Source organism: Anolis sagrei, chromosome 2 (assembly GCF_037176765.1).
Source record: "Anolis sagrei isolate rAnoSag1 chromosome 2, rAnoSag1.mat, whole genome shotgun sequence".
Lineage (NCBI taxonomy): Eukaryota > Metazoa > Chordata > Lepidosauria > Squamata > Dactyloidae > Anolis > Anolis sagrei.
In genome coordinates this window covers 39,737,377-39,798,324 of record NC_090022.1, presented here as the reverse complement: position 1 = coordinate 39,798,324, position 60,948 = coordinate 39,737,377, and the positions used below count along the sequence as shown (strand labels likewise).

At 41.5% G+C, this 60,948-nt stretch overlaps 1 long non-coding RNA gene across 1 annotated transcript; it reads right to left on the bottom strand.

Annotated features, from left to right (window-relative positions):
• Positions 1 to 3,119: 3,119 nt before the first annotated feature.
• On the bottom strand, positions 3,120 to 16,862 carry LOC132766701 (uncharacterized). The gene is made up of 2 exons (XR_009630550.2): positions 16,760 to 16,862; positions 3,120 to 3,784 (listed from the first exon to the last, which is right to left on the bottom strand). It is a non-coding gene; the product is annotated as an uncharacterized lncRNA (long non-coding RNA).
• Positions 16,863 to 60,948: the final 44,086 nt, after the last annotated feature.

Genomic DNA, 60,948 nt, shown 5'->3' with positions numbered 1-60,948 from the left:
TTGCTCCCTACATGGCTCTCATGCCCACTCTGCTTTATGCCAGCTGCTGCTCTTGCCATGGACACAAAAAGAGCTTTGTCTCTGTTAGAACTGCTTCCTAAAGAGATGGGCCTTTTTTCCCCAGCAGCACAAAGGATTGCATAGCTCCTCAGAGAGCAGCATTACAATTAACACAATAGGTTTTAATTGTAAATTCCTCTTAATAAGGATAAAAGACTAACCACTGGGGCATCCTAATTAAAGAGACTACTACAGTCGTAATTACACAGAAGTCTGCTACACACAGTTCATCTACAGAAATAGTTGAAGATGTCAGAATTCGGAGGTGCAGAAAGGACCACTTTTATCATAACTTCAGGCTCTCTTATCTTTTATCTCTTCCACTGAAATATCTGTTTCTCTTCTTTTGTTTTTCTTTCTGAAATGCCACATATCTTCTTAGCACATTTATTTATCTGTCTATCTACCTATCTATTTATGGAAACCTGAAACATTAACATTTTCCTTCCCACTCATGACCAATACTGAATATGATACTATTGAAATAACTCTCTTTTCTCAATGTATTGTCAAAGGCTTTCATAGCTGGAATCAATGGGTTGCTGTGAGATTTCCGACCTCAAGCAAACAAGAATTCTTTCTCCCAACCTGGATATTCCAGTGGTATCTAAACTAGGCTTAAATAATAAAAAATGGTCCAAAACTTGTTTCTGGTGATTTGATTCAGAATTGAATTCCGAATTTTTCCCAACATTTTTTGGAATTTTTTGAAATTTCCAAAATTTCCAGAATTTCCGAATTGCTTCGTTAATTGTGCAATATGCGAAAAACAGCATAGGCATGAAAGTATGGGATTTCTAGTGTCTTCTTAGGCAACTCACAGCAAACAAAGAAAACAAGAAATAGCCCTGAGAGCCTTATGGGCCTTTTGAGCAGATTTCACCAGTTAGGGAAGTATAGGCATGAAAGTATGGGATTTCTAGTGTCTTCTTAGGCAACTCACAGGAAACAAAGATAAAAGAAACAGCCCTGCACTTTTTGCCTTGGAAGCTAATTTCACTACTTTGGGAAAGAGAGTTTGTGTTCAAAGAGTGGCTTGAATTGATGGGAGATCTAGTTCTTTTGAGGCAATGTGCAACACAAACTAAAAAGCACTGAAAGACATGACAATAATCTTCCTGCTGGGTAATGCGAACTAGAGACTAGGATTAAAATAGCCAGGGATGGCTACACTCCCCAGGTTTGTCCTACAGGGTAGAATCCAGACTGTCCATCATGGCCAAAACTGGTTCGGCCTCATTGGAGTGTCATGTTACCTTTACTGTCCCTATTTTACCTTTGCTGCCAGACAGCCACAGAACCCAGAGACAATTCTTGGCTGTCCTTGGCTACCCAGGAACTCTTTGGAGCTCCTTGGCCATCAGGCTCAGGAAAAGGAATGTGGGATGCAGGTCCCATTTATCCTCCTTTTCCTCCACTGCTAAGCACAGGGAAAGTGGGATAGCAGTACTGGCATGTGTGGACAACAGAGCAGTTCAGTTTAGAGCTTGTGATAGTCACACTCTTCCCAACTTCGCTTAATGCAGAGTAAAACCAGCTAAGGAGCAGAAGTTACAGGGGCATGATTTGGATATCCAGGTTCCGCTTCTGGTCCAATTCAGGGCATAAGGTCAATATAAATATCCCCCAGATATAAGGGAGCACATAAAACTATGCTTTACAAAGTGGGATTGGTTGTCCACGTAGTCCGGCAGTTCACAACCTGGGGTTTTGGGACCCCTGGGGGTGTTGTGAGGGGGTTTCAGAAGGGTTGCCAAAGACCATCAGAAAACATATATTTCTGATGGTCTCAGGAACCCCTTTGACAGAGAAGGCTGTCCTTCTCTTCTTTTTTAGAAACAGACCACGAATCCTCCCACCAAAAGCCCTTCTCCACTGTGATTGGCCAACCTCTCACCCAAGGGGAGGGTTATTTTGGAGACTCCAAGAGGGGAGGGGAGAGCAGGCGTGCTTGGCCCATGCCAGCATTATGCACATGTGCAGGTGAGGGAGAGCATGTGAAGTTGGAGAGAGGCTCGCACCAGCAAATCCCTTCAAGGCATGGAGGTTCAGTGTGGGCTGTTTGGCCCAATTCCATCATTAGTGGCATTCAGAATGCTCTTTGGTTGTAGGTGAACTATAAATACTAGCAATTAGAACTCCCAAATGACCAAATCAATCCCTCCTCCATATTGGATATTTGTGCCAAATTTGGTCTAGTGAATGAAAATACATCCCACATATCAGATATTTACATTAGGATTCATAACAGTAGCAAAATTACAATTATGAAGGAGCAACAAAAATAATTTTATGGTTGTGGTTCACCACCACATGAGGAACACATGAGGGTCACACATTGGGAAAGTTGAGAAACACTGATCTAGTCCATCCTATTCTCCCTTGAGTGATAGCAGTACTCTAAGGATCTCAAGGGGAGACAAAATATGGGGAAGATGGTGTTGAGAAACCACTCCCGGAGCCCTCCTTCCAGCCAGTTTAAGAAATGGATTCCAAGAGCTGCAGCCTCCAAAAGTAAAATTGCTAAGGTCCTAATAGGTCTTTTCCTTTCCCTGCTGAATTTCATAAAATGAGATGTAAAGGATGGACATTGGAAGAAAGGATACCTTGTACTTCAATTAGTGTGACCATATTGTCTGAGTATAGAAGCAAAGGGTTTTACAGAGTGTTTTATTTAACCTTGTAGGGTGCTAAATGTAGTCAGTGCACTGTATTCCAGTTTTGGAGTAGTCATTCACTTGCACTTAATCCAACTCTTGTCACGTAACCAGAACAATTTTGGGTAATATGAAGTTTTTGACAGAATTTCATTCTTCATTAACTTGTCAAATTAGGAAATTAGGAGACCTGTCAGAGTAAAGTGTAGTTAAGATTGACGATGACTTTTAGATCAAAATTTTGGATATCCCTTGCCTCTTTCTGATGATTTCCCTCATCTCCTCCTTTCCTCCCCCAGCATCCTAGGAGAAATGTTTCCAAGATGAACTGTTTCACACTCAAAACTGTTCATTATACTTTTTTTTGTTAAAGATTAAGAAAGACTCAATTTGACATTTAGGTACATGTGAAAATGTTTATACAAGTAATTCAGGATGTCAGTTCTTGTGTCTCTTCCTCACCTTCGGAGGTGTTTGCATTGTGACACGTCTGCTCCTCCTCTTGTTTGCCTCTTCATAGCTCTTCAAGTTGATCCCCTGGCAGGAGGAGGAACACATGCAAGCAGTTCTCCTCTGTACGTCTTCCATTTGGCACAAACGGTGCCTTGACAGAGCCCTTGGGGAGCTTGTTGCTCCTTTGTACCCACCGTGTACGGAGACAACATTTAATTAATTGGCACTGATAGAAACGTGTGATCTCTTTGGAGCTTTCCTTTGAAGGGTATGTAAGACATGGGATTCAGGCAATGACTGAAGAAGAACTCGGGAGCTGAAACGGATACAGGCCCTTGATCTACTGTCTCTCAAATAGCAGGTTCCTCTCTTCTGATTATTTTCCCCTCCCGGGCTGCTTCTGTCTCTTTTAACAGCTAAATCCTCTTATCCCAGGCAGCAGCGCTTCAGCCCCTGCCTTGCTGCAGTGGGACCCATCATTAGTCCTTGGCATTCAGCAAGTCTTGAGCCAGATGGTTGGGAACAGGCAATATCGGAAGTTGTAGCGCATAATCAGCTGCTAGTACTGGCAGTGAACTTGAAGAACCGGCTTGACTTTCAAGGCAAGAGGTTTTCTGAAAATGCAGAAAACATTTTATTATTTAGAAAGCGAGCGAACGTTTTGATTAAAATGTGATGGTTACTTGCACGTTAGATCATGTGAACTCAAACAGAATACATTAACCAGATCCCTCATTATGTACGAAAAGAAGAAGAAAGTTGTGCTTGTTAAGAATTAAGGGCTCAGCAACATGTTTCATTAAAGATGTTATAATTACAGTTTGGGAAAGCCTAAACTTTGGGGTCAAATTCTTCTCTTTCTTTGAGATGTGGAAAAGAAGAGTAAAAAGGGGTTAATTTGGGAAAGTTACTTTTTGTACTACAGCTTCCCAGATTTTCCATCAACCATGGCTACAGGTGTAGATTTCAAATGTGAGTAGGCAAATGCATTGAGGAGAAATGAGTCAACAATGTGATGCGGCAGCTAAAAAAGGCAATGGGATTTTGGCCTGTATAAATAGGAATATTGTATGTAGATTCAGGAAAGTGATGCTACCCCTCTATTCTGCCTTGGTCAGACCACACCTGGAATACTGTGTCCAATTCTGGCCACTGCAGTTTAACTGAGATGTTGACAAGCTGGAATGCATCCAGAGGAGGGCAACTAAAATGATCAAGGGTCTGGAGAAGAAGCCCTATGAGGAGCGGCTTAAAGAGCTGGGCATGTTTAGCCTAAAGAAGAGAAGGCTGAGAGGAGACATGATGAGGTCTATGGATAAATATGTGAAGGGGAAGTCATGGGGAGGAGGGAGCAAGCTTGTTTTCTGCTGTCCTGGAGACTAGGATGCAGAACAATGGCTTCAAACTACAGGAGATTCCACCTGAACTTTAGGAAGAACTTCCTGACTGTGAGAGCTGTTCAGAAGTGGAACTCTCTGCCCCGGACTGTGGTGGAGGCTCCTTCTTTGGAGGCTTTTAAGCAGAGGCTGGATGGCCATCTGTCAGGGGTGGTTTGAATGCAATTTTCATGCTTCTTGGCAGGGGGTTGGACTGAATGGCCCATGAGGTCTCTTCCAACTCTATGATTCTATGAAATCATTCAGTGGCTACTAGTAATGATGACTACATGCAATTATTTTCCAGAGCCAGTGTCCATAGGCTAGAAAAACCTACCTGCAGGTTCTAGGGCAATGTTTTGGCATTCTTTTTATATTAAGATACTTGTGCCTTGCCATCTGAAATTTCCAAACTTCTGATCAGTTTAACATTATTTTTATAACTGACTTCAGCCTGCAGCAGATCCTGAGTTTCCGACCTTTCTGTTATAGACCTAGGAATAACACCTGGGAACTGGCATTGGGAGAAGCCTATTGGCTTCCTGCTTGGCTTGTGAGTTAATTGACAAGAGTTGGATTAAGTACAAACAACACCTCAATTGAAATGCAAGGCCCACGAAGACACTGGCAACCACAGCCAGCTTATGCAATGCTGTAAGCAGGATGGCAGTCCATGTTTTGATCTCATTTGTTCTTATAATGTTCAACTGAGAATGAAGGTCAAACAAGAACATTTTATCTCTGTTGAATTTTCTCAGGATAAAAAAGAAATAAATCTAATAATTAAAGTAGCTAGCTATGGGGAAATTTAGAGCCACAGAGTCATAGGAAGTGACCACATGGGCCATCTAGTCCAACCCCCTGCTATGCAGGAAAAAGCACAATCAAGGAACCCCTGACACATGATTATCCAGCCTCTGTTTAAAAGCCTCCCCAAAAAGGATCTTCCACTACACTCCAAGGCAGAGAGTTCCACTGATGCACAGCTCTTACAGTCAGGAAGTTCTTCCTAATTCAGATGGAATCTCCTTTCCTGTAATTTGAACCCATTGCTCCAAGTCATAGTCTCCAGGGCAACCGAAAACAAACGTGCTCCCTCTTCCTTATGTCATCCTTTCACATATTTAAACACGGCTAGCATGTCTCCTCTCAATCTTCTCATCTGCAGGCTAAAACATACCCAGCAATATGGCTCCCCTTGGGATATTTTTGGCACTATAACTACGTATAAATGAAATGTTCTAGACAGCTGAGAAAAAAAATGTGTGATTAAACAGAAGCAACAACAAAATAAAACTGTGGGGGAAAAATTAAAAATGGAATTGATGGAGGAAGCATCACTGGTGAACTTCAATATCAGCATCCTCTGATATTGAACATCAAACCAGTACATCAAAAAGCACCCACCAAGTGATTGTTTTTGTGATGTGGTGATGCTTAGTACTTCTCAACAGTACAAAACATGCCTGAATTCCCTGAGGATGTTACAAATGTGTGACATTGGCACCCTGTCACCAGCTGCAAGATTTTATTCCAATCCATATGTGAGTTTCATTTTAATTCCAAGACATGCTGGTTGTGTATCTTTCTACCCCCACTCCCACATTATGTGCATCACTGAAATGGCAAACATGCACCACAGTGCTGTTAACTCTAAGAATTTTTTTAAATATCAAGAAAAATTGCCCTTCCAATCAGATGATCACTTTAAGCACCAGAAGCGACTTACAGTTTCTCAAGTCGCTCAGGACACACAAAAAATCACTAAGAAACAAAGAGCCTATCAAAACAAAATGTGTATAACAGAACCAGTTAGGAACTGCCATTTATAATTTTGAAAGTGTTGTTAGAGTTCTGAAATTTTCACCACCAGAACTTTAGCAACACTGTAGAAGCAAAGCACTAGCGCCCTCTAATTTTTACCACCAGAATTTTAGTTTTTCAAGTACTTTAGAACAATTTCAAACCATGGATTGCCCATGCCTAAGCTCAAGTAGGGTTCCAAGAAATTGCAGCAAAATGCTCCTGAAAAAAAAAATGAAGTGAGGGGATATGGAGGCAACAACATCCAGCAAATCAAAAAGACTGATACCACACTGCCACATGCTTTATAGACCAAACAGACATTGTCCAAGGTCTGTTTCCATATTCTGCTCTGTTATGCTTCAGTAGGGCCTTTTATACACAGTTTGCTTTTTTGCCGAAGTTGGGTGCTTTAGCAAAAGTCTGAAAATACCTCATGAAGAAGTACCTCTAGGAAGGAGTGCATGTATCCTTATGGCTCTGTGCAACCTGAAGTTTTGGGCATCTCATGTATTGCTTCTATTTGCTTGCAACAACTACACAGGCAGAAGGAAAGCTAGGGATTCAGGACTGATAAAAATATGCTAATCCTCCAAGAATGATAGTTAAGAGCAGAAAATGCTCTTACGTCTCTCAAGTGAGCACTGATCTGTATTCTTCTTGTCAAATGACACTATAGCCCCTCCTAAGCTGTTCTGCCACAGACAAGGCAGTCAGTGGTATTTCATGGTTTACTGATGCCTAATTTCCTCTATCAACCCCTCCGAACTGTCTGCTTTCAGTATCAGTGTCTATGACATGTTATCTTTGATGGAGAGGGCCAGGAGAAATGGTTTCCGCTAGAGCTGCTGTCAATAAAACTCCATAAATCAGCGAGCCAAGGCAGGCTGAAGGCAAAGACCAATACATGAACCATCCATCATACTTCAAGCAGCATAGACCCTGCTTCAACAAAAGTCTATGAAGGAAAACTAGGATTTGATTGTAATTTAGGATGGAGTGATGGGTTTATAGCATCATGATTTTCTATAATAAGCCTATCAGTTTCTTTAGCTATCATTCATGGCAGTCCTGTGCTTTTGACTCAAGTGCTGGACTCGTGCATTAGACCTCATTCTGTTATCTAGATTGACGATTAATATGCATAACAAGAAAAGGATTCCAATTTAAGCCCTGGCTGTGGTTGCCAGTGTCTTCAAGAGCCTTGCATTGCAATTGAGGCGTTGCTCTAATTTCATGTAACTTGTTTATTCGTTCAGGCAATAAATATTTAGATGTGGTTTTTACCAATTTCTTCTTCTGAAATGTGTTGTTGTGCATTTGTTCAGTCGTTTCCGACTCTTCATGACCTCATGGACCAGCCCACCCAGAGCTCCCTGTCGGCCATCACCACCCCCAGCTCCTTCAAGGTCAGTCCAGTCATTTCAAGGATGCCATTCATCCATCTTGCCCTTGGTCAGCCACTCTTCCTTTTTCCTTCCATTTTCCCCAGCATCACTGCCTTCTCCAAGCATTCCTGTCTTCTCATGATGTGGCCAAAGTACTGCATCTTTGCCTCTAATATCTTTCCCTCCAGTGAGCAGTCAGGCTTTATTTCCTAAAGTATGGACTGGTTGGATCTTCTCGCAGTCCAAGGCACTCTCAGAATTTTCCTCCAGCACCACAGTTCAAAAGCATCTATCTTCCTTCGCTCAGCCAACCCTATGGTCCAGCTCTCACATCCATAGGTTACTATGGGGAATACCATTGCTTTAACTATGTGGATTTTATTGAGATTGGTCTTTGCTCTCCTCCCAAGAAGTAAACGTATTTTGATTTCCTGGCTGCAGTCTGCATTTGCAGTAATCTTCGTATCTAGAAATATAAAGTCTGTCACAGCATCCATGTTTTCTCCCTCTGTGTTGTTGTAGGTTTTGTTGGGCTATATGGCCATGTTCTAGAGGCATTCTCTCCTGACGTTTCACCTGCATCTATGGCAAGCATCCTCAGATCTCACAACCTCTGAGGATACTTGCCATAGATGCAGGCGAAATGTCAGAAGAGAATGCCCCTAGAACATGGCCATATAGCCCAACAAAACCTACAACAACCCACTGATTCCGTCCATGAAAGCCTTCAACAATACATTTTCTCCCTCTCTTTGCCAGTTATCAATCAGTCTGGATGCCAGAATCTTGGGGTTTTTTTTATGTTTAACTGCAACCCAGCTTTTGCACTTTCTTCTTTCACCTTGGTTATAATCTCCTCAGCTCCTCCTTGCTTTCAACCATCAAAGTGTTATCATCTGTATATCTAAGGTTGTTAATGTCTGCTTCACATAACTACCATTTTTTTTCTCTGTTATCCTTCATGACCCACAACTTTGCTCCCTTTTGGCTATTTGTTGATGCTTGTTTTTCAAAGTTTATTGAAAACTAGATGTTAAACACCTCAGAGAGGGACAGCCTGTCTCTATATGTGCATGATGCTCTGTGTAACACTCTGTACAATGAGCAGGAATGGTTACAAAATAATAAAGCAAGAAGTGGAGTGTTATATAAGAGTAGGCACTGCAGAGGTATTGAGAACTGTGGCGGTAACATCAAAAGACCTAGGTACAGAAAAAGATACTGCATGGTCTGCAACAAGAAAGAAGCAATGAATATTTCAGGATATGGGAAGTTGCTTTTAGGAAGAATGAATACACTGAAGCCATCTCCAATGGAGTAGTGGCAGGATGATGCTGTAGAATCCAGGACATCATGTTATAACTGCTCAGTTATGGCTGACTTCAATGTGTATTAATATTCATTCTTCCCACATTTGGGGGGGGGATTATGAAAAGCAATATTTAAGGATGTCATTTCTGTGTTCTCTCTGTGGTGACATTCACTGACCACAGAAACTAGAGTTGAATACATGTATTATTATTTATTATTTATTTACAGTATTTATATTCCGCCCTTCTCACCCTGCAGGGGACTCAGGGTGGATTACAATGCACTTATACATGGCAAACATTCAATGCCAGTTCAACATACAACATATATAGACAGACATAGAGGCAATTTAACATTCCAGCTTTTCCGGCTTCATGAGTGTATGCTTGGTTCCGGCCACAGAGGGAGCTGCTGCTTCACCGTCCATTTGTGACACAGGGTCCTTTGATGGAGTACTTCCTCATTTTTACAAATGCTGCTGGAAGGTTTTTTGGCTTCGTAAAATAGTTACATTAGCCTCCCCACACAAGAGGTACCTAAATTTCCTACTTGATAGATGCAACTGTCTTTTGGGCTGCATAGGTCGACAGCAAACTAGACTATTAAACTATTAATGGTTGGAAGCTTACTCTGACCTGGGCTGGCTTCAAATTCATGATCTCTCGGTCAGTAGTGATTTAATGCAGCTAGGTATTAACTAGCTGCTCCACAGCCCTGTCCTCATTTAGCTACATCGCTGGAGCCCCCAGTGGCGCAATGGCTTAAACCCTTGGGCCGGCAGGACTGAAGACCGACAAGTCGGAGGTTCGAACCTGGGGAAAGCGTGGATGAGCTCCCTCTGTTAGTTCCAGCTCCCCATGCTGGGACATGGGAGAAGCCTCCCATAAGGATGATCAAAACATCTGGGCATCCCCTGGACAACGTCCTTGCAGACAGTCAATTATCTCACACCAGAAATGACTTGCAGTTTCTCAAGTCACATGACATGAAAAAAAAAGCTACATGGCTTTCAGGGGGAGGCAAAACTGAAGAATAAAGTTTTTTTAAGATAATGGAGGTCACCCTTGGCTTAGTCGCTTGTTACAAAGGTAACGCCTGAGTGGATCATAGCTCTTTGAAGCCGAAGGCACACATGACGTTAAAATAAACACAGAGTGTGACCAACGTGCATGGTGACCGTTGTTTTGAGATTAACATCACTCCCTAGCTGACTTGAAAATCAGATGCTTAGCCTTACCCCTCGGGCCTCCATGGTTTTCTCCCCCATTGTGTTGGTGCCATCTTCTCCACATTTTGATAGGGAGTGGTATTCTGGCATCTTGTGATAATTCCCAGATGGAGGTTGAGAAAAGGATAGTATACCAAGGAAGCAGCAGATGTGGAAGCAGAAGTCCCCAAGATTGGCTCTCTCCCATTTTCAGTGTAGTAATGTAGGAGCTGTGGTGGTGCAATAGGCTAAACCCTTGTGCCAGCTGAACTGCTGACCTGAAGGTCAGCTGTTCAAATCAATGATATGGGGTGAGCTCCTGTCTGTCAGCTCCAGCTTCCCATGTGAGGGCATGAGAGAAGCTTCCCACAGGATGGTAACACATCTGGGCATCCCCTGGGCAACATATTTGCAGATGGACAATTCTCTCACACCAGAAGTGACTTGCAGTTTCTCAAGTCACTTCTGACATGTTAGAACAATGTAGCAATGTGTGTTTCAGCCTAGCAGTCCTGTGAATATTTGTTCTAAGAGAAAGCACCACAGTTGAGTTGACATCACCAGAGGTATAAGAAGTGACAGTAGTCAAGAGACTAAAGTGCTCAGGGCGCAGCTTTTCTCTGTTGTAGTAAACTGGTTTTTCTTTGCAGACACTATCTACTGAATATAAATATTTTCTAGTTAAGTCACAACAAAGGAATACCCAGGGATAAATGCAATTTTATTCCATTAGAGTTGAGGAATCTGAGGCAGCTTAAATCTAAGCACGGTAGCTTGTGGGGATGTACTTTGAGCTACCTGTCCAAAGCACAATTTGAGATCGGTATATATCCATTCACTGTAGTGGGAATTGATGAATTCATCCAGCCTCACAAATATATACATGCTTTCATACCCAGAAAAGCACTATCAAAGGCCACACTGCAGGTAACAATTGTGTTGTACTCTAAAACATTTTGAAGAACATTAATCCAGGAGGGACAGAAAATCGGTTACATTTTCTGTTCCTCCTTACCTTCATCCCTATTTTAATAGCATTTCCTAATACTGGAAAGAAAGCAAAAGGATCCACAGCTCTTCATTCCCTCGGCAATATAGTAATGCCATTAGAGTCAACTTACAGAAGCTATTTGTGAATACAGTTGAAGTCAATGCCAATACGTCATTTGAGGACTGTTAAAATTATTCCAAGCTACTCATTTTGGAAATAGCAGGTTTCCAGTGGCTTCCGGCTGAGAGGGAACAGGCTTAATACAAAGACGTGTCTCAACATATCAGAATTAATAGGAAGTTAGACACCACTGGCATCCATAATGCAGTTGACATGTGTGGACACTCTGTTCTTGTCGGGCTGGATTCAGGTGTAGGCTCACTGGTGATTTGCCATTTGCCTAAGGGGCAGAATCAGCAAGATCAAATAATACAACAATGGCTGGGGTTTAGTAATTTTTCAGTGGAGTTGATACAATCTGGCCTAGCTCTTAGTGGGAATATAAACGTCTGTCTGGTTTGAACCATTTCCAGCTGCAGCTGGAGACTTATGTGATCAAAAGCTCTGCAGAAACAAAACAAAGCATGCAGAGGCGCTAACATTTAAGAAAGCTAGCATGTCAGGGAAACAGCTACACAACAACCCTTCTGCCTGGTGTTTAATTTTCCATGTGCTGGGATTTTTATTTTTGGTTATAGAACAGCTTGTAATTATATTGCTGTCATAGATTGAGGTTTATCACTGTAGTGATAGCCCATCCCGTTTCTGTTTGAAATTGATTTAAACAGTTTCACAGAGCTAATGCCCAGCTCCTGTGTGCAACTTTATTTTATTTTGTTCTAAATGGACATGTTATTTTACACATGTCCACCTAGAACTATAATGGCACACTGAAGTTGAACATTAACATGGTTTATTTATTTTCTTCTCAAGTGCAATTGTTTTCCTTGACCTGACAAAGTGACTTTTGGGACAAACATCTCCCTGGAATATCATTATTAGCATGACCACTGAGATACAGCTCTAAACTAAAGAACTAGAATTCCCAGCATCCTTCTGCAGATAATTACATTGGTTGGGGATTCTAGAAGCAGTGCCCCCCAACTCCCCAAAGTTGCTTTTCCAGGATCTGCTTAAATGATTACATACTCAGCATTTGATGTCTGGCAGCTCTGTGGGTAAAATTAGTGGTATCTTGTTGTTTATTCGTTCAGTCACTTCCAACTCTTCATGACCTCAAGGACTAGCCCATGCCAGACTTCCCTGTCAGCCGTCACCACCCCCAGCTCCTTCAGAGTCATTTCAAGGACACAATCTATCCATCTTGCCCTTGGTGGGTCCCTCTTCCTTTTTCCTTCCATTTTCCCCAGCATCATTGTCTTCTCCAAGCTTTCTTGTCTTCTCATGATGTAGCCAAAGTATTTCATCTTTGCCTCTAATATCCTTCCCTCCAAAGAGCAGTCAGGCTTTATTTCCTGACATATGGACTGGTTGGGAAGGTTTGATCTATGAGCTGTCATGGCTCATGGCCATATGTAAATAAGAAGTAGATACTACTATCTGCTATCATCATATGATGTCACAAGCCATAAAATTAGGCTGGGAAGAGTATCACAGAAAAGTTCCTATACGCCTTAGCAAATAAGTTTTTAGAAGTCTCATCTCCATGTTTAGAAAGTGTAGTAGTGTAGTCTGTTCAAGGGGACAGAGCTGCACTGAAGATTGGCTGTTTTGAATGGAGATTAGCCTCCCAAGTGCCTTTCAACCAAAACAGCCTCCCATGCCCGCCAGGCCTGAGCTCACTGCAAGGTGATTTCATCCTGTGCCTTTAGGCCATACTCTGGAAGCCATAAAAACTCCATGCATCTACAAGGTAGCACATGCCATGTACTCATTTTGTTAAGATGGATAGAGCCCGCAGGCTTTATGTTATTGGTAAATAGGAATTCCCATTGCAATCCAAGGTAGTTCAGGACTGAAAGCTGGAGCGTCTAAAGATACTGAAAGAATAGTCATAGCCAGAACAACAGTAAGAAAGAGTTTTTGTCAATAGCCCCTCCAAATAACAGAAACACAGAGTTGTAAAAAAAACCATCAGGGGCATCCAAGTCCAACCCCATCCTGCCATGTGTGAACACAGAGTCACAAGATTCACAACAGATGATCAACCAGCCTCTGTTTAAAAACCTCCAGAGAAGGAGACTAAACCACTTTCCAAGACAGTATCTTCCACTGTTGAACCATTCTCACTGTCAGGAAGTTCTTCCTAATGTTTAGGTGGAATCCTTTTCCTACAGCTTGAACCTGTTGCTCTGTCTCCTACTGGGTATATTTAAAATAGCCCACTCCATAGATTAGCTAGAAAAGAGCACTTGGAGGCAACCAGATGCCCCCTAAGTAGAAGGCTTGCCAGAGGAATGAAATTACATTTGAAACTCCTGGTCGCTCTTCTACACTAGATTAAGGCTACTCAATATAATGATCCTTAGATCGATGCAAGTCCCTGAACCATTGCCTGCTATACCCTGGCAATTTTCCAAGAAAGAAAGACTCAATTAGATCTAACAAGAAAAAAAACAAACTACGATAAAGTTCTAGGCACATTGGGAGGGAAGGATTATTGCTTCCTCACATCAGATGGTCCAAGAAGCATTGTACTAGAGGCAACAATGTTGCACAGGGAGGTACAGGATACCTTCTTGCAGGAGTCATTTGTACACTAGCTTAACCAAAGGATATGTTGGCAAATATCATCAATAGGCGCATAGATAATGAATGTATCTGGATGGTGCAATAGGTTAAACCTTGTACTGGCAGGACTGAAGACTGACAGATCGCAGGTTCAAGAGCACAGATTCACTCCGTCTGTCAGCTCCAGCTCCCCATGCGGGGACATGAGAGAAGCCTCCCACAAGGATATTAAAACATCAAAACATCCGGGTGTCCCCTGGGCAACATCCTTGGAGATGGCCAGTACTCTCACACCGGAAGCAACTTGCAGTTTCTCAAGTCACTCCTGACATGAAAAAAAAAGAATGCATCTAATAGCTATCATATTATTTGAAAAATTTACAAGCAGAGAAGGAAGTAGAAAAAGAAATAAAAGAGAAAAAGCTGCCAGAATGTGATTCTGCTCTTGTTCTATAATTCTATTTCGAGGCATTGTTCTATCATTTCTCTTTCATAACATGGTTACAGGGTTTGCTTTTCATTAAACCTCTAAAGACAGCACACAGATACCAAAGTAATCCCTTCAACAGACATATAACAGAGCTAGGAAGCTGCCATAAGATGGCACCATAACCTAATGTATGGGAAAGTCACCTATACATAAAACTGGGAATTATAAAACAGGCTCTTGTGTATCCTGCTTGCCATTTCTGATGCTGAAAAAACTGCAAGGCATTAAGATAGATAACATTTAAAAATCGAGTATGGATCTTTGCTAAAATGTACATTAAAAACTGTATTGGTTCCTGACTTTTTATTGAGATCATTGTTGGATCACATGTCTTCTTAACAGATTTTGCAACAAAATGCTTTGTACAATTTATGTTAACTAGATATTGATTTATGAATGTTAAAATTTGGTACTACTGTAGTCTTCTATATCCATGGATTGTGCATCTATGAATTCAACCATCCAAAGATTGATTTTTTCTTTCAAAAAGCAAATTTGCTTTTTGCCATTTAATATATATACTTTACCATTGTATATAAAATACTTGACTTGACCATTCACAGATTTTTGTATGCTGGATACCAAGAGCTTACTTGATATCTTCTCATGTTTATTGTTCTTGTTTCTTCTTCATTTTAGAGCAGGCAAATTCTAAATTAGAATTAGAAAAAACTATCCCATCAAATAAAATCCCAACAGTGAATGTAATAATTTTTCTGGTTCATACAATTTCTAGTACTGCATAAATGAGAGCATCTTCAAATAAAAAAAAAACTGCAATCAGAGCTTGAATTTCCCCAACATTGCTTTACATTAGAGTAAATAGGATTATACAGGATAACACGAGCAAAGGACAGGTGGCTCCTTGAAAAAGTTCACAGCAGCAGTCAAGTCTTTAACAGTCTCCTAAAGATAAATCCCATTTAACTCACTAGGATTTATGTCTGAATAGACATCTAGAGGATTGTACTTTTAGTCTGCAATCTTATATATCAGTAGACCTGGCAAAATGCTCAATTGAACTCCATGGAGGGTATATTTCACTGCATTGGCCATGCCTTGCCAAGGATGTATCCAGATGCAAAGTCCAATGAGATTAAGGAGAACCATTTGAACTATGTTTCTGAACAACTCCAATTCAGTTTAATAGAGCATATATAATAGAAGTGCAGTGGATGATGCCACTAAACTGATTTGTATTTGGAGCACGAGTGGCTAACTGCATTTGAGCTGATGTTGGGGTAGAATTTGAGTGTTCATCTGATCGCATGATCCATGGATTCAAATGTTTCACCAGTATAAAGTTCCCTGTGTACTTAGGATGTTATTGCACTGTGATCTATTCACATCTATTAGTGCCACTATCCCATTTTGGGGGAAACAGGAACACACTGAATCCCCCCCCCCCCCCATAGTGCTCTGTTAACACATATTAGAATAATAGAATCATAGAGCTGGAAAAGACGATCGTGGGCCATCCAGTCTAACCACCTGCCAAGAAGCAGGAAAATCGCATTGTAAGCACCCCAGACATCTATCTCAATAAACATGCTTTGCCCTTCTTAGACACACCCAATTTTTAATTATTATTATTATTATCATCATCATCATTATTACTTTAAGCAAAAGAACTGCACATTCTGTCAGATTTGGCTCATTTTTGTGAGAATTCACAATTTTGTGTTTTTGTCAGCATGTAATTTCACGCAGTGCCACTTTTCTGGTTTTCCGTGCATTCATTCATCTCTCTGTACCTTATTATATATAGAATAATAGAATCGTAGAGTTGGAAGAGACCTCATGGGTTATCCAGTCCAACCCCCTACCAAGAAGCAGGAAAATCACATTCAAAGCACCCTTGACAGATGGCCATCCAGCCTCTGCTCAAAAGCCTCCAAAGGAGTCTCCATATGGACAACAATGTACAGTATTGCAAATACCATTCCTGTACAAATTAGTTTCCAACAGCAGAACTTTTATCAATTTGAATCCAGTGCACCACATCTCAACTAAAATTGTGCAGCACATTCACAGGACAATCCTAGTCAACAAATCAGGAATGGGATTGGCTTTGACCTGTATCATATTGTGGGAAAATCCAGTATTATCCCTCCATTATTTTTCTACAGACAGATTTCTAGACTTGATGGTTGCCAAGATAAGATTGCAGTTATGTAAACAGCATCACACAATGCATCAAAAACTAAACATTACTTGGAGAGGGAGAACCTTAATCTGAACAGACATCTCGGTTAAGCACAGCTGCTTTTTTCTTTGATGGACTGCCACACCACAGCATACACACAAACACATACACCTCATATTACCAAACCTTGGAATATTTGTACCCTTTTCCTTTTCATCTCTCATTCCATTGTTGCCTCAGAATTCCTGATGTATTACCAAAAGGGGAATAAAATACAATTGGCCACTGAATCAGCCACTGGATCAGCATCTGTTATTTGCATTCATTCAATTTGGCCATCCACGCCTAACTTTCCTAAGGAAAGCAAAGAATTTGGACATGTCAGGTATTTATAAGAAATTCATTGTTGGATTAAAAATAAATCCAGCCACCAAAAAAACCCCCTCCCAATTTAGATTTGCGGCTCTCTTTATTCATTAATTCCCATACAAAGCCTTCTGTTCTCTAACATTTGCTCCCAAGCTAAGTATTTTCTGTTTATACTTCCATGCCTATAAGTGTAGTTTTTAGAAAACAGCTTGGCCTTGCCTTTTCAATGCTTGCTGATCACTGAGGTGACAGGCCACATCTGGCCATCTTAGTCACATTCTGTTATGTAACTGCAGAAGGCCAGACGATGCCTTCAGTTGGCACAATGCAACATCCATCCGGCAGCCAAGGGAGATTGTTTCTGGGCGCATTGTTTTTGAAAACAGCACTTGGCAATGACACAGTGGATTAGACAAAACTGAAAAAGAATGGGGTAGTAGAGGGTGGAGGAAGGGAAAGAACCTCAGGGTTTGAATAAATAAGCCACACTCAATAATATTAGTAATTTCAGTAAAAGAGAGCCAGTACTGTGTAGTGGTTTGACCCAGAGTTTAAGAAGCTGTATACTATAAAGGTATGGGTATGTGCTGCAGTAACTTCCCATCTGACTAACATTCCTGACCAGATGTTTTCATAATTTCTTCCTAAACCTTCAGTAGACTCTTTCTAGATTCCTTGCTATCAGAAGGACTTTATGTTAACATCTACATATGGCACTATTATAATTGTTGGAAATAGCAACCTTCTCAAGCCACCACTAGTTATTTGTTATGTATATAATTGCTTGCTGTATTGTATGTGTGTATTGGTTTGCAATTTTACCAAACTTTTTTGTTGTGGGAGGGGATGCAGATCATGTGATCAGGTCTGGACATGTTCAGGACTAAGATCCATTTTAGTTTGTGTGTTTTTTTTAGACTTCAGTGGAGATAGATGGTATTAGACTCAGTGAGAATAGAAGCCATCTAATGCCTTTAGGCTTCAATGCAGGAACAGTATGCTTAGAGACTTGTTAGATTCTCAAAACAGAGAGATGCTTTGGATCATGGACTATTGTTTTTAAGGAAGATGTCCTGTGTACCCTACACAGAGGAACTACTTAAAATCCTATTGTAATTGGGTTCATAAGCAAAGTGCCTGTATGCTGTATACATGAAGTTCTGTGAGTAAACCAACTCTGTTACTTTTAAAGAAAACTGTTTATTTTGTCTCTTGAGAGCATGATTTAAAGGCAAATATATTTTAAGGAAAAGTAGATTTTTTGGCAACTAAAGGAACACTTCTAAAACTCTGCTGAGTATGTGTTTTTGTGCATTGGCATGTCGTTGTCCCTAGCAGTTCAAAGACATACCTAGGTACATCAGTTTAACAGCTGAGAGACCTACATACCTTGCATAAATGATGGTGCACATCACTTTTCAAAAGGTTGTGACTTGTAATAAGGTCATGCCTTTCCAATGACCAGTGACTTTTCAAAAAGTTTATGAATCCCATTTCCCAAATGGTTATGGCCAAAATAACAGCTAAGCATGTAATAAGACATTTCAATAATTTTGACTACACAATACTAAGTCTATTACGGCAAGCAACCAATGAGATCAGCCAATGAAGTTCATCTTATACAACTTGCCAATCATTGCAGATCCATATTTTAAATATGGGTTTAAAAATCCCAGGACCTGACGCACAGACCTGTCAGTCCTGTGATATGGTCCCCTTCATCCTCACAGTCTTCTTTTGAAGTGGATCAAGATGGACAGTGCACGGGAGACATCCAGTGGAAGTTTTTTTAAAAAAAAGATCCCTTTGATATGCACCGTACATGCACACATGCAAATATTTTAATAGAAATATAAGCAGAATTACAAGTCATCGTATGATGTCCAGCACATAATGGAGGGAAATAAAACTTCTGTTGGATCTCTCTTTTCTCCAGATCCTTAATTCAATCTCTGTTTAAGATTATAAAGTGTAAAAGAAAGAATTTCAGAAAGTTCCAATTGTTCTCCATTTGTGCTTCCCTTGAACCACCTTTGTGTCCGTTTGACAGCCTGATCAGCTGGTCAGCTGTTTTGTGCTTTTTAAAAGTGCAAGTGCGCTGGAGCAGTCTACATACGGGAGAGGGAAGGAAAGCATGTGTTTTGCATGACTGCAGAAATATACAATCATGTAAATGTGTACATTTTCCACTGAAATCAAGTTATAAGTGCACCTCAGGTTAAGAGGGCAAATGTGTTTTTGCCCTCTTAACCTGATCCCTCTCAAACTTTGGCTAAACATTATTTAGCTACCTCCCCCCCCCCCCCCCACCTTCTAACTTGATTTTACAGCATGGGTAGAAGGGCCCTAAGAGGGATCCATCAGCTCCTCAAACAATTTGTTCCAACACAGCTCATCCCAGGTGGTGAAACACTGGACAACATGGATGTAATGTGGAAGTTGATCATTAGCGTGAATAGATTCTGTTCTAAAGACACATGTTATGTGAAGTGGCATATACACTTACAGTTAAAATGACGGATGGTGATACGGTGCAGAGGGACAAAAGCCACATGAACTAATTGCTTTGCTGCCATTTGGAATCCAAAGGCAGACATAGTTTTGTACACCTTACAGCTTATTCATCAAGACATATGCCAATAAGGAAAGTATTACTATGCTTTCAAAGGCTAACACAGGTAAATCCTGCCCCCAAATGGATATTTGGTCTAACCAGCCATGCCTATTAATGGAAAGATAGAATTCTTGGCAAGCTTCCATGCAGCAATCAGATGGCTAATGCTTAATCCCTATTAATGTCAGCACTGCAGCATCTGAACATTAAAATAAGCTAAGCATGAGGTGGTCCGAATTTATTCTGAAGACCTTTGGAAAGTCAGGTCTGCATATACTCTGGCAGAAAAATTATGAATGAATGGACCACATTTAGTTGTGTGATGTGACTTATTGTAGTTGAACTTCTTAACCCCCCCCCCTCCATTAACAACAAAAAAAACCCCACCTCTTTTCACACCGCTCCTATGACTCACGACATATTTTTATTATTTTCGAAATGCTGTCTATAATCCTAGCTCAGGGATTGAAAAATGCAGTCAAATTTGTTAATGAATACCCAAACTTCAAAGTAGTTATTGCCTGTTTTGTTGCACGTTGTGTTTGTATTTTGTACTCTGGCAAATGTTCAGATGATGCAATGTGTTCATAACAAAGCTAAGAAAAGCTGCTTCTGTGAACTGCACGTCCCAGAATCCTGTAGCCACTTTGAATCCTGCCCTTATCCCTGTTTTTGTCAGTTCCAGTTCCAGCCTATCAACTTGCAATCCTATTAATGAGCCGAGTGAAGCTAGTTGTTCCAACCAGTCCGGTAGTCTGATGATGTGCTCCTAAAATATAATGTAATTTTGGCACCTCAGTAAGGAAAGAGGTTGCCCTTGTCTCCTCTTATGTTTTGCAGTTGGGTGTGATTTTCCAGCTTTTTGGCATTGAGTTGGACTTCCGGCTTTTTGGCATCGGGATGGCCCATGAGGTCTGTTCTAACTCTATGATTCTATGATGAGTATACCTCTAGTCTCCTTTTAATCTGCCACTAGCTTTACTTTCCAGTCTGACCCACCATTTACTTATTTATTTCTAACTTGTTATTGCATGCCTTCAAGTTCTCCTTTAATGACACTTGTGGTGGCCCTAAGGTGACTCTATCATGGGGATTTCTTAAGAGGGGATTTACCATTGCCTTACTCTGAAGCTGAAGCTGGATCTACACTGCCATATAACCAGGAACGGCTCAACCCATTACGCAAAGTAAGCATTTGCAGTATAGTTGATTTTGCCCAGGGGCGCTCTTGAGGCGCTCTTGGGGGAAAATAGATCTTGACATATGCGAGTTGTAGTTACTGGGATGTATAGTTCACCTACAATCAAAGAGCATTCTGAACTCCACCAATGATGGAATTGAACCAAATATGGCACACAGAACTCCCACGATGAACAGAAACTTTATCAGTGATTGGTTGGCAGAGGCGGCCCTAGGTAATTTTCAACGGTAAGCAAACAGTATTTTGGCGCCCCCCCCCCAACCAATCATATATATATATATATATATATATATATATATATATATTTGTCATGAGAGTTCTGTGTGCCATATTTGGTTCAATTCCATTATTGGTGGAGTTCAGAATGCTCTTAGATTGTAGGTGAACTATACATCCCAGTAACTACACTTGCCGCACTTGCTCCCTTGCCTGGCCTGCTTTGGGTCCGGAGGCGTGCCTGAAGACCCCGGGGTGTGCACCAGACGTCACCTCTTCTCCTGACTTTCTCCTCAGCCATTGGGACCAAGAGAGAGGGAGAGAGACAGAGGTGGAGATGCCCACCTTTCCTGAAGGTAGGCACAAAAACAAAGGAGGGAGCGGAGGTGGGAGATACCTCCAGCCGGAGGGGCTCTCTCTCTCTCTCTCTCTTTTGGTCCCAATGACTGAAGGAGAAGAGGCGACTTTTGGTGCGCACACTGGGGTCTTCAGAAACGCCTCCAGACCCGAAGCGGGCCAGGCGTGGCGGCTCCGCCCCTTGGCCCACCCGCGGATTGGGGAGAGGAGAGGAGGCGGGTGGAGCGCTGGGGGATCAGGAAAGGGAGCCGGTCATGGGGAAGGGATCAAACGTAGAGAACAATTAAGCGCAGGCTCTGCTTGCGCACCCGGTGGCCAGGTGGAGCAGGAACGAGAGGGGCTAGGCGAGGCTCAAGGGCCCGGCCCCTTTGGGAAGAGGATCGCCTGGCACAGTGAGGCAAGAAGGCCGAGGTTCCCCCTGGACTGCTAGGGCTGTTGTGAGCTGAGGGGGCACTCCTCAAGTGGCGGTCGAGGGGCATTTACAGAGGCGCTTCTGCGTCCCTGTAAAAAAAAGTGTTCTGTGACCGCTTACTTCGCGTAATGGACGAGCCGCCCCTGTTGGTTGGTGGGGGGCACCAAAATACTGTTTGCTTATTGTTGAAAATTACCTAGGGCCGCCTCTGCATATAACCCAGTATCTCATCCTGGATTATCTGATTTGAACTGGATTATATGAGTCTACTATATCCAGTTCAAAGCAGATAATCTGGGATCAGAAACTGGTTTATATGGCAGTGTAGATGGGACCTGAGAGAGTATGACTCACTCAAGATCATCCAGTGGATTTCCATGGCCAAGCAGGAATATGAACTTTGGTCTCCAAGGGTCCTAGTCTCATACCCAAACCACTACACTTTATTGGCTTTAACTGCTAATTTATTTGGCCTTTTCTCCAATTACCACAGTATTGTAGACCCCACTTTATTATGTCAACAATCCTCTGAAGCAGGTCAAGCACAGTGACTGTTTCTACACTGCCATATAATCCAGTTCAAAACAGATAATCTGGATTTCATATGGCAGTGTAGATGGGGTCTGAGTTTCACGGCTGAGCAGAGTTGTGAATCTAGATTTGCTAAGTCCTAGTCCAGTGGTATAACCGTTCTCATTTAATGACACGCAGTGTAGAAGATGACTAAAAAGTAACATCACTTGACAACAGATAAAGGTAAGGGTTTCCCCTAACATTAAGTCTAGTTGTGTCCACCTCGGGGGGGGGGGGGTCTCATCTCGAAGGTCATGTGGCCAGCATGACTGCATGGAGCACTGTTATCTTCCTACTGAAGTGGTACCTATTGATCTACTCACACTTGCATGTTTTCAAACTGCTAAGTTGGCAGAAGCTGGGCCTAACAGCGGGAGCTAACCCTGATCCCTGGATTCAAAGTGCCAACCTTTCGGTCATCAAGTTCAGCAGCTCAGTGTTTTAACCTGCTGCGCCACCAGCGGGCCTTCACTTGACAATAGAGCTGAACAAATGGAGTAACTGCTAAAGATACATTTCAACCAAACGTTTTGAGTCACTATACCCCTTTCCATCAACAAGTCACTTCCTTAGTGTTTTCCCACTTTCTTCATAATATGTGAAAAACTTCTTTAAAAAAATTAATAATTTCCATCAAAACTGCCATGCCGATTAATGAAATGTAGTTGCATTGTCCCCTCCTCTATCCAAGCCGAACTGATCGCTGACATCCTGTTCAAAAGTACGTGTCTAACATCCGTCCTGGATGACATCTTTCTACTAGTCCAGTGAATAGGAATCTAATGGATGAATAGTTGTGATAGCTGCCCTAGAACAATATAGCCGTCTGTTTAATGCAAGGGAACAGCAATGATTATCTATTATCAACCATGATTGAAAGTATTGATCTCAGGTAATAATAAAGATAAAATAAAAAGCCAAAGGGTAATTGAGCATCATGTCTCGTATTGATCCAGCATCACTTTTCACAATAGGAAAATCATTTTTTTAGCTGCTTTGGTTTACTATTTCTTGATGATGCAATATTGAGTTGAATAATGTATAGCCAGTAGCTGCACAGTGTGTGCCTTTAGGTCTCCAGAATACTTGCAATGCAAAGTATTTGCACGATGAAAGAAAATGCACAACAAAAGCAAACTTATCTGGAAGCACTCTAAATGTTTGCAGTGAGGCTCTTTTATGTGTGTTTATCTGTGTGATAGGAGCCTCCAGTGACGCAATGGGTTTAACCCTTGTGCCTGCAGGACTGAAGTCTGACAGGTCGGAAGTTCGAGCTGGGGTAAGCATGGATGAGCTCCCTCTGTCAGCTCCAGCTCACGATGCGCAAACATGAGCGAAGCCTCCCACAAGGCTGGTAAAACATCAAAATATCCAGGCATCCCCTGGGCAATTTCCTTGAAGACAGCCAATTCTCTCACACTAGAAGCGACTTGCAGTTTCTCAAGTTGCTCCTGACATTAAAAAAAAAATCAGTGTGACAGAATATTTTCAGCACAGAACCAATAGCCAAATATGATTGGTTTGAAATGAAATATGTTTTTGAGTTAACCTTTACATAAAGTCCATGCTAAGGTTCTTAAGAGGAAAGGATGAGGTCCACTCTTTTGTAAAGACACTCTTAGTTCCTGGTCTAAATGCCACAAAGGTGCCAGATTCTGGTATTTAAAGCTAAGCAGGTTCAGCCCTGGCTAATGCCTGGATGGGAGAACATAAGCAATATTAGATACTGTAGGCTATATTTCAGAGAAAGGAACTGGCAAAATCACCTCTGAATATTCATTGCCTAAGAAAAGAGTGCTGTTGATATTATCTCTGAAAACACCTTCTTCCTTCCTGCCTTGATCTTAAGTAAAACCACAAAAAGTTCCATCAGATACACATTTGTTTGATACAGAAAATATGGCTGTGCATGCATGCATATGCAGAAATGAATCACCACCATTTTAACACTTGAAAGAATATTCAATTTTATTTCTTTACCACAGTATGCATGAAACAATGTCTTCTTACATGAAAAAAAGGGGCCAAAACTAACTAAATGAATTTAAGTGGGGCGAAATGTAAAATATTACACATAGACAGAAAAAAAATACATCATTACAGAATGGATAATACCTGGCTTGACAAACATATATGCAAAAGGGATTTAGAAGTATTATTTATTTATTTATTTCAAACATTTGTACCCCGTCCTTCTCAACCCCTGGGGGGGGGGGGGGGGACTCAGGGTGGCATACAATGGCAACAATTCAATGCCAACACCTACAAAAACCACAATACAACGTAACATAACAGAGTAGATAAAACATTTGGTTAAAATCAATTTAAAACATTATTATCAACTATATTACCATATCTGACCTCTTCAGACAGGTTATTTTTTGGTTCTCATCCCACAATGTAGAGCTACTTCCAGCGGGGCTCCATCACAAAAATATAGACAAACAAGTACATGCCTCCTGTGGTAACACCACAGGAGGCTTCCTGTGTTGTATTGGATCAATGGGAAGAGCCCCCAATGGTGCAATGGGTAAAACCCTTGTGCCAGCAGGACTGAAGACTGACAGGTCGTAGGTTTGAATCTGGGAGAGCATGTATGAGCTCCCTCTGTCAGCTCCAGCTCTTACAAGGATGGTAAAACATCAAAACATCTGGCCATCCTCTGGGCAACATCCTTGCAGATGGCCAATTCTCTCCCACCAGAAGTGATTTAGTTTCTCCAGTCGCTTCTGACACAAAAAAGTGGGAGGAAGTTGGTGACTAATGCTTCCCCGGTCAGATGGGGCATGGTGTGATGGGTTCCCCATGCTGGAAACCACTGGATTCACCACAATTTGTGGCTATTCTGGCAATCCATCCGATGAGTTTGCTAGTGTGTGACTCCCAAAACCAGTGGACCTCCTTCAGGAAAAGAAATATACTTCTTGGGATGTAAATGATATGATATTTTATACTTTCCATTTGTCTTCATTTTGCAGGAACAGTCCCAATTAGTTATATCATTCCACTTTTTCAGCTTCTTTTAGACTGTCTCCCCACTTTCCTTTGTTATTCTTATTTTACTTCAAAATAAAACTGCACACAGTTCAATGGGAGAGAGGAAGGGACAGAATTAGTCGTCTTTTCAGTAGATAGGCTAAAGCAAACTACTATTGTCTGTCTGTCCTAGCTTTTGTGTATTTCATAATTAATACATTTTGTTACCTTGTTGTTTAGTCACATGTATCCCGGGTTTCATTGGTGAAAAGTTGTAGATCAATGTGGTTGGATGCTCACTTGGTGAACATGAAGGCAGGGGGAAGTTGGTATCTTCTACAAAGGATCTTTCCCAGCATATCATGATGGCACACAGCTGCTGACACTACACATGGGCATTATTTTATTATTTCATGGAAAGGATAGCTTGTTTTTACTAGCTTTACATCCACCCAATTAGATCAGCCACAGTAGTGGGAACCACCTGGAAATTCAACCCGAATGAAAAACAGAGAAGTTTTACATCTGGATGGGAGAACAACAACCACAAGAAACATTTGCAAGGAATTATAAAGATCACTCGTTGACCTGAACAAATTAATTGCTCACCAAGCCAAAGTCTGCTTGGTTGGGTGATCCCATCGTGGAGTTTTTGGCAACCAAAATGAGCTTAACTAAGAGTAAATGGTTTAGATTAAAGAACTTCTGCTTATGCATCCATGAAACAGCTTCCTTTTATAGTTTGTGTAGTTCCACAACAACCAACAGTTTCACTGAGAGTGAAATGTTAATGTCACAGCATTTTTGTGCATGCAATCTACTGAATGCACATGCTCAGAAATTCATTTAACATTCTGCGATGGGAAAGAAAGCTCACTAGGGGGAAAAGATACTTGATTTATATTACAGCCAAGCATAGCAAACCAGATAAAACTGTAGTCCAAAAATGTTTTTTAAAATCCCAAGTTTCAGTCAAGAACCATGTACAGAATCTTGACTTCCCGCTGATGAGATCCTAAGCACATCAGTAGTTAATCTGATGTTTTGTTTTGTTTTTCTCTTTGGTCTTGCCACCAGCACCTAGAAACTTCCCTTTTCTGCACCTCTAGATTTGCCACGGGAGATGCCAAACAATGCACCTCTTTCCCATGTCTTTAAAGAATGCAGTGACTGGGGAAATAAGTAAGTACACAGTGGCTGAAGCAGTCAAACACACATACACAAAGGGAGTGGTACTGACTTTCTTCAGCTAGAAAAGGTAAGCCAGTCAATGAAGAATTAGTCATGGGGTGCACTGAGGTGAGTTGGACAAATGGCTGGGAGTGTAGGAAAGGAGGTGCCCCACCACTTTCGACCTGGCTAAGCTATACAGCAGTGGTTCTCAACCTGTGGGTCCCCAGATGTTTTGGCCTTCAACTCTCAGAAATCCTAACAGCTGTAGACCAAAACATCCGGGGACCCACATGTTGAGAACCACTGCTGTAAAAGGAGTATTGCTACTTTTCTTATTAACTCCCTGTCCTAGGACAGGAGGAGGAGGAGGAGGAGGAGGAGGAGGAGGAGGAGGAGGAGGAGGAGGAGGAGGAAGAGGAGGAGACCTGCAATGTTTGAAAGGGAACTGAGTGCCTAGAGACTACTTTCTATAGCCCCGATGAAACAACTGGTCCAGTCCATAATTCTGCCTTTGCCTATCATAGCAGACAGGCAAAGGCAAAATTTGCCTTCTGTATCTAATGCAGAGAAAGCTCTGCCAATCCTGAAATATAGCTCCAAAGCTGGTGACCTTACAAGTCCCTTTGGATTCCTTAAGAATCCTTTTAGATCTAAATTGGATAACCATGGAATACTGTCAGCAACACTTCTATGCTACAAACTTGCTTTGGGCCGCCTGGATCTCAGATGTCCAGTGAGGTTTGTATCAGTTTTCATGACCATAAGGCAGAACTCAACATTAATAGTCCATCAGCTTGAAGTTACATGTTTATTCATAGGCAGAAATATATACATCACAGCAGCACTCAAAAGTACTTTGGAGAGCATGGCTGTTACCAAAAGAGTACAGCACTTTTCACAACCAATTGCCCCAAATTACTCATTAAATTTTACAAATGGCTTTAATATCCATCTGACACTCTTCCCTAGGCCTGTTAACTCAGGCTCGTCCAAAAATCTTGGTCTGGATCCAAGGACATCTGTTCATTTGAAGACAAATGTCATTGTTTAAGGGTCTTGGGGTGAACCTTTTTCATATTCTATAGCGCCACTAACCAGCTGCTCAGGGTGATGTTCCTTTTAAAAGAGAAGTAGCATATTAAAAACAAATTAATACATGTTTAAGATTGCTTTTAACGTTGTTTTTGTTTATAACTAACTATTGTTTTTTAATATTATAACTAACATCCCTTTTATTCTCATACATCAGTTTGAGTCCCACTTCTGGAAGAAAGTTGAACTATAAATCAAATATATAAATATGAGGGCTATCCGGAAAGTAGCTCTTGCAGGGAATTTTCTGGGGGGAAGTTGGTATCGCTGCCGTGTAGTGAGAAGCCAGGAGAAGCGAACTAGTAGTGCCAGCCATCAGTAGCTCATCTACTGGCATTGTGGTGGAGGTTAGAGTTGAGCATCCTCATTCCATTTCTCTTCAATACGAAGTTTACACTGTAATATGCTACCTAAATGCTAAGGACATGAATGTCGCTGCAATTCATTGTGAAATTGTTTCAGTTAATTGAGAGGATATAATGTCAAGACAGCATGTGACAAAATGGGTACGGAATATATTGTGAGACCACGAAGAAACTTCACAGAGCCATCCAAAACAAACGTTGTGGGATGCTGATGGTGGGAGTCTGTCTCCTTCATGACAATGTGCGTCCACACACTGCTCATGCAACATAAGAATTGTTGACTTAATTTGGTTGGGATGTTTAAGCCACCCCTCTCACAGCCCTGATCTCGCACCCAGTGACTATCATCTGTTCACAAAACTGAAGGAACATCTTGCTGAAAAACACTTTTCCAAAGACAAGGTGAAAATCAAAGCAACAAACTGGCTGAAAAAGGTGGAGGGAAACTTCTATGGCACATACATCAAAAACTTGGCCTATGGATGACAGAATGTATTAAACTGAATGGTGATTATGTGGAAAAATAATGTAACACCTATGCTACAATCCTTTTAAGTTTTATAAAAAATATATTCATTCTTTGTATTTCAAAAAATATCTTGTAACCTTACTTTCCGAATAACCCTCATAATAAAACTATATATTTTGGTCTAATAGTCCTGCCACTTTTTGAAGATTACACTTGGGTTTCTTCTTAATTACATCTCTAAACTCTATACAATATGACCCCCAAACTCACAGGACCAGTATCCATAGTACTACTTTCCCACATCCTCTCTGGGGACTTTTTCTGGGTCATCCGGACAAGTTTACTTCTGCCAGACATTACCATAGTGTTTTATTGGAAGACCTAGAACATTTCTAAAGATGAATCCTCTTTGGGAATTTTCTAGGTGAGATTCTATGTTAACTTGCAGAAAAGGTAGTTCATTTCAATAGTATTCACTGTTACTCACAGTTTTCTGTTTCTACATTACATTCAGGAACACTTCCACTGTGGACATGAGGGATAGTACCCTGATAGAATATGAAACTTTACTTCTGCTGGGGTTCTGCCCACAGAGAAACACAGCTTGACAGTGCCAGACTCTCATAGTCAATCTATGGCCAAAGCTAGGCGAGGGTTCCTGGAATGTGTTTGGCTGCAGTTCTGCATCCAAGAGAAAGGTCTCTTGGATCTCCAGGAGGTAGTGATAACTGTTTTCTCCTGGTTGCACAACTAGAACTAGATGCTGCCCAGGCGCCCTTGCTTTCTCCAGCCATTAATTACCATGAGAGCATGCCCTGGTGCCATCAAGCTACATAAGGACATACTGAACACCTCCTTCCACAATATCTCCAAAAGTATGTAAGCTGGGGTGAACCACAATTACACCTGCTACCTACTGCATGCTAAGCAGAGTACAAGCAGCTGCTGCTTCTTTCTTTATGCTAGACCACAATTTGGAAATGATCCTTTTTTGGACTCAGAAGAACTAAAAATGTCACAATTCCGTCATAGCCAGATCTAGCCCCAAAATGCCAACATTTCCAAGTTCTGCACTATATAATGAAAATGCAGAATTACCGCTGTAGAGTAAGACCCCTGTTTCTAAACACCTTGACCAAATGCCATTAAATTAAGAAGCAAATTTAATGATATTTGGTTTTATCCAAGGTTCCGGGCAACAGGTCTGGCAGGAAATGTATCCCACCATCACAAGGGAGGGGGCCTTCTCAGTGGTGGTCACCTACTCTGGAGCGCCTTCCCCAGGGAGATTAAGTAAGCACCCACACTGTCCTCCTTTCGTAGGGATTTGAAAACTTGGATGTTTCAGCAAGCATTTGAGAATGACTAGTCCCTAGTTATATATGCTCAGTCAGCTAGCCAGGTAGTACTCTGTTCTCTGTACTTCACCCAACTCCCTGATCCAGCCCCTTTTATAGCCTGTTCATGCTCATTTTAGTATTTCTGGTTATTGGTCTTTGTCTAGTATTGTTTTGATGGAGTTTTAATGCTGCTGTGTTATATTCTTATGTTTTATTTAATTGTGTTTTTATCTGGATTGTTATGTTTTACTATGTTTTGTTTTATTTTATTTTTTGTTTTTGTTTTAAAGGATTGTTTTGCTTTTATGTCTTGTGGTCATTTTGTCCTATATGTAAGCCACCCCAAGTCCCTTCGGGGAGATGGTAGTGGGGTATATCATCATTATCACCACCACCATCATCATCATCATCAGAATATTGGACTCAAGAGCAATTACATGGAGAGCTATGGCCAAGTTCAAGACTGCAAAGAATGGATGTAACCTTGCTGGATATTTTCCTCTCTGTGTGTCTGGTCTTCTCGTTTTCCTCTGTCTTATCTTGTTTCATCAATTTCTATTTGAACCAAGTCTTCCTAAGGTGGGATAATGCCCTCCTTCTGTTCTTCTCAATATTAGCTATTTCATCCTGAGCCACAGGTATTTATCAATGGTAACACTCAAAGTATCCTGAAGCCGGAATGGAGCCAGCAGAGCTTTAAAGCAAGAGGCAAGTGCATACCTATGTGTGTTTATCTGCATTCATTTTGAAGCACTGGCAACATATTCAAAAAACGAAAAGCACAATGAAGACCATTTCTACTAACAGGAAGAATCCCCTCAAAAGGAGAGGGCTTTGTAGCTTGTCAAGAAACTTATTTGTTTTTCCTCCCTAATACAATCATTACCTTGCGCTTTCCTTATGATCCACATAAATAGCCATCGCAATTACCATGTTTTCTCAATGATGAGCAATGTGCTTCTTCCTATTAACTTCATTAGTTAGCATGACAAAAAAGGGAAGTAAAAAATAGGGATAACACATTAACGTGTGTTACAGCAAGTGAGCCAGGCAGTTATCAGCAGGGGTCTTAATGGAAAGGTATTTTATTTATGTACTTAGCCTGTCAAATTAATTCCAACAAACCCGAATGATGCTCTTTTTCTTCTTCTCCTTCTGTATATGTGAGTGTGTGTCAACTATTCCATTGCTTAAATCTTAGAAACAGAGTCTGCTGCAGGTGACTAGAGTGCAACTTAAATAACATCAAATTATGTTATGTTGATGGGTCCTTAAGAAAGTGAGGCTGGGATATGCGGTACAATTACGGTGCTCTGCAGATGTTCGTATTAGAGAAGCGGCACTTTGCATACATTGAGAAACAAACAGGTATCGCCTCGCCTTGCACAACCCCAAGCAATGAAGTAAATATGCAGCTGCCGAGTGAAAAGGAAGTCCAGGGCACTAGGCGACATCATTCGGAGGATGCTCAGAAATTGTTTATTTGTGTTCCGGGAACTTTCCAGTTGTTCTGGCAGCTTTTTGGTCTCTGCCTATTTTTTCTCTCTCTTTCGATAATCCCCAAGGAGGAGTGAATAGCAAGTGAGATGGGTTACACAAACAAGCCAGCAATGGAGAATTAAGCAAACGCCATATACCTCATCCTTTAAAAATGTGTACAAGCCTGTAACAAAATCTGAGACAACATTCCTCCTGGTAATTAATGTTTCCACTGCTTGCTGCAGAAACGGCATCACTAGGAAGAATTCAGGAAAAGTAATCAGCAGCACAATTAAGCAATCTGCTATAATGACAGAACACAACATTAGCACCGAGTAATCAGAAACATATTTATTTTTTCTCTTGATTTTTTTCAAAAAAAATCCAAATACTCAATTATTTGCTTTGGCAGGCGAAGGATCGGAATGACCCCTGGTTTATGTTTTTAAAGAATGTTGATGTTTTATTTCACTGAATATAGCAAAATGTATGCTTGTTGCTTGAAACAGTTTTCCCTTTTTTATCATATTTTGTGGTCCGGGACTTTGATTAGGCATCCAGGCATCAGTTTCCTCCATATAGTGTTTTGCGTTTTAATGCTAAACAGGATTTTGGATAGATGTAACAGTTAGATAAAAACTACATTAAGAAAAATGTATTTCAAGAAAGAAGAGTTTCAGAGATTTGGGGAGTGTGAGCTGAAGGGTTTCAGGTGCTATGACCCAACTCACAGTTTTCTCAAATACAGGTAGTCGTAACCATACCTGTCAACCCTTCATGGATGAAAAATTGGATATGTGTGGCCAATCCAGATCAGAGTGCAGCCAAAGTTAAGAATGAGAAAGAACCGAAAAGCTAGGAGAGACTGCAGCAGTTTGCTTCTGCCTGAGCCTACTGGAAGAACAAGATTGTGCTCCCTCTTTTCATCACACTTTGCTGAGTGGAGTACAACTGACATTTGTGTTTTGAATGCAGTTTGTATCAACAGAAGTAAGCGGAGGACAAGGGGAGAACGTGGGAGGAGAAGAATGAAACTGGGGTTGCTTCCATGCTGTAGAAGTCATGCAATTTTAGGCCACTCTAACTGCCATGGCTGAATGCTACAGAATCCTGGGATTTGTAGTTTTACAAGAACCTCAGCCTTCTCTGCCCAAGAATGCTGGTGACTCACTAAACTACAACTCCCATGATTTCTTAGCATTGAGCCATGATAATTACAGTGATGCCAAGCTGCATTAATCCTAGTGTAATTGTACCCTTCAACATATTAAAAGGTGGGACAGCAGAGGTTTAATTAGGAAACTCTCTACTAAAGCAGAGAAGTTGGGGAGTACATAAGGTACTGTCCTGTTGTGTGAGAGAGATTGAGAATGTTTGCGTGTTGCACATAGAAGCACACAAGAGAGAAGAGAGAGAAAAGAAAGAGAGAGAAGGATTTGATCAACCTAACTAGGGCATAGGTGGTGCAGCAGGTTAAACTGCTGAGTTGCTGAACTTGCTAACCAAAAGGTTGGCGGTGAGTGGGGTGAGCTCCCACTGTTAGGTCCAGCTTCTGCCAACCTAGCTGTTTGAAAACATTCAAATGTGAGTAGATCAATAGGTACTGCTCTGACGGCAAGGTAACAGCACTCCATACAGTCGTGCTGGCCACATGACCTTGGAGGTGACTATGGACAATGCCGGCTCTTCAGCTTAGAAATAGAAATGAGCACCACTCCCCAGAGTCGGGCATGACTAGACTTAATGTCAGGGGAAACCTTTACCTTTTAACTAGGTTGCATATCTCGATGACTGCATCAGTTCTGTGCTATGTTATCCCATTTTATTTTCATAATAGCTCTGCAAGGCCATTTAGACTAATTTCTTCAAGACCATGCAGTGAGCTATATGACTGAGACCAATGTCACCAGTTCATATACAAGGTCCACAACACTTGAATCTGTCTTTCTTTCTCCTGCATAGCAGAGGGTTGGAATGGATGGTCCTTATGGGCTCCAATTCTATTATTCTATTCTGTTACTTCTGCCTTCCTTCCTTCCTCCCTCCCTTCTTTAATTTCCCTCCCTCCTTCTCTCCCCATTTACACACAATGTTAAATTGCCCCCCTTCCCAGTTTGTGCCATGATAGCAAAACAGTTCACATGAAATGTGGAGAGAGGGAGAAGTTGTGGGTCTCCCTTACTTTCCAGTCTGGTGGAAGCAAGCTGTGCGAACAGACCAGTCTTAAGACATGCTGCTTCTCTAGGAAGCGAAGGCTTAATAGAGAATGACTTTCCAACTGCTACACCTACACAACATCAGAAACCATGAGCTGATGCCAGCATTGCAGGCTGCTCTGCTGCTGCAAATGGTTAGGATCAGGTTGACAGAATCCAGCTTGAAGCTCAAGTTATTGTTGCTATCATGAAAGCACCAGCTTGGCATCTTAGTTCAAAACTGCACTGCAAAGCTAAAGCCAGCAATTCTCTGATCACTGAAACCAATGGGATGCTCCAGAATAATTGTTATAAGAATCACAGCCAAAACGTACTCCGTGGGGGTGTGCATGGATTAGCGATAGAATTATGAACCTTATTTCAATCAGTGCGGTACTGAAGTAAACAAAATAAAATTGCACGGCTGTATGTTTTTATCAGACTTACGTATGTTTCTGTTACTTTCTATATTACTGAATTAAAAGGGAGAAAATATAACGGCGACATGTACAGTATTCTCATGCGATAACTATGGCGTATCACACCGGGCTAGTTATCACAGAGAGCAGCACATTTATGAGAACAGGCAGATGTGTCATCCGGCAAAACAAACGTACATCTCTAAGGAGAGCATGAAAGACTTCCAAGAACTCCTAAGAGTCACTTCACGGTATTGATGGAGAGGGTTAACACATTCAACACAAATGCAGACATTGCAAGTGCTAATATACTACCTGATATGTATTTTAACATTATATTATAGTAAAGCTCAGTAAGAATATAGAGGGTAGAAGGTGAGGATTGAAGTTACTGCTGGGAACTTGCTTTTTGTTCAGCGTAAGTGCTGTACGTCTCAGCAGTCGGGAAAAGCTTCTCAGCAAGATGATATTGTTACATCAGAACCACAGTGGGTTGAACACAATTCTCAATTTGCAGGCAAATGGATGTATTGTGTTGGGGCGTAGCAGTAGGAGACTGCAGAAGTATAAATTACAATCCAGCAGTATTCTCTTACCTAGATTTGTGGCAAAGCATAAGGACCTTCACCTGCAGAAGGAAGGGAAGAAGAAAAAAGAAAGAAAGAAAGAGGGAGACATACAGACATACAAGCTAACTGCCTGAACACAGGATCTTAACTGCATCCAAAATAATTGAATGATCAGATAAATATTTGAATAATTTTGTGTGCGGGTAACACTAGCGCATAGCCAACACTGTTATTACTAATAAGTGTATTTTCAGTACTACATTTGCTGTGTTGGAGATATAAATCCCACTTTTTAACTACAACTCTCAGAATATCCCAGGATTCTAGGTCCTTGAAGCTATAGCTCAAAGAGTAATTTATTTATTTAATTTATTTAAACCATTTATATTCCGCCCTTCTCACCCCGCAGGGGACTCAGGGCAGAGTACAAGATGTATACGGCAAACATTCAATGCCGGGACATAAAAGCATAAATATATACACACATTAAAATCACTTATATCCACATAAATAGTTGCTTAAAACCAGCTGGTCTGAGTCCCTCTACGGAGGTGAGAAGATCGGGATATAAAAGTTTTAAATAAATAAATAATAAATAAATCTCAGGACACCATTTTGCCTCATTGCACTGCCCCAAAGGCTTGGTCCCACAGCCAGGTCTTCACCATCCTTCTGAAGGACAGGAGGGAGGGGGCTAATCTAATATTGCCAGGAAGGGAGTTCCATAACCAGGGGGGCAATCACTGAGAAGGCTCTGTCTCTCATCCCTGCCAAACGTGCCTGTATTCTAGGTGCTATACAAATCATTGCAGGGGCTCTGATATATGGGTTTACAATTCAGGTAAGATAAACTGGAATACTGTGTCCAATTCTGGCCACCGCAGTTTAACTGAGATGTTGACAAGCTGGAATGTGTCCAGAGAAGGGCGACTAAAATGATCAAGGGTCTGGAGAACAAGCCCTATGAGGAGAAGCTTAAAGAGCTGAGAATGTTTAGCCTGCAGAAGAGAAAGCTCAGAGAAGACATAATGGCCATGTATAAATATGTGAGGGGAAGTCATAGGAGGAGGTAAACTTGTTTTCGGCTGCCCTGGAGACTAGAACATGCAACAATGGCTTCAAACTACGGGAAAGGAGATTCCACCTGAACATGAGGAAGAACCTCCTAACTGTGAGAGCTGTTCAGCAGTGGAACTCTCTGCCCCTCCTCACCATGGAAAAATGGAACAAGACTCCATGACTGGAGTTGAGCATCGCCTCCTGATGCTGGAGATGGAAAAAGGGGAAGGCCTTTACCTTTGTCTGTGTTGTATGTTGTTGTTCACTGTGTGTAAAAGGCATTGAATGTTTGCCTCATATGTGTATATTGCAATCCGCTCTGAGTCCCTCCACTGAGATAAAGCAGAATATAAATAAAGTGTATTATTATTATTATTATTATTATTATTATTATTATTATTAATTGAGCAACATAATATAATATGTTGCTCAATAGATAGATATTTGAAATGAGAGTGGTTTGAGTGCTGGATTATGACTGGAGACCAGTTCGAAACCCAGCATGGCCATGGAAACCCACCAGTGACCTTGGGTAAATCACACTCTGTCAGCCTCAGGGGAAGTGAAAGGGAAGCGCCTTTTGAAGAAATGTTGGCAAGAAAATCCCATGATAGAGTTGCTCTCTGGTTGCTACAAGTCAGAAACAACTGAAGCCATACAACAACAGTCTGTTGTTTCAGTCAGTGCATTTTGGACTAGCTACAATTCCCGAGTTTTCTTCATGGGCAGCCCCATATAGAGCACATTACAGTAGTCTCATGAAGAGATTAAGTATCAGGTTCCCATAATATAATATAATATAATATAATATAATATAATATAATATAATATAATATAATATAATATAATATATAATATATATCAAAATTAAGAGTTATGTATTGGTGTGAGCATTGTATACCAAGGTGTGAAACCAAACCTGGCCATGGAAACCCTTTGGAGAGTCACACTCTCTCAACCTTAGAGGAAGGCAACCCTCTCTGAACATATCTTGCCAGGAAAACCCATGGATAGGGTCACCATAAGTTGGACGCCACTTGAAGGCACTCAGCAACAACAGCAACAAAGAAAACAAAAACAATAGCATATTTGAAATGTTAGTAAGAAGTGGACTTTCCTCTTTCCCCAGTGAAAGCTGGTAGTTCTGAAACCCTACTCCCTCTTTTCATTGCTAACTTGATTTCATAGAATCATAGAGTTGGAAGAGACCTTGTGGGCCATCCAGTCCAACTCCCTGCAAAGAAGCAGGAAAATTGCATTCAAAGCACCCCTGACAGATGGCCATCCAGCCTCTGCTTAAAAGCCTCCAAAGAAGGAACCTCCACCACAGCAGGTTTTTTATTTTAAAAAACCAAAACCTTAAGATGTGAAAATGTGAATCATTGTATAAGTTCCGTTTCTGGATTATATAAGCTGCAGGGCCATCTGTGCAAACAGGGTGTTGTTCCTGGGTTATATACATTGTTCCTGAGTGCTCTTACTGTGAAAAGATGTACAACATTGACTAGAGGGCCACAACTTTGTCCTGGCCAGATAAAATGTGCCCTCTACACATTTCATGAAGTTTCAGGCATACAAGCAAAGTTTTTGCATTCTTTTGGGGAACCAACCAATCAGGAACAAGCATCTAAAACCTGGGAAGAAATCCAGATTAAAAAATGTGATTTCTGATTGCAGGGTCAAAGAGACATGCAAAGATTCACATATTCGACTCAAAACCACAATATTCCCATACCTAGAAATTCTACATTTTTTTGCCTTTTGTAGCAATTGCTTCTGCGTTTACAGGGAAAGGCGTCTAGCCACCCTCCTGTTTGTGGAAGCTCCTGGGCTAAAGGTACTGTCTGGACAGACTCGCAGATAATGTGGAATTTTCTGCTTTGATATTCTGGGATATAGGGTTGTGTGGAAGGGCTGACAGATGACACCTACATTTTGGGCAAAGTCGGATCTGAAATGTGCCAGATCTGGGGCTAGTCTGGAAGATATTTATACTGAGCTAACTTCCTGGTGTGGACATGCCCTGTGATTTAATATAACAATAGAGGACACAATTAATGTTTTTAAACTTATTCTCAAAATAAATTCTGGGCCTTTAAAGTTTCAACTGAAACCCAGAACAGATTCAATGGTCCACTTAAATGGGAACCACTGCACACAGCCTTTTCTCAATCTTTCAATGATCAATTTCTCTTTCTTACAAGTAGCAAAAATAATCTGACATTGTACACATGGCACATGATTTCATGGATGGACTACAGGTAAAGCCACGTTCCTTCCACACGACTCTGCCCTTTTAGTCAATGAGCTCAGCAAGTATAACTCCAACACTCACCTCTTATTAATCTCATTACTGCTTGATCTCGGTTATTCAGAAACAAGCAAGGAACAGTTTACCTTCTGGGCCAAATTCCAAAATAGGGCTCATAGAAATTGCCTTTCTAAGCTCCTTGGGCTACACATTTCTGTGCTTCATGCTGCCACTTTGCTGTGAGTTGAGATAACTATGCGATTGAGGTTACTGAAAAGTAATCTTCTTTAATTAACACTCCCAGTTGCAGCAGAAGCATTTGGTTAGGTTCCAGCTGTCATCCTGAAAAGTCTTGCATCAGCCAGGGTTCAAGGAGAAAACAAGGATCACCTTTTTATTCCAGTTCAGCACAATGGAGGCATCAAATAAGAGATCAGGGGCCCTTCCAGACAGGCCCTATATCTCAGGATGTGATCCCAGTGTATCCCAGATTATCTTGCAGGATTCTTGCAGTGGGGATTCTTATAATCCAGTTTAAAGCAGAAAACCTGGGATCAGTTCCTGGGATATAGGGCCTGCCTGGAAGGGCCCTAGGACTTCGAGGAAGCTACTTTTCTGGACAACAACTCCTAGAATGCCTTAGCCAGCACAGACAACTGGGCACACTGGTGGAAATATTTTGGGTGGCCTTGCTTTTTGGAGTTTGGTAATGTATTCTAAAAAGCTATGATTAAGATCCTGCATCAGAGGCATAGGTGGAATATTATAATTAAATTCTGTCTCATCCAATCCAGTTAAAAGTCAGCTAGATGCACTGAGTAAAAGGGTTTTGTGACACTGGAGGTGGGGTGCTAAAGGGTGATGTGACTAACCCACTTCCAACAATGGCCAACCCCGACCGGGACTGCCTTCTACCTGGAAAAAATGCCTTCACTGCAGGAGAAGATGCAGATCAAGAATAGGGCTCCACAGTCACCTTTGTACCCATTGCCAGTACACTGATCTTGGAGACTATCCTACTCGGACAACAAGGGATCACCTAAGTAAGTAAGTAAGTCCAACAATAAGTAATGAAGGCAGGTCCCTGAATGTGTTCCTCCTTTTGCTGCTCATATATTTGCTTGCTAGTGGGAGAGCAGTGGTCACTTGATCCATCAACGCCCTGCTTGCCAGCACTGCAGAATCCCATTATTTGATGCAATGGAATGGATTTTGAGGCAGGTTTTTAGACATTCGCCATGACAACAATACCATGATAACCAGTCTGTATTTGAAATAGTTATAAGAATGTGAGTCTAACTTATGACACTGTAACTGAATAACAAGATGTCAATCAACATTTCTGAATTATAATTTAGAGTAAAGGTCAGTTTTGAAATGTAGTCCAGGAAAGTATGTTTTCCAAATTCTGATCCATTCGAGGATACTTTGCGTGAAAGATTTTGACATGATTTAGAGCACTATTTTTTCAAAAACTTGAAATGAAAAATGCTTTGAGCTTGCAGGCAAAGCATACCATGGATCTGTTCTGGAGGATAACTAAGTCCTAGAAGTGTTCTCCCTAGGCCTCCAATGTGATTCTATGATCAACTTCCAATGCATCTTATGGTGGAATTTCTGGAGAAAGTTGACCAAAGAATTTCACTGGGACCTAGCAGGAATATTTCTCTAGCCATTGCCTGGTTCTCCATTATCCCGTGCAGAGTCCTCTAAACCAGGCCTGCACAATTTGTAAGTAAATAAGAGACCATGAGGTGGCGAGGAGGACAGGTTTCCCTTACTGGTGGGTCTTTCCACTGCCTATCTTCCGTGGACCTTGCATGTTGTGTAGGCCTGCTTTAGACATTTCTTGGACCTATTTATCTTGTGCAGATGTACCCTTCTGACTCTCCTGTTTAATTGAATCTGTTATTATTATCTGACACAAAAACACAGTATGACACAACAAATGAGATATATATGCTGGATTTCGTATCACAAAATCACAAGTCGAACACTTCCCAAACATTTAGGAATGTGTGATGTATTTTCTGTACTCCCCAATGAGTGCCACCTTGTCGTGGTGGGGGTGCTGAGAGCTGTGCTGGCGGTAATGTAACTACCAGTAGGTCCAACCAAGTCAGAGAGGTCTCGGCCAAGGATTGGAACTAAGAGCACCTAACCCATTAGCACAATGGAGAAACAAACCAAAACGAAGTCTATATTGGCTTGGTCATCACCCAGGATAAAACAGGCCACAGTGGATGCTGCTGATTCTGGACATCCATTGACAAATGGGCTACAGAATCAAAATACAAATGAAAGTCAAAGAAGCGGCAGAAATATACAATTCCAGAAAACTGCATTATTATTATTATTACTATTATTATTATTATTATTATTATTATTATTATTATGCTTATGTATACCCCACTTTTTCTCTCCACAAGGAGATGCAACCAATATAATGTCTCAACATTTCCACAAAACTGCCAAGGAACTTCACTGATTTGTTTGAATTGAAATTCTATAAAATTCTTTTACCAGGTGCATTGTATATTGATAGAAAGCTTCTATTTCAAAAACACATCCAGCTGGAATCTAGGAAAAATATTTTTATTAGAGTTCTAATAACAACACATTCTAAGAAAAAAGAGGACAAACAAACAAAGGAAGGAAGGAAAGAAGGCCTTTGCAATGACAGTTGTTCATAGAAGAAAAACATGGTTTATATGAAGGCAAAATATTGGTGTCAGACAAAAGTCCAGCCTACTAAAACATAAAATTCCAGTGGTTAAAATACTGAAAAACTTTGAAGATGAATGTGATATTATTATTTTAACTCTTTGATAACAGCCATTTCTATACTTTATTGATTCTATTGCTCTTGTTAATTTATATGCCTGATTTTTAAATGTGTTATTGGTTTTAATGTTGATATTTTACATGCTGTATGGCACCATTGTGTGCTATTTGTAAGCTGCCCTGAATCCCTATGGGAGATGGTGGTGGGATATAAATGATGATGATGATGATTATTATTATTATTATTATTTTACGGACACAAAAGCACAGTATGTCACAGCAAACGAGATCTATATGCTGGATGTCGTATCACAAAATCACAAGTCGAACACTTCCCAAGCGTCTAGGACTGTGTGCTGTATTTTCAAATGATGCGTGAAGATCCAAGTAAGGTGGCCTTTTGTAGTTGACAGATCATGATTTTGTCAATGTTTATTGTTTCCAAATGCCGGCTGAGATCTTTTGGCACGGCACCCAGTGCACCAATGACCACTGGGACCACCTGTACTGGCTTATGCCAGAGTCTTTGCAGCTCGATTTTGAGGTCCTGATAGCAGCTGAGTTTTTCCTGTTGTTTTCCCTCTGTCAACCAGTATGGCGACATCAATAATCCAGACTTTTTTCCTGGATTATTATTAATACTATTATTACTTACTTACTTACTTACTTAGGCGATCCCTCGTTGGACGAGTAAGATGGTCTTCCATTATGGATTTCCTTGTGGGTCCGTATGTGGCTGTGGAGCCCTATTCTTGCTCTGCATCTTCTTCCGCAGTGAGGGCATTGGTTTCCAGGTGGAAGGTGGTCCCAGTCGGGGTTGGCTTGACGCGCCTTCCTCCTGGCACGTTTCACTCTTTCACCCTCCACTCGTGCCTCCTCAAATTCTGCAGCACTGCTGGTCACAGCTGACCTCCAGCTGGAGCGCTCAAGGGCCAGGGCTTCCCAGTTCTCAGTGTCTATGCCAGAGTTTTTAAGGTTGGCTTTGAGCCCATCTTTAAATCTCTTTTCCTGTCCACCAACGTTCCGTTTTCCATTCTTAAGTTCGGAGTACAGCAACTGCTTTGGGAGACGGTGGTCAGGCATCCGGACAACGTGGCCGGCCCAGCGGAGTTGATGTTGGAGGACCATCGCTTCAATGCTGGTGGTCTTTGCTTCTTCCAGCACACTGACGTTTGTCCGCTTGTCTTCCCAGGAGATTTGCAGGATTTTCCGGAGGCAGCGCTGATGGAAACGTTCCAGGAGCTGCATGTGACGTCTGTAGACAGTCCACGTCTCACAGGCATATAGCAGGGTTGGGAGGACAATAGCTTTATAAACAAGCACCTTGGTATCCCTACGGATGTCCCGGTCCTCAAACACTCTCTGCTTCATTCTGGAAAATGCTGCACTTGCAGAACTCAGGCGGTGTTGTATTTCGGCGTCGATGTTGACTTTGGTGGAGAGGTGGCTGCCAAGGTAGCGGAAATGATCAACATTTTCTAATGTTACACCATTAAGCTGTATCACTGGCATTGGAGAGGGATTGGCTGGTGACTGCTGGAACAGCACCTTGGTTTTCTCAATGTTCAATGACAGGCCGAGCTTCTCGTATGCTTCTGCAAAGGTGTTTAGAGAGGCTTGTAGATCTTCTTCTGAATGCGCACAGACGACATTGTCATCAGCATACTGGAGTTCTATAACAGATGTTGTTGTAACCTTGGTTTTGGCTTTCAGTGCTGAGGTTGAATAGCTTGCCATCTGTCCGATAGATGATTTCCACTCCGGTGGGAAGCTTCCCATCAACAAGATGAAGTATCATAGCGATGAAGATGGAGAATAGAGTTGGGGCAATAACACATCCCTGTTTGACACCGGATTCCACTTTAAATGGGTCACTTTGGGAGCCACTGCTGTCCAAGACTGTTGCCATCATGTCATCATGGAGGAGCCGCAGGATGTTCACAAATTTGCTTGGGCACCCGATTTTTTGGAGGATGGTCCAGAGAGCGCTGCGATTCACTGTGTCGAATGCCTTTGCAAGGTCGATGAATGCCATGTACAGAGGTTGGTTTTGTTCCCTGCATTTTTCTTGGAGCTGTCGTGCAGTGAAGATCATGTCCACGGTTCCTCTGGAGGGGCGGAAGCCGTTCTGGGATTCTGGGAGGGTGTCTTCTGAGAGGGGCAGAAGGCGGTTTGCAAGGATTCTTGCGAGGATTTTCCCAGCAGAGGTTAGAAGGGAGATACCTCGATAGTTTCCGCAGTCTGTTCTTTCCCCTTTTTTGAAGAGGGTGATGATGGTGGCATCCTTGAAGTCTGCTGGGATTTTCTCGGTCACCCACACTTTTTCTATGAGCTGGTGGAGTTGGTGTGTCAGCTCAGGTCCTCCCTCTTTAAAGATTTCAGCAGGGATCCCATCTGGTCCACTGGCTTTGTTATTCTTCTGTTGGCTGATGGCATTGCTGACTTCTTCCAGACTAGGCAGTGCTGCAAGCTCATCCCTGGTTTGTTGTTGTGGGATTTGTGAGAGGACCTCTTCGGCCACATTGGAGCTGCGGTTCAGGAGGCTTTGGTAGTGTTCTTTCCAACGTAGTGCAATTGAGTTTTGGTCCTTCAGGAGTTTGGTTCCATCTGATGAGCGTAGAGGCTGCACGCCATGGTTTCTTGGTCCGTAGATGACCTTTGTGGCTTTGAAAAATCCCTGAGCATTATGGGTATCTGCCAGGTGTTGGATTTCTTCGGCCTTCTTTGTCCACCAGATGTTCTTGAGCTCTCTTGTCCTTCTTTGGACCTCAGCTTTTGCACTGGCATAGATCTTTTTCTTAGCAGCACAATTGATGTCTCTCTGCCATGCTTGGAAGGCTTTCCTTTTCTTGTCAATTAGCTGTTGGATCTCGATGTCATTTTCATCAAACCAGTCTTGATGTTTCTTGGCTTGGTATCCAATAGTTTCTTCGCAGGCTTGGATGATGGAGGTCTTCAGTTTGTTCCAATGTTCCTCAACATTTTCGGGGTGTTCTGTGGGTAGATGGTCCTTGAGTGCTGTTTGGAGATGGGCTCGTCTGGAGGGCTCCTGAAGGGCTTGGGTGTTCATTTTGCGCCTTGTCTTCCTTCCTTGGAGTCTGCGCTTGGGAGCGATCTTGATAGCCATCGAGGATCGAATTAGCCTGTGGTCAGTCCAGCAGTCATCAGCACCTGTCATGGCTCTTGTGAGGAGCACATCACGGCGGTCTCTGGCGCGTGTGATTACATAGTCTAAGAGGTGCCAATGCTTTGACCGGGGGTGCTTCCATGATGTCTTGAACTTGTTTTTCTGGCGGAAGAGCGTGTTGGTAATGACAAGGTTGTGCTCCGCACATTTGGTGAGAAGCAGGATGCCATTTGAGTTGCTGTTTCCAACCCCGTCTTTTCCGATGGTCACTGGCCACAGGTCGAAGTCTCGCCCGACTCTTGCATTGAAGTCCCCCAGGAGGATGATTTTGTCCTCCCTAGGTATCCCCGATAGGATGGTGTCCAGCTGACAGTAGAATTTCTCCTTGATGTCTTCGTCAGCATCTAGTGTTGGTGCATAGGCACTTATGATGGTTGCCCGTTGGTTTTTGGCAAGATCGATTCGGAGGGTTGAGAGTCGTTCGTTGATGCCAGTGGGTGCTTCGGGCAGATGTTTCATCAGATCATTTCTGATGGCGAAGCCAACTCCGTGCATTCTTTGGTCTTTTTCGGGCAGTCCCTTCCAGAAGAAGGTGTAGCCTCCTTTTTCTTCCTTCAGCTGTCCCTCTCCTGCTCTCCGGGTCTCCTGAAGGGCTGCTATGTCGATGTTGAAGCGTCCCAGCTCCCTTGCAATGATGGCAGTTCTGCGTTCGGGGCGTTCACTGCCACTGTTGTCCATCAGAGTCCGTACGTTCCACGTACCGAAGTTCATTTTTCTTTTTTGGCCGCAGGGTGGTGACCCCACTGGACGCGACAGTCCAGTCAGGGATAAGTGAGGCAGACTATGTTTAGGGCACCTTTTCTAGCCCCCTCCCCGTGTGGGGTGAGCAGAGTGGGTCCTAAAAAGGGCTGCTCAGTCGCGGATACAGCTGCCGAACTACTCAACTGCCTCGGACCTTGAGGTAGAACGACTGAGTCCGTACCCACCGCCCATGTGCCAGTCTGTGACTAGGGGCTTCCAGATTTCACAGTCCTGCCCCCGTCGCCACTCGCTGATCGCCATGGGACTTTGGTTGGTTTGTTTTTATTTTCTTTGGAAGACGCCTGTGCGTGGGTTTTTTTAATGTGTGGAGGTCAGTGCACAACTGATCAACACACAGACTTCACAGAGTGAGGTTCCACTGGTGATGTAGTTTAACACAATGACCGTGGCTTCTCAGTCTGTTGCAGCCTTCTTCCGCCTTCGCAGCCGTTGTAACATGTGCCATGTTATCCTCCGCCTGCTCCGCCGTTGAGGTCTTTGGGTCTTCAGACTGTGCTTGGTCTGGAACCTCCCCCGCAGCCACTCCTGGGAGTGCAGGACTCCAGTTGTTGTGCCTACAGGTTCATCGGAACGCGCAAGCCCCCTCACCACGACAAGGTGACAGTCCATCGAGGGGGAATACTATTATAATTATTATTTGAAACACAACAAGATTCATACACAGCAAACAAGATCACTATGTTGGCTGTTGTACAGCCAGCATAGTGATCTTGTTTGCTGTGTACTAATCTTGCTGTGTTTCAAATAATAAGAATTTGGGTCACGCATCGGACACTTCCCAAGTATCTAGAACTGCGTAATGTATCGGCGAATAATGCATGCAGATCTGAGTAGGGTGACCTTTTGCAGCTGACAGTTGGTAATTTTGTCAGTGCCGATTGTGTTTAAGTGCAGACCAAAGTCTTTAGGCACTGCACCCAGTGTGCCAATCAACATAGGGACTACCTTGACTGGCTTGTGCCAGAGTCTTTGCAGTTCGATGTTTAAATCCTCATATCGTGTCAGCTTTTCCAGTTGTTTCTCTTCAATCCTGCTGTCGCCTGGGATTGCAACATCGACAATCCATACTTGGTTTTTTAACATGATTGTGGGGTCAGGACAGGCATGTAGCCGTGGGGGGGGGCCTCGGGGGGCTTCAGCCCCCCCCCCCCCGAAATTTTCATGGTGGTTCGCGAAAAGGCCTTACTGGTGCATTATTTAAACTGTTATGTTTATTCCTATCATGATCTGATCACCATGCTCAATATATCCCATATGCATGGGGGTATTGGGGTAATGATACAAAAGGTTTGCTAGGCTAGACCCTCTTTCACTCTGACTCAGCCCCCCCCCGAAACCCCCCCCGAAAAAAATTTAGCCCCCCCCCCCCCCCCGAAACGAAGTCCTGGCTACAGGCCTGGGTCAGGAGTATTGTGCTCCAAAATATTATTATTATTATTATTATTATTAATTTCATTTATGTATTATTTCATTTAATTATCAAAATCTTTATGCCTACTATTCATTATCACTCTCCCATCCAAGTACAAACCACTGTTTAGCTTCCAAAATCAGTTGGGATCTGGTTCCTTTAAGGTATGCCTCTTTCAAAATCTGTAAGGATAAGAAAATCAGTTTTGGTTGTGAAGTACAGTAAATAGCTGAAATTTTTCCTACCCAGGCACTAGAGCAGAGCCTTAATGATAAGTAAATTATTTTTTTTCTGAGAGGGGTGAAATTCAGCGAACATCCAAGGACTTCAACAATTGGACAGGGCATGTCGTGTCCACCAATGACATAGATCTACCAATGTCATGTCCACCAATGACACCAACGACATTTGTGTTCAGCCAAATGTGACTTTACCTCCAGTACACATGGCACAAAGTAGTACTCTGGTACTTTAGCTGAAGTGATATTCCACACATAGCAGCCAAGCAGAGCTGATTGGCAATCTGCAGGCAAGTTGTTTGTTTGTTGTTGTTGTTAAAATCTGAGGGCCGAGAGAGAATACCAATGCTGTAGCTGCAGAGAAAGATTGATGATGCTGTTGTGTGCCTGCAAGTTGTTTCTGACACATGGTGACCCTCAGGTGAACCTATCATAGGATTTTCTTGACAAGATTTGTTCAGAGCGGGGTTGTTTTTGCCTTCCTCTGAGACTGATATAAGCATGTGATTTGCCCAAGTCTAAAGTGGTCATTCAAACTCCGATTTTCAAGAGTCCTATCCAATTCTCAGACCACTACATTGGCCTTCCATGGTGGTGATTATTGTTGTTGTTTGTGTATACCCTACCTTTACTCTCCACAAAGAACACTTAAAGCAGCTTATCACCACTCTTGTACTAGCAACAGGGTGGGGTTCAGTATGAGGAAATAACATGAGCACATGTTAGATTATGACTTCTTTTCATACAGTTCAAGGGATTAGAGATAGTTTACAATGGATTACATACACAAATGTTAATCTGCATACTTATATCTCAGGAAGGAACAAAACTCTATACAGCATCAATTAATGCATTATCTTGACACCTGTGTCCCACCAATGATCTCTAAAGTTGTGATTCATAAAACCACACCCTGCTTCTGACAAAAACGGCATGATAATATTGTATTCTTATACCACTTGTGGGCCTCCTCTGTCAGGCATCTTGTACACCAGTGTCAAAATAAGGTATGGGGGTAGATCAGGCATGGGCAAACTTTCTAACTCGGGGGCCGCATGGCGGGCCGGAGCGGGGAGAGTGGGCCAGGAGGGAGGGGGTTCTCCCCAAGTCCTTTGGATCTCAAAAGGACTTGCCTTTGTCAGGATGAGATGGTGGACAGGAGAGAAAAAGTGTATCCATTAGACCCCATATTGCCTACTGATATAGAATCCTGAGTTGGAAGAGACCCCCAAAGGCCATCCAGTCCAACCCCCTGCCATGCAGGAAGCACTATCAAAGCACTCCCAATAGACAGCCTCTGTGGAAAAGCCTCCAGAGAAGGAGACTGCACCACACTCTCGGGCTGCCTATGCCAATTTCCAGGAAGTTCTTCCTAAACCTTTCAGTCGTATCTCTTTCCCTGCCATTTGAAACCATTGTTCCCTTGTACCCTGGTCTCTATAGCAGCAGAAAGTCAGTTTTCCCCCTCTCTCCTCCTCCTCCTCCTCAATGGGACACCCTTCGAAATCTTGAAACATAGTTCTTATGTTCCCTCTCTACCTTCCCTTCTCCCAGCTAAACATCCCCCAGGAGGACAGGAGGAAGGAAAAAGAGAAGGAGGGAGGGAGGAAGAGAAGGATGGAAGGAAGGGTGAAAGGGAATAGGAGGGAGGAAAGAGAGAAGGAAAAAGGGAGGGAGAAATGGAAGGAGGGAGAGAGAGAGGGAGGGAGGGAGGGAAGGAAGGAAGGAAGGAAGGAAGGAAGGAAGGAAGGAAGGAAGAGTGGGATGGAGGGAAGGAAATTCAAAAGGGAAGGAAGGATGGAAGTGTGGAAGGGAAGGATGGAAGAATGGAGGAAAGAAAAAGAGGAGGAAGGAAGGATGAAAGGGAGGAAGGGGAGGAAGGAGAAAGAAAGAGAGAGGGGAGGAAGAGAAGAATGGAGGGTGGAAAAAGAGAAGGAAGGATCAAGAGGGGGGAAAGGAAGGAGGGAGGAAAGAAGGAAGGAAGGACAAAAGGGTGGGAAGGAGAAAGAGGGAGGTAAGGAAAGAAGGGAAGGATGGAAGAAAAGAGAGAGGAAAGTAAGGATTGGATGGTGAGAGAGAGGGGGGCCTGAGAAAAGAGCCCAAAGACCCACAGGTTGAGACCCATTGGAGATGGTTCTTATGGCCCCTCCTTTCACTGTTTTAAAATTAACCTTTAAAACCATCATGCCCAATGATGCTTATAGTGGAATATAGTCCCTTCTTTATGCTGTGATTGTTATTGTGTTATTGTTTTAATAGTTTTGTTGCTATACATTTTACTTTATTTTTTCATTTTTTTATGAACCCTTCCAGTGTGGTTTTGACTCAAGAGGCACTATGGAAACATTTTAAATATATAAACAACCCAAAGCCTCTCTTTTTTGGCTGAGCAAAGGCCTTGTGAAAATGAAATCAGTCATCTCAACCAGCAACCCATAAACTGTACTGGTTAAATATAAAAGTAGTTACACCCATTAAAAATATAACTATTCAAGTTGGCAATTCCTTCTCAAAAGCTTGTCAGATTTGCTTTCTAAAAACTATCTGAAAACTTTCCACACAGACTTCATTGGAGGTGAGAGCATTTTTTAAAAAGACTGTGTAGCAACAGGAGCTATAAAGTATCTTCCAGCGTTTGGGCCGTGTCTGCAGGAATGCAAATGTGTTCCTGGAAGGAAAGGTGTTCCAGGCAAAAATCAGTCCATTGACCTTGTAAATAATTTTGTTGAACCAAATGCAGATTGCTTTTATTGCTTCTTCCTGTTACGTCCTTGAAAATTAATAATATGCAACCATGGCTTGGGTAATATTAGGCTTATCCCTTCTCCCAATCAGATAGGATGAAAACAGACTGCGTATTTATATTTATATTTGCATATTAAATGATAGATGTTATTTAACAGAAGCCAATCAGAGGAGTGTAGCTAATACAATATGCCACCAGTAATTGATTTAAACCATCATTGCCCAAGATGTCCATGTTTGTTTACTTTTTTCTTAAATCACTGTGTAGGCAAGAGCCACTGTGTCTCATCATTATTTGCCGCTGGATTATACTTTGATCCTTGATTATTTAATCTGCATGGATTGCTACTCAAAAATTATCAAGAGTTGTCTCATCCCATTATGGACCAGACTATGGAGAACATTATATTCTGCTGCTCAGACATCTTTGCTAGGATCTTGAGAATAATTCAAGGTGCTGATCTTAGGGCTTACACATCTGAATAGTTACTAATGTGTGCCTGAAAGTCATTTCCGACAAATTTATTTAAGACAAAATTATTATGTGGTTTTCTTGGCAAGATTTGTTCAGAAAGAGTTTGCTGTTGCCTTCCTTGGGGACTAAGAAGGTGTGTGACTTACCCAAGTCATTCAGTAGGTTTCCATGTCCAAGTGAGAATTTGAACCCAGGTCTCCAAGAGTCATAGTTCAACAAAGAAATCAGTACCTTATTTTAGATCTCATATATGTGCATTAGGACTAAGAGGTAGAAGCCATACGGGTGGGTATCTATATAGGTGGAAATACACTAAGACCTTCAACTTCTCTCCTCCATCTCCTGCAGCCTTCTTCTACACTCCTGAAGATCTGCGCAGGGGCTGCAGGCAGGACTGGCCTTGTTCAGTTTCTTAGAGTGGAAGCAGATCCATCAGTTGAGAAAATGATGCCACATTGTATTTGGATCAGAAGCACAGTAGGATACCCAACTTATTACTCCCAGGGACAGAATGACATCTGCTAGGGCAGTGGTTCCCAAACTTTTTTTGAACAGGGACCACTCTCCAACATTACTATGAAAAGGTTATTAATCAGTTTTTGGTCAACTTCAGATTTGGTTTGGTTATTTGGGGTGTAGATTCAGAAAACTGCATTGGAAAGACCTCAATAGCTTTAGTTTCTGATATAGAACATATGCCACCCAGTGTGCACACACAGAAAACCATATGTAATAATCTAGAGCTGATGTGGTCTATCCAATGCAATTTTCTGAATCAGCACTCCAAATAACCCCAGAAACAGGCCTAAAAACAAAGAAATCAAGGCACTCCCGCTTCCAGGTGCCACATGGAACTGTTTCGCTCAGGGGGAGGGAGGGAGGGAGGGAGGGAGGGAGGGAGGGAGGGAGGGAGGGAGGAGGAGAAGCAGAAGTTAGGAGGCTTGTTGTCACACCTTTTATGGATTGTCATGCCTTTTCTGGGTAGTCAGTCTCTCCCATCCCAATATCCCTGTTGCTTCAGCATTATAAGAGGGTTCGCAAGACTAGTCACTCTCATAGTAATGGTGAGGCTGCGGACCATATTTCAGTTCTTGGGGACCACTGGTAGTCCATGGACCACGGGTTGGGAACCACTGTGCTAGAGAAATAGGGTGATTCTTTCTGTCCTTTGTAACTGTCTGCACAACTTCAAAATTTGTTCTGTGAATTCAGGAACAGGTTTTTTGAGGGGAGGTATACTGCAGTGGGTGGAGTGGACAGGTAGAGAGAAAAGCCCTATTACCTAAAAATCTGGATTTTTTTTTTAGCTCAATGTCTTTTAATAATGACTTCAGAAAATAATGATTTCAGAACACAATATAAATTGTATCTGAGTCACTATCTTAATTTAGGCTGCTTCTATACTGCCATATAATCCAGATTATCCAATCAGGTAATCCACATTATTTGCTTTGAACTGGATTATAGGAGTCCACATTGCTATATAATCCAGTTCAAAGCAGATAATTAGGGTTTTATATGGCAGTAGACTCATATAATGCGATCTACTGCATTGAACTAGATAACATGAGCCTACACTTTCAAACTGCATTGTATGGCAGTGCAGATGGGGCTAATGGCTCTGGAAAGCAAGGTTTGGATTCCTGCTCGGCCATGAAACCCATGGGATCATCTTGAGAAAATAAACTCTTTCAGGCAATGGCAAACCTCTTCTGAACAGATGTTGCCAGTGAGGTGCAACCCTGTGATAAGTTTGCCTCAAAAGTTTGTCAGAAATTGTTTGAAGGTACACAACAACAATGCCTCTTTAGATGAAATAAGACCTCCTAGAAGTCTCTTGGAGTAGCAATGTATGCTTAAAATAGTCCCCCCTCCTTCCATTACATCAAAAATTTCAACTTGATGTTGGTGAATGCATTTTTTATTGTTTTATTATTTGATTTAGGTACTTTCCTCCCTATTTCTGAGCCCACTGTTGCCTACAGCAGGTACTAAAGTGCCCAGCTAGTACTTTAGAAGTACGTCATGTAGTTATAGTTATAGTACATTCCCCAGTCCGTTTAGACACTCAAATGCATATTTAACAAAAGTGGGGAGTGTACATTGAGGTTGGTAATACTTTTAATTTGTTCTTATGATGTAACCCGCAGCTGAAAGATCCCTGGTTAGTCCAAAAGGATTTGAGTAAGAACAACCTTCAGCTGCCCTGTGCCAAAATGATGCAAGGGAATTTTTGTGTGTGGAGTGTATTAGTTCTCTTATCATACTTAGTTCCCAGAAGACGAGGAGAGGCTGGTGGATTGTTTAGCAAACAAAGGAGTTGTGTTTGTCAAGAAACCAGGGCACCCTGAAATTGCACAAGTGTTTGTTTTTGGCTGAGCTTGCCATGTGATCCAGATTTTTGTTAACTACAAAGGCTGTTGACCCATACCCTTTGATTCCTCTGCTCTAGAGCATGCTCAGAGATGCCACAGATGATAATTTAGTTTCCTCTTATCTAACTATGACTACAATTATTCCTTTGTTTCCTTCCCTTCCAGCAAACACCTCTCTCCACCAAACCAGGGTCATATGATGAGTTGTTTATAGGCAGAAGCTGTTTACAGCAAACCTAGGTGGAGCATGCAGTGTTGTTTGAAAAGAGGGAGGGAAGGAAAATAAATAAATATAGCACAAGAGAAGTTTGTCATGCTAAACAAGAACTTGGATCCAGGTCTCTCAGATCTACACCAGTCTTACAGCCGGGGGGGGGGGGGGGGAGGGGTTGTGTCAAAGGGGTCACCAAAGACCATCAGAAAACACAGTATTTTCTGTTGGTCATGGCAGTTCTGTGTGGGAAATTTTGCCCACTTCTCTTGTTGGTGGGGTTCAGAATGCTCTTTGATTGTAGGCGAACTATAAACTACAGCTCCCAAATTTAAGGTCTATTTTCCCCAAAGTCCATCAGTGTTCACATTTGGGTATATATTGAGTATTTGTGCCAAATTTGGTCCAGATCCATCATTGCTTGAGTCCACAGTGCTCTCTGGATGTAGGTGAACTACAACTCCAAAACTCAAGATCAGTGCCCACCAAACCCTTCCAGTACTTTCTGTCAGTCACGGGAGTTTTGTGTGCCAAGTTTGGTTCAATTCCATCATTGGTGGAATTCAGAAGGCTCTTTGATTGTAGGTGAACTATGAATCTTGGCAACTACAACTCCCAAATGATAAAATCAATCCCCCCCCCCCCCCGACTCCACCAGTATTCAAATTTGGGCATATTGGGTGTTTCTGCCAAATTTGGTCCAGTGAATGAAAATACATCCTGCATATCAGATATTTACATTACGATTCATAACAGTAGCAAAACTACAGTTATGAAGTAGCAACAAAAATCATTTTATGGTTGGGGGTTACCACAACGTCAGGAACTGTATTAAGGGGTCGTGGCATTAGGAAGGTTGAGAACCACTGATCTAGAAATTCCTAAGTAGAACATTTTAATCAAATCCATGAATAATCAAACTCGCAAAAGCCAGTTGTACAAATGTGGAGGCCTGCCTGTATTTTCTAATTCAGGGATGGAAATTGTGAAAGCCTTCAGGTCAATGCTTCTTAAGTTATCAGGTGCTGATAAGATTTTTCCTGTTGTGCCAGGAACCAGGACCATATGTGTAACCATTGGTTACAACTGCTTTCTCCTTTCCTGGAAACTCTCTAGGAGTCAATATCAATCAGGGGATCATCCACTTCGTGTAGCACTGCTCCCTATGTTGTTGGGTTGCAATTCCCAGTCTTTCTCACCATAAGCTATGTAGGTTAGGGTTCCAAGAATAGTTGGAGGGCCATACAATTCCTTTCTCTACTCCAAGCAATGAACGTCAGTGGCTTTCATAACCAAGGTGGTAGTATCTGGTATGGAAAAGAATTGTGGGAAAACTGAGACAAGGCTTGTTTGCTCAGAGTGATGGGTGAGGAGGAGGCATATGCAATCTAATTAAAGAGTGATACAGTTGCACATTAGTGGGGTTTTTTAAAGTTAATGCTTCTAAAGCAAAGGGGCCAAAAATGTCAACAAAACTCTTCTAAGTAATCTTAAACATAGTGGTGTCAACAGCAGCAAAGAAAACAATAGCAATTCAAATGAGTAGAAGTGGAATGCTTTTAAAAACTGTCCAAATATATTGCAATCTGGTTGATGAAATCTATCTCTGTGTCCTTGCTTTGCCTGGATTCTAAGAGCTTTGTATCATTTTTGAGAGTCACATTCTTGAAAACAAAACAAAACACCACCCAAACATTTCCACTCCCATCCCTGGCAGCTTCCTTTTGCTTATTTGCTGGGAGGAAACCCATTCGAGAAAGAATTGAGGAAACATCTTCTGGTTTGTTAGGAGTTGACCAATCAAGGATGGAGAGCTGCCCATTGTAGATAACATGACAAACATATCCAAGAAGCAAAGTGGACCATTGGCGTCTGATAGGGTTTGCTTCCAGGAAACACTGTGGATACTACACATCTGTGTAGTGCAAAATCAATATATATATATTTTTGGATTTCCCCCCTGAATATTTTGAGATGTAATTAGCTAAATCCATGGATGACAAACCTGTGGATATAGAGGACCAACTTTATTTTGTTTAATTTCTTTCTGTGGATAGTACTTTCCAACATGTCAGGATCGGCTTGTCATGTTGAGCAAACACACCCATAGAGTACTTCTGAAGTGGTTACATAACCATGTTCCATTTCTGATTGTGTGAGGTTGATCCCACAATTCTATATTTGCTATTTGGCATAAGAGCTTCTAGGAAATGAAAAACAAAGCTACATTCTATTGTTTCTTTCTATTGCATTTGAACTGTATTTGAAGGAAGTTTTGTGTGTGGGGGGGGGGGACCTCTTGAAAAGTGGTCTGAATTAATCCAGTGCATTATTACTTCTAGCCCCCTAATTTGTTAATGAAAAGAACATGTTATACATCTGAGACCTGTGATGCCTCCTTCCTCTAATAAACCCTCCCCTAGACAAAACTTATGGTGCATCAACAAAATTAATGCAGTTTGGCACTACTTAAACTGCCATGGCTCCATGCTACGGAATACTGAGAGTTGTAGTTTAGTGAGGCACCAACACCCTTTGGCAAATAAAGCTAAAGACTTTGTAAACCTGCAGCTTCCAGGATTCTATAGCATTGAGCAATGGCAGGTAAAGTGGTTTTAAACTGAATTAATTTGACTGTCTAGATGCACTCTTAGAAGGTTAATACCCAAAGTGACACAAGGTTAATACTCCAGTGATGCAATGGGTTAAACCCTTGTGCTGGCTGGTCTGCTGACCAAAAGGGCAGTGGTTTGAATCTGGGGAATGGAGTGAGCTCCCATCTATCAGCTCCAGCTTCTCATGCAAGGACATGAGAGAAGCCTCCCACAGGATGGTAAAACATCCAGGCAACCCCTGGGCAGCATCCTTGCAGGTGGCCAATTCTCTCACACCAGAAGCGACTTGCAGTTTCTCAAATTGCTCCTGATATATATACAAAGTGTATGAGCTACATTACCTAAGGAATTCTTGGAACTGTAATAAAAAGAAAACTTTTTTTCTAATATTAAGTATTAGATAGACAAAACCAACAGGATAAAAGAAAAACTGCATAAACCTGCCAGTTTTAAGTATTTGGGAAGGATTTTCTCTCGTTCCACCCATGGGAGGAAGCCTTCTCAGTGGTGATCCCAGGCTGTAAGGCATGAGGTTTGTTCACCCCTCTTTCTGTCAACAGGCAAAGAAGACCTACTCATTTAGGCAGTGCATTTGGTCTTATATCATTTGACAGAAGGCTTTTTTCAATATGGTATGCTTTACTTTCATTGTTCAGGTTAAATGTGTTTTCAATTGTTTTAGCCACACACTTTTAAAGAGTTTTAAAGATTTTTAAAATAAGATTTTAGCTGAACTTTATTTTACATTATTTTACCCTGTGCCAAAAGAAAGGTGGGTCATAAAGTAAATAAATAAACATTACTTGATGGCCCGAATCTAATTGCTAGTCCCAAAAAGAGCAGACTCATCACATCAGCATAATTTCCACAAGTGTTGGCTTATTTCTCAACACTAGAGTCTATGTATCTACTCTGCCTGGGGCCAATAATTATGTTTAGGTCTACAGATATCCTGTATTTCTTCAATTCTAAGAGACCATCAATTTTTTCAGACACTTTTTTCAGGTGTGGGAAGGTCACTTAAATGTATACAAAACTAATATATATAATTCTAAGAGGCATCTCATTTTGTAGAGATGTTGATTTGGAGGAAAAGTTCCTATTATGATCAAAGAAACATAAATCACTTTTCTCTGTCAAATAGCATTGCTACTTGTGAAACAATTTTATACATAATGCTAGATAAATCTTATACAGCAAAAGTATTGCTGGCAATGAAAAACACACCTAAACCTTGCCTTTTTGTCTGCATTGTTTTGGGGCCTTGAAAAACCCTTCCTCCAAATGAGAAGCGCAGTTGCAAAAATAAAATCCGCACATTATCAGGGGATTGGATTTCTCTACTAGTATTTTGCATAATTGTGCTGTTCAAATGTTGGTTTAGTTGTGATTCAAAATGATTTCTCAGGTTTCTCCCTCACAAGGAACAAAACAATCTTGTTGACGGATGATGAGGAACCTCATAAAACATCTCCTAAAATCCGAAAGGCTCCAAGAAACATGGCTCACAGGATATAGGGGGTGTGGCGCAGCAATGGCTTGAAAAACATTCTGCCTTTAAAACTGTAACACCTATAATTACAAAGGCGTCATCACCTCCATAATTTTTCCTTTTACTAACAAGCTGTAGTCATAACCTGTGTACACCCTGAACCAAAATCCGCCAAGCATTCAATCACCCCTGGGATTTAAGGACGGAAAGGGAAGAAGGTGCTCTCTGTTTGCCATGGTACTTGTAAAAAAAGACTAGAGCAGTAAACAATTCAAGAGCAATTAACAATTGCATAGAAAGCAAGTGATAAATCCCACTGCTGTTATTGTCAGAGGAATTAATCATATTTTATAGAGCTGGCAGGGTGGTTTCAATCAGCATAGCAAAAATAAGAGGGCAAGTCTTGTGAACCGTAAACATAAGTTTACTCAAGCACTTTGGCTTCTTACTAAACACCTGTTGCTTTTCTCCAAAAATAGGCAAAGAATCCCAGCATCTTTGTGTTTTGGAAATGTGCTCTAATCATTTTGCTCTGCTTCCTTTTCTGCTCACTCTTCCAACTGGAAACAAAAGAGGGGAAAACGTGACAGAGTTAAAAGCAGTAAAAAAAAATACTTGTCTCCGTCCTTCTTTGTACACACACGTAACTATTTTATTTTATTTTGAGTAGATGAACTACATTCGGAAGGTTCTCATTTTGCAATTGCTGGTTTTTTGAAAAATCTGTCTTCTGCAATAACACGATCTAATGGCGAGACTGACTAGCTTCATTAAGGATTATTCTCCAAGTACATCTAACCGTCTCTCCTCTTGCAAATATTTATTTGCAATGATTTTCCTCTTAATTATTTAAAATATAATGAATTAGGCATAAGTACTTTGCCATTACTGCAATTTAAAATGTAATTGCACATCAGAAGAGTATTTTTTAAAATATATTTATATGTCTGTCTATTTTCTACCAAAAGGTGGCGTCATATTCCCATATCCTCCTTTCTTCGGCGCAAAATTCCCCCGTTTTAATTTGCCAAAAGAAACTTCCATTTGATTACTGATCAAGAAATTAAAATGTGCTCTATATGAGTGCAACGTGACAGTGTTGAAAATGAACAATATGTTAAGCTGCAGTTAAGTTCCCTGCTAATATATACCAAATGGACATGCAAGCCTTTATCATCTCGGTTGAACAGACACTAGTCTTAAAATAAAAACATATTGCAACGTTTAAAAGCGACTTCTCCCTTTTATGGAGTTTTGTGTTCCAAGTCTGAACAAATCCCATCAACAAGGCTTTCATGTTGTACTTGCTTACTTACGAGTATCAGGTGAGTACCATTGGCCTCAGTGGGATTTACTTCTAAGTCAGGCATGGGCAAACTTGGGCCCTCAAGGTGTTTTGGCCTTCAACTCCCACAATTCCTAACAGCCTCAGGCTTGAGGCTGTTAGGAATTGTGGGAGTTGAAGTCCAAAACACCCAGAGGGCCCAAGTTTGCCCATGCCTGCTCTAAGTAGACTGTTTCAAATTTTTCATTCCAAATAAGAAGCCAATAAATAATTCCTAAAGGTCTAATTCTGAATACTAGAAATATCTAAATCTGTTTTCTATACCTATGTTGTCAGTAGTTTCAAAAATTGAGCTGCACGTTGAAGTGACTATAGCAAGATGAAACTCATTCATCCTTTCAGCCATTTACTTTGCACAAAGAAGGTTGGTTAGAAGCTGACCTTCCTTCCACACAAAGGGCGATTCCCAAAAACTCACCTCTGGAAGGCAGCTCCTTGTTCCAACCTGTTTGATCCCTCTTACTTGATGATCATTGCTCTCGCACTGTAAGTGTTGTCAGAATTTTGAAATTAAAGCACAATGTTCTGCTTCCAATTTTGCATGACACATGTTGGGATTTTATCTCTGGAATATGCACAGTGTGGAACAATAGAATCTTTTTGTACCTCTGTATTAGTATAGATTACAATATACCACTAGCAGGATATTGTCGTCATCGAAAGAACGGTATGCTTGCTGCTCCACTGTAGTTCAGTGTCATAAGCTGTAATGATGACATCCATTGAGCCCAGCATATGTACGTGTGTCTTTACCTTCAAATTGCATGTTGAACCCCATGAATTTAATGGGATTTTCTGTGGCAAGGAATATTCAGAGGACACCCACCATCAAACTAACAATGTGTGCTTATTCATCTGTTACCCACTAATTACTTTCAAATTGACTCAGAACTTTATTTAGGTCTGTGGGGCAACAATGTTAGTGGGTTGTAATCAGAATCTGAAATTGATAAGAGTAAACAGTTCAGTTTTCTGCCTGTTGGACCTAATCCGCATCCACTGAACCTAATTTTGAAGCAGGCAAGTATGCTAATGTTGGATTCACTAAAGCAGGCATGGGCAAACTTTGATCCTCCAGGTGTTTTGGACTACAACGCCTACCGGCTGTTAGGAATTGTAGGAGTCCAAAGTTTGTTCATGCCTGTACTAAAGTGGAAAGGGGGGACTATTGTGTATTAACATCAGGAGGACAATTATGACAGTGCTTCTGGAAATGTCAGGAAAGCTCAAATGGGCTTATCTTGCTTGTTTATCCTTCAAACAACTCTTTAAGATAGGTCAATATTATAAGGGAAGCGCAGTGGGCTAAACTGCTGAGCTGCTGAACTTGCTGACCGAAATGACAGCAGTTTGAATCCAGGGATCAGGGTGAGCTCCTGCTGTTAGCCCCAGCTTCTGCCAACCTAGCAGTTCAAAAACATGTAAATGTGAGTAGATCAATAGGTACCGCTCTGGTGGGAAAGTAATGGCGCTCCAAGCAATCATACTGACCACATGACCTTGGACATGTCTATGGACAACGCCAGCTCTTTGTCTTAGAAATAGAGATAAGCACCACCCCTCAGAGTCAGACTCTACTAGACTTAATGTCAAGGGGAAACATTTACATTTACTAAGGGCCTGACTATATTGCACATCAATGGAAGAAAGCCTAGATCATAATTTATAGAGAATAAAGTGCAAAAATGTGGTTAAGATAATAATCTTTCCCAGCACTAAGCTATTTCCTCTACTAGTTTCCAAACAAGTGTTTGGAGTGTGAGATTAACAACTTAAAGTTAAGAAATGATGGTTGAATAAGCATCCATCTCTTTCCAAACACCTTTTTCACAAATCTTGCTTCTAGGAGACTTCAAGATTGTCAGTCCCAAATAAAGCATGATTTGAACTCAAACTCAAACCCAACCTTTTGCCTACTAAACAACACTAGTTTCTCCCACCAACCAGTATGAAACATTAAAACCACTATTCACAATATAAACACTGTTATTTATGTTGTTGTTTATTTGTTCAGTCACTTCCAACCTTTCGTGACCTCATGGACCAGGCCACACCAGAGGTCCCAGTCAGCCGTGGCCACCCCCAGCTCCTTCAAGGTCAAGCCAGTCACTTCAAGGACACAATCCATCCATCTTGCCCTTGGTTGGCCCCTCTTCCTTTTTCCTTCCATTTCCCCCATCATCATCTTCTCCAAGCTTTCCTGCCTTCTCATTATGTGGCCAAAGTACTTCATCTTTGCCTCTAATATTCTTCCCTCCAGTGAGCAGTCAGGCATTTTTTTTCCTGGAGTATGGACTGTTATTTATACTGAATCTAAAAGTACACTAGATACTTTATAAAAGGTGTAATCTGAATTCTTCCATTCATTCTTAAATATATTCAGCCTTTATTCACTCATATGACTGACCTGTTTTTTCTGATGTTAGATGAGACTGAAGGACATCAGCAATGGTATAACATTCAAATTCAAAAAAGGTGCCTTGCGTTATTTTAAATTATATGTTGGCTGTGCAGCAGTGCAGACGCAGGCCTCTATAAGGCTGAGACTAAGAAAAGCAGACTGTTTCTTAAGGGCTACACAGCTGTCATAAGTGGAGGGTTTGAATCCGCATTTGAATCCAGACTCTTATGTGTCTGCAGTGTCAGATTATCATCTTTATTCCGGGAGTTTGAGCCATTCAACATTAAGCACATTTAATTTAAATGGGAGACATTGAAGCATTTTTAAAAGGTGTGCTTTAAAATTAATTTGCCTTACAATATGATGTAACAATGATTGCCACAAATATTTATATAACTCAAAGGGGGACTTTAAATAAAACAGGACAAGAAGACATACAATCATAGTGTTATATATATAACTAGTAACCTTTGCAAAAAAAAGTTGATATGGGCAAAGTGAGTGGATGGGGCAAAAAGCTTTTAGATTTGTTTTACTAATGTTTATATTATTGTGTGCTTGTTAAATTAAGTGGTATGTGATTATTTTCTATGGTATACAATTTATTGTATTTGTTTATTGTTGTAAGCCACCCCGAGTCCCTTCGGGGAGATACAAATAACAACAACAACAACCACCTTTATTTGTATAATAATAACAATAATAATCTTTATTTGGGTGGGATAGAAATAAAGATTATTATTACTATTATTCGATAAATAACAAGATTAGTTCACAGCAAACAAGATCATTATGCTGGCTGTTGTATTTGATCACTCGTCAGACACTTCCCAAGTATCCAGGACTATGTAATGTATCAGCAAATAATGTATGCAGATCTGAGTAGGGTGGCCCCTTTTGCAGCTGACAGGTGGTAATTTTGTTAGCACTGATTGCTTTTAAGTGCAGGCCAAGGTCTTTAGGCACTGCACCCAGTGTGCTGATCACCACTGGGGCCACCTTGACTGGCTTGTGCCAGTCTTTGCAGTTCTATCTTTAAATCCTCGTATGATGTCAGCTTTGCCAGTTGCTTCTCGTCAATCCTGCTGTTGCCTGGGATTGCAACATTGATGATCCATACTTTCTTTGTTTTCCACAAGCATGAGATATTATTATTATTATTATTATTATTATTATTATTATTATTATTATCTTTTAGCAAAAG